This window comes from Hylobates moloch, unplaced genomic scaffold, assembly GCF_009828535.3.
Source record: "Hylobates moloch isolate HMO894 unplaced genomic scaffold, HMol_V3 SCAFFOLD_8, whole genome shotgun sequence".
NCBI lineage: Eukaryota > Metazoa > Chordata > Mammalia > Primates > Hylobatidae > Hylobates > Hylobates moloch.
Genome location: NW_026652283.1, coordinates 33619792 through 33688436, shown reverse-complemented (window position 1 = coordinate 33688436; position 68645 = coordinate 33619792). Strand labels below are relative to the sequence as shown.

Below are 68645 nucleotides of genomic sequence, written 5' to 3'. Positions count from 1 at the left end.
AATGGTACTATTAGACTAGACTGTGCATCTCATAGACGAAGAAACTGAGGGAGGAAGAAGGCAAGTGACTTGTCCAAAGTCACACAGCCAGTCAATAGCAGAACTGGGCTTCACTCCCAGGCAACATGGCTTCAGAAACCTGGCCCCTAACCACCACACCGCACTGTCGCTCAGGGTAGGCACCCCTGAAGAGAAACTCCAGGGACAGCCACATTTGACCCAGGCAGCAGGACAGAGGCAGGACCTACACACACTTGACTGTAAATGTCACCTCAGAGAGGAGGGAGGGATGTTTCACCACGGCCACGGGGGCCGAGCTCGGCCTCTGTGCATGGACACCCTCCACCGTGTGGCTCAGGAAAGCAGCGAGGGTGGCGGTGGACGCTTTGCCCACCCCTGAGCAAAGCGCTTGGCCTTTTGGGGCTCCATGTCCTGAGACAATGAGGTAGACTTTGAGTCTGTAGAGTCTTCAGGTCAAACCATCCGTACCCCAGCCTCAGCCAGATGAGCCTTGATCCCGCAGAGCTCAAATCTTCCAAGACAGCCCCACCTTCCTACTTATTTTCCCAGCATCTCATGGGCCCCATCTCACTGTGGAGAAGTCCTTTCTGGGATCTAGCCTCCAGATCTGCTGCAGCTAAGCTGAACACAGTTTTCCCCAACAGGCCTTTGGGCTCTTCCTGTCTCCCCTCTTCTTTCCCCAGGTCTGGAGGTCACTCACTCAAGTCTGTTGCTGGCTGTGCTGCTCCCCAAGGAAGGGCTTCCAGACACAGCAGCGTCCAGCCCCTGGTTGGGGAAGGTTCAAAAGATGGTCTCCTTCAACAGTAAGGTGGAGAAGAGATACTACCAGCCAGATGACAGGAGGCCAAATGTGCCCCTGAAGGGCACCCCTCCCCCAGGAGGTGCCTGGCAGCAGAGCCAGGGCAGGGGCAGTATAGCTCCAAGGGGAATCTGTGCTTGGCAGAGGCCCCCCAGAGGCAGGGGGAGGCTCTGGCCAGAGCCTGAAACCTGGCAGCGTCCTGGGCGAGGGCAGGGGCCCCCAGAACCAGGCTTGCGCCAGTCCCAGCATCCCTATTCAGTAGCACCAGCTGGTCATGGCTTTGCCTGTGGCCAGCACTTCCATAGGGACTCCTGTCCCCAGCAAGCCCTGCTCCGGCACCTCGAATCCCTGGTGACCATGAGTCACCAGCTCCACGCCTTACTGTGCCCCCAGACCAACAGCTCCATGCCCCACCCTCTGCAGCATTTGTCTAGCCCCCTTGCAGCTCCAGAGCCCCCTGACCCAGCCCCTGACTCCTCTTTGGGGCCTACAGATGAAGCTGGCTCTGAGTGTCCCTTCCCTAGAAAGGCTGACCCTCCTTACCCACCAGAACAGGGGTTTTCATGCCCTCACTAGTGTTGAAGCCTGTTCCAGAGAGAGGCGGGACTGCAAGGAGAGGATGGTCAGCTCTACCCACCTGCCCTGTTTGAGCTTCCTGTTTGACAATGTTTGCTGTTGATTTTTTGTTCAGTAAAGAATTTGGCAAAATTTGGATTGCATCTGCTAGCTGGTCAGGAGAGCCCCTGGTCCTGGTCAGATGTGGGTTGAGTGGGTGTGTCAGTGTGTGTCTTGTGCACAAATGTGCAGCCTTGCTCATTGCTGGTCTGAGGTCCTGAACCATCACTGTGCCCCAGGGCACAGCTATTGCCACGGTGGTTTCTGGAAGCATTTTGCAAGTATTCTGAACTAGGAGGAAGAGGAGGTGGTGGGAAAGAAAGTAGGACCGAGGTTGGGGGTGGAGAGAGAAATGGACAGAGCCTTTTGGAGGGTCACAGACATCCAGACATCAAGAGATTGCTAGAGAGGAAAAGATGAGCAAGTTGCAGTGGTTTTTAAATTTTTCAGTTAATACTAAGATTTTTTTCCTTTGACTAGATGGGGAAGGATAGTACATACCTCCACCATATTCCCTCCGAGTCTCTGTGTCTGTGCTTCTGGGGGATCTCTGTGCACTAGTGTGCCTGCAAGCATGAGAGAGTCTCTGTGTGAGTTTCATGGCCTGCCTGTGTGTAGGTCTCTGTTGAGGAAGTCAGGAGATCCAGATTGGGTGATTCCTCTCTGTATCTCTTGCCAGATTCCAGAGACTGGTGTTAGAAAATGTCAAAGGTCTTACTTTGGTGGTGGGCATTCAGGGTGGGGTTGGAGACTGGTTTTAGGGTTGGATGGTGCTGCCTTGCCTTGGGCCTAGAATAAGCTTCTAACAGCAGCTGTAACTGTCAAGCGTCTCATGTGGGGTGTACCTCGAGAGAACTGAATCTGCGGACTGATGGGGGAACCAGTTGCCAGGGCCAACCAACCCAGCATGGGGAAAGGGGCCTGGCTTCCAGCAGAGAACCTCTCTAGAACCCCACCCTTCGCCCTGGGGCCAGAAGGGCCCTACTCCCTCCTTGCTCACCCCTTCGCAAAGTCCACCCACGTACAGGCCTCGCCCTGGACCCTGTTGGACTGGGAGGGGTGGGGCGATGGTCGGTTGGGGGAGCCCCTGTTCTCTGCCCCATGAGCTCTGCGGCTGCCCTACCCGCGGACGACAGCAGAGGGGGCCCTCGGCCTTGGGATGGAGGTCGGGGCGGGCAGGACCGGAGTCAAAGCGGGGGGCGGGGCGAGGTGCGGGAACTTAGCGGAAGGAGTTGGAAGCGGAGGCAGGGTAGGATGCGGTGGGGTGCGGGTGAGGGGTAGAGAGAGGCGGCTGGACAGTTGAACCGGGGGAGGGAGCGGGGCTCCTTCGGGAACTTTTCCGGCTCGGAATGGCCTGGGAGCGCCGCAGCCTCCGCGCTATATGCAAATGACGCAAATTACTATGCAAACCTACAGCTCGGTTCTGAGCCCACAGTTTGGGTGGTTTTGCTAATGCAGTTGGTATGGAGGGAAACGGCTGTGCACTCCCTCCCCTCCAGGCCCAGGGCTTCCTCCGGAGAGCCGCCAGCGCCGCTCTCCTGGAGCACGCAGGGAAGAGCGAGCTGTGTACTCTGGGCAGGGATTGCCTTTGGGAGCTTCAGTTTTCCCCTCTGTAAATGGGGGTGATAACGCGGCTCTGTAACAGCTCGCCCGTGGAAGGGCTGTAGGTGGGCCCCGAAATGCTGCAGCCTGCTACACATGACACCCTCCCCCACCCCCGCCACCTTTTGGCCGCAGTCCACGAGCCCCTTGCCTGTCTCTCTCCGCAGAGGCCTGGAGCGAGGATTAGGCGTGACGTTGCTAGGGGGCGTGACTGGCGGTTGCTAGGCTCCAGGGACGTTGCTATGCAACGCTGGGCGGGGCTCGTTGTTGCTAGGCCGGAGCTGGAATCGCCCCGGACCCGGAAGGGACACCTCGCGCCCTGGGTTTTAGTGGAAGGCGCCCCAGGCTACCAGGGATCGCGACGCTGCTCTCCCGGTGACTTTCTTCGGGCCTGAGCTTCCCCCGGCTGGACGCAGTTTCTGAGGGTCCTTCCGGTTCACACTTTCTGCCACTCCGTGATCCTCCTGGCTCCGGAGTGAAGAACCCTGCGTCTTTGTGCACGTGTCTGTGCGCCTGCCTGTGGGGGGGTGGGGGTGCAGAGCGAGTATCGCTTTTGGATTTCCATAGCAACTGCTCCTGTGTCACCCCATTGCTCCCAAAGGTTTGAGCGGTTGCTTGTACAAATTTACATATATCTGCATGTCATTAACATAGAGGCGGGGCCGGAACTTGTTTGGACGGTTCTCTTTGCTTCTTCCTCATCCCGTCTGATGGGCGCGTGGGCTGCGCATGCGTGAGTGTTTCGCCTGTCCATGTTCTCAGATGTGGGGTGGATGAGTGAGCTGTGATAGTGACCATCAGTTCCCTTTCCCCACGTCCCCTTATTGAACCCTTAGCATGAATCCATCCAGATATCCCTGACTGAAGACACTCAGCTTCCCAAGCAATGCCAGGCCTTGTTGGCACTCCAATTCCTTTTCTGGCTGTTTGGCCTTGACAAGTTTAGTTACCCTCTCTGTGGCTCAGTTTTCTTCTCTGTAAACAGGGATACTAATCCCTAACTTACCAGGTTATGGGAGGGTTTAACGGGATGCCACTTTTACACACACTAATTGCTGCTTTCTGGCATACAGTAGGCACTCAGTGGTACTCCCTTCCTCCCTCCCTGGAGCCTAACTTTTCTCAGAACCCAACCAAAGCAAATCAACTTCAATCGCCGCTTAAGACATGACAACTAGACACCAGAAGAACTTCCAGATGTCAGGGCAGACTGGATTTGATGCACAGGATGGACTATTGCTTTCTCTATTTGTCCTTCTTGGAAGCTGGAGGTCAGGTTGGTGAGTGTGGACCCTCCTACCGCCTCCCCCTTACACCCTTGTCTCTCTCAGGGGGCCCACTGGTTTCCAGAAAACTTGCTTTCTTGTCCCAAAGGCCTGGAGCCTGAGACGGCTGCAGCAGTGACAGGGCAGAGCAGGTGGTGGCTAAGGAAGTATCTTCCAGGACTGAGGTGTTTGGGATGGAGCAGGACGGGGGTGGAAGGGAGGCTGAGAGCAGAAACTGCTTGGAGAGCCACATGTCTGTGCCTTTACCAGAGAGGACTGGGGAACCCTGGGGCCACCCCCTTGCCCTTTCTGAGCCTCAGTTTCCCTGTTGTAGGCAGTAAGGACTCCTCTGTTTCAACTTGTGTGGGGGGTAAGAAGTCAGCTCAGTATGGAGAACCCTCTCGTTGCTGCAGCTATGTAACAGTGCCATGGAGGGAGTTCCCTGTTCTTTGCGCTGTGCAGGCAGAAGCCGAGAGGGACCCCTTAAGTGTGCTGGATAGGAGCAGCAGAACTCCTGGAGGCTCTTGTTCATTTAAAAACTGGGGTTGGCTCCTATCCTGTGTGGAGGAAGATTGTTGGTGATGGACAGGGGTATAAGAACTGGGTTCCAAGGGGTTGAGTGGCTTCCTGGAGGAGGTAGGACTGCATGGGGACCATACTCTGCAATTGTCACTCTGACTGCTGTATGCAAGACTGCTGTCTGCTGGTGGATGGCGGTGGGCCAGCCACCTGTGCTCCACAGGTGAGGGTTCCAGGGACAGGCTGTGAGCCTGGCAGTGTCCGGCTGGCCCGCCTGTGTCCCACTCTGGGGGCCAATTAAGTCTCCATCCCTAGCCGTGCCGATTAACAGTTAATAAGGCAGCAAGCACCTGCAGCTATGGAGGCGAATTAAGAGCAACAGTCGGCATAATACACAACCCGATAAGTGAGCAATTAACAACCGGAGAAAGATTAATAGAAGCAATTACATCCTACTCAGAGCTCTGTAAATACAACTGTCAATGGCCAGGGTATTCAGTTCAGTCCTGCCTGGCCCCACCCCAGGCCACAGCCTCTGTTGGCAGGGGTGCCCACTGAGCCAGACTGTGGATCCTGGACCGCAGAGGCATGTACACAGGCACAGATATGCAAATGCACACAGAGATATACACATCCAGACATACTTAAGAGGCATTCTGTATGCCCACGGAATGCAGTCATACAGATATAAAAATTCCCCACTGTCTCACATACTCACATTCACACAGACGGATACACACAGACACACATAGGGCCTACCAGAGGCATACACAGAGAGACACAGAAAAATACCCCCAGAGTCACAAAGATACACTTTCAGAGAGCTGGAGCCACACAGACTACCAGTGACACTCACATATACAAACAGACGTGTAGACAGACACAGCTTTCTACTCATAGGGTCACATATGCATACAACCCTCCTGTGATGCCCTTCAGAGGCTTGTCCATAGTGGGTGAGGGCAGCAGCAGGGCCCTGGACTGAGAGAGAACTGGAGTGAACTGGACAGAATTGGACTGAGAGAGAACTGGAGGGTGGGAGGGGATACAGGAGGGACAGAATGTGTGTGAAAACATGCAAGTGTGTCTGCATGCATGTGACTCTAAGCATGTGCATCTTTGCAAGAATGTGTTTCACCCATGTATGGGCACATTCCTGTGTGTAAACATGCATGTGCCTATACGTCTGTGGTGGCTGCATGAGGTGAGTGTCTGTCATGATGCCTGGGTATATGTATGTGTGCTGTGTCCAGCAGATCTGTGACTACACATGTGGGTGTCTGGATCACGTGTGATCATGCTGTGCCGGTGTCCATGTCTAGGTAATTGTGTGCCTGTACTTCCGAGTGGCTTTACATGTGTCCTGTCTCTGTGCTGGGGCCAGGGAGGGACACTTCCCTGGGAAGCCTGGGATGGTGCCTGAAAGCAGAGTTGTCCCCCCACCGCCCCCCACTGGAATGGGGTTCAAGGACAGGCAGGGATGCTCTCAGGCTGACTTGGCTTCCCTCACAGGGACTTCCAGCCCCTTTCAAGAGATTGACATGGAGGTTAATTTCTCCTGCTTGAAAGCTGAGCCAGGAGTTCACTGAGCACCTTCCTGTTAAAGCCACAGCTCCAGTCCCCACTGGGCTCAAGCCCTCCCCACCCTTGTCTCCACCTGAGCTTCCCTTGGAAAACCCCCAGACGTGAGACCCACACACTTTGCTCACATTCTGGGACATACACTGTCATGCACAGAATACAGTCATGCAGACACACAAACATGGCCAGTCATGAATATGAACACATCAAATTTTGCTTATTGTCACACCCTGACCTAGCCACTGTGTGCACAGGCTGGCCACACACACCAAGTCCCACACAGCTGCACCCTCACATGCCCACTCGCCCATCACTCTCTGAGATGAGCTGAGTGCCAAGCCAGAGGGCCCAGAGGGGCATCCTGCGACAGGTCCCCCCACCTTCCCCAGCCTGGCCAGATGGTGGAGGCTGACAGGCCCCAAGGGAGCACTCCATCACTGCTAACCCGCTGGCTGACAGGCGGGCACTGAGGCCTGGCTCTGCCAGAAGCAGGCTGGGGTGTAAATAAGGAAGGAATGAGGCTCATCAGCCTCTCCCCTCAGCCCCCACTGCCCCAGGCCAGGATAGAGCCTGTCCCAAGGTCTCTCATTCACACTCAGACATCTACAGGACACAGAAGGACTTGGATGCATGTGGGCATTCTCCCTCTAATGCCACAGGCACAGGGGCCCCTTCTGCAGGGTGAGCCACTCACCAGGCCACAGCTGACCTTGCAGAGAGCCCGCCTCCCCTATCTGCCTCCTACCATCTAATCAAAACAGGCAGAAAAAAAGAATGTTCAGGGAAACAGATCTGAGGGCCCCAAAGCCAAAACATCTGCCTGTCTGTTCTTCCATCAGTCTGTCCAGGCTTCTGTTTGACTTTTATTCACTCAGTCCTTGTTTTTCATTTATTCACTTGCTTATTCAGTCATTCAGCCAATAAAGACTTTAAACAAATCATGACAATTCAGTCCAATGACCTGGCTGCCCTCCTGGCATCCTGGCCTGGGGACGCAGGAGCTGGGAAAGGAGAAAAGGGGGCCTGGGCTGTAAGGGAGGAGGAAGAGGAAGTGGAGGGGATCCCGTTTCCCTGCTTCTTGCTCAGTCTCTTAAATGAAAGAGAAGGGGCTTCTGCAGCTGGAGAGAAAAAAAAAAAAAAAGGCAAATCCTAGGATAATAGATAATAATAGCTAACGCTTACGCACTGGTACTCTGTGCCAGGCACTCTTCAAATTGCTTTACATGAATTAACCCAGTTCATCCTCATAACAACTCTGAGAGGCAAGTACTATTATTAACCCCACTGGGGGGCACAGGAAGGTTAAGTAACTTGCCCAAGGTCAAACAGCTTGTCAGAGCCAACCCGAGTGTTTGAAGAGCCCAGGGCAACGACACAGGAGATGGTCCCCAGCCCTCCGCCCACCTCCCTTCTCATCCTACCTTGGGCTCCATCCTGCAGTATAAGGGCCCTTGTCTGCATGCCTGTGGGCACCCCAACACTGCAATCCCTGCTAGGTCCACACTCCTGGCAAACAGCCACCCTTTGGGCTGGAGGAGGAAGGACGCGCATGGGGAAGTGGCGCCATAGACCCTGGTTGTTGGCTTAGGCCTTCTTGGGCAGGGAATTCCAGGGTCGTGGGTTGGAATATGGCCTAGAAGGGGGCTGGAGCTCCAGGTGGACCCTGAACCTTTGAATTCCTCACCGCCATGCAGAAGAGGGCCAAAGGATGTCATCTAAAGTGGGACCCCAGGGCATGGACCTTGTTTGCCCAGGTCTGAGAGTCCTGGGGACAGTAAGTGGCAGGTCCAAGATATGATTCCAGTCATTCCTGCCAGAGAGGCCCTCTCCCGAGACCGGTGGGGGCTGAGGGAGTGGAGGGGGAAGAGGTTGCTGAGTTTTACTTTCCCATCCCAACTCTGACCTTACCAAGTTCAGGCCGTTTCCACCAATGGCTGCGCACCCCAGCTCCATGCCGGGTGCTGGGGTCTGTTGAGGATGACTCGAACTGTTTTTCTTACTGTAAATTGACCAATTATGGTTGTATTTATTTATGGGGTACAAAATGGTGTTATGATTTTTTAATATACTGTGGAATGATTAAGCTAATCAGCATATCTAGCTCCTCAAATATTTAACATTTTTTTGTGATGAGAACATTAGAAATTTACTCTCTTAGCGATATTGGAATGAGTTCTCATCTTGTCACCCCTCCCTCTCCGTTTCCACCAGCATCCCCACCCCTCCTGACCAGGGACTGGGGAAGAAGTGGAGGCTCCTGGGCTTGGATGGGGACCTTCGCGTCAGCACAGCCAGCCCCTGCCTCTGCTTCCCCAGGATTCCTGCTGGGCCTCCAGAGGCTTTTCCACACAATTACCCAGGCCAGGAATTTGGATCTCTGGTGCCAGCCAGGCCCTTGTTATGCAAATATAGGGAAATGAGATGCAAACAGAGCCATCCCAGATTAACAGAGAAATCCCTGGCAGCTGGAGGAGTCACCTTAAAGTCAGTTCACCCCAGCTTCCCCAGTACCCCTCTCCCAGGCTCTGCAGGGCTGGGCCTGCCTGGCCCCTCCCCTTCCTGGCCACCACTTTTCTACCCCCTCAGAAGCCTGCTCAGTCACAGGAAGGGGCTGGACAAGGGGGGCCACCAAGGCCCACCCAGCTTGAGATCTCTGCCTCCTCCCCTCACTTTAAAGAAATCCAGGCAGGGGTGGAAGTTAGCGGGGAGTGGTGAGTGGAGCTGAGACAGAGGGAGACTTCTGTTTTGCCCCGTAGAAGAGGGACTTCACACACACACCTGCACACATACACAGTTGAGAGTGAGAGCAGACCCTGCAATACACACGTACACACTCATGCTGACAATGACACAAGCCTCGCAACCCCACCCTACAGGCCTGGCCAAGCCCCCCTTCCCCAGATACCATCAATCAAAGCACAGACACTCAGAGGCTGCAGTGCAGAGGGCGAACAGGCTATGTCCCTGGCCTGGGGTCTGGTGGGTGGTGGGTGCTGCTGGTAGGTCCCTGGCTGTATTTGAAGACAGAGGGAATGCAAGATCCCACCTGGGGCATGACCCCCGGGAAGGGGGCTGGGAGTGTGTGGAAGAAGCCACAGCCTGGATGCTGCCCACCAGAACCCCTTAGGGTATTCAGGCTGGTGTCTATGCCCCGGGCGTGCCCAGGGGAGCCTGGCCCCTAACCGGCCCAACCAGCCCAGGCCCAACTTCTAAAAATAAGAGCTGAGAATCTCAGCCTCTGGTTGGTTCTGCAGGAGCCTGTTGCCTTGGCAACCCCTTCTCAGAGGCCTCCCTCCTAGCTGGGCTGCCCCATTGAGCTGTGGGTCCCTGTGCCAGCCCCCTGTGCTGGCCTCTCTGCCAGCCAGCCCTCTGCCCTGTCCTTCTGGAGGATGGTGGGCTGTGGGGGGCAGGGCAGGAGGGAGGACCTTGGGGACTCTGGCTGAGCATAGTGGCCTGTGTGTGAGACCCAGGCTGGGGCCGGCAGTGTCAGAGGCCGTGTAACTGTGGGGTGGTGACTGCGTGTGTGACAGTCCCGTATCTTACAGCTCCTGTCAGGCTGTGTCCCTGGGTGTACATCAGTGCCTGTGACTTGACTCTCAGAGCCCCGTGGGTGGCTGTGCTCTCTGAGGATGTGTGTCCCCGTGTGTGACAGTGTGTGCCCGTGTCCTGAGGGAGGGACCTGGCCGGGGACTTCCTCGCCCCCCTGTGGATTCCCTCATCGTTGTCTGCCCCACCTTCCAGGGCTGGCAGTGCAGAGGTGACGAAGGTGCGGGGTGCTCAGGGTGAGCCAGAGGTCAGGCTGGGTATGGTGGCAGGACCAAGGTCAACTTCTCCCACCATCTGCAGCCTAATATCATAGAAGCCCCAAATCTGTCTATCTAGGGGAAATGGAGGAGGAGGCCACTCCTAAAACTGCGATCAAAATCTCTGAGCGTGCTGTAGTCACTGTCAGCATCAGAGGCCCCCTCCCCCCACTCTGCCTCCACTCTTCAATTAATCACCAAGTCCTGTCCAATCTCCTCCTAATCACTGCTTCCAAGGGCCCCTCCTCTCTTGGCCACCACTGCCTAGCCCAGGCCAAACCCTCCCTCCTCCGGAGGTGCAGCAGCCTCCCCACCGCTGCCCCCTTGGCCCAGGTTCCACATCTGGCCTCTCTCTATCTCCCACGCCCATCCCCTCACCATTCTGTGTTCACGAAGATAAAACACAGCTTAGATCCCGTCACCCCGCTGCTTAGGACCCAAACAGAGGGAGGATTGGAGTTCTAGGCTGGGGAACAGGTATGTGCAAAGGCACAGAGGCAGGAGAGATCCTGGCCTCTTCTGGAAACTCTTAGTCACTGGTGTGGCTAGGTGAGGGGACAACAGGGAGAGGATGGGGGTGGACAGAGGCCTGACCAGGGAAGGCCCAGAAGACCAGGCTGAGGAACTGACACTTTGCTCTAGGAACAAAGTGGAGCGTTGCAAAGTGTCAGTTCCTCAGCCTGGTCTTCTGGGCCTTCCCTGGTCAGGCCTCTGTCCACCCCCATCCTCTCCCTGTTGGCCCCTCACCTAGCCACACCAGTGACTAAGAGTTTCCAGAAGAGGCCAGGATCTCTCCTGCCTCTGTGCCTTTGCACATACCTGTTCCCCAGCCTAGAACTCCAACCCTGCCTCCGTTGGATAAAGCTTAGTCATTGTGGGACACAGGGCAGGCAATGCCTCCAACGGGAAGCCTTCCCTGACTGCCCGCAGGCTGGGTTAGGAGCCTCTGTTTCTCCTAACATCCTGGGCTACTCCCCCAACCACACACACACACTGCATATATTTCTAATGGCTTTTATTTCCCCCTGAAAATGTATACAAGATTTGGAAGAAAAGAACAGTATAAATTGAAACAAAAAATCACCCAGAATCCTCTCAGGTTAACTCTCAGTTTCTTTCTTTCCAGACTTCTTCAAATAAATTGATGGAACATTTTCTTTATAAAATAAAGCCTATCCTATCTGTATGGTTTTCTTTCCTGCGTTGTTTCATGTATCATTATATTGTGAGCATTTGCCCAGGTTATTAAGAATTCTTTAAGAACATGACTTTTAATGTTTGCATAATATCCTTATATATGGATATATCGTAATTTATTTAACCAACCCTCTATTGCTAGACATTTATGTTGGCTGTGATTTTTCATAGTTGTAAATAACAGTAATAAGCATCTTTGTACCTGGTTCTTTTTAACAGCTGTGGTTATTTTTGGGATTGAGTTCCTCCAAGTAGATTAATGGGACCAAAGGGTCTGTTTTTAAAGCTCTTGATGCTCCTGCCCAGTGGCCTTCTAGAACTTCTAGAAAAGTTGTTCTAATTTACCCTTTCATCAGTGGAGTCTGAGAGCGCCTCAGATTGCAGTTTTCACCAACGCTGGTGCTATCTTTAAAAAACAAAACAAAACAAAACAAAAACCTGTCTTAATTTCAATAGGTAAAACTGCATTATACTGTTGTTTTAATTTGCATTTCTTTGATTACTGGGAAGGATAAACCTTTTGGATCTCCTCTTTTGTGTCATGCATGCATCACACGGAGCTATAATTATATTTTCACATCCTGTCACTCCCTCACCAACCCCAGCTCTGAGGGCGGGAGCTGGGACGGAGGACGTCGTGTGCCTAGAGTACCGCGCGGATTGGATTGAGGCCTCTGGCTTCAGTCTGAGCTTTGGCCTTGGGCAGACCTGGGGGTCAAGCCTAGCTCTGAGGCTTGAACTTGGGCAAATCGTCTTGCTTCTCTGGGCCTCAGTTTCCTTGTGTGTCAAGTGGGTTTGAAAGAGCACTAGACGGCCGGGCGCCGTGGCTCACGCCTGTAATCCCAGCACTTTGGAAGGCCGAGGCGGGCGGATCACGAGGTCAGGAGATCGAGACCATCCTGGCTAACACGGTGAAACCCCGTCTCTACTAAAAATACAAAAAATTAGCCGGGGGTGGTGGCGGGCACCTGTAGTCCCAGCTACTCGGGAGGCTGAGGCAGGAGAATGGTGTGAACCCAGGAGGCGGAGATTGCAGTGAGCTGAGATGGCGCCACTGCACTCCAGCCTGGGCGACAGAGCGAGACTCCGTCTCAAAAAAAAAAAAGAAAAAAAAAAAGAGCACTAGACATGAAGAGTGTGGAGAGGCGTGTGAAGAGCCGTGGGCAGAGGCGAGTGTTTCCGGGCTGGGAGGCAGTGCTCTGCTCACATCCAGGGAGCGGACTTTGCTGCAGGAAAAGAAAAGGTTCAGAACCAGCCAACTCCTCCTTCCCCGCGGCAAGATGGCGCCCAGACGCCTCTTGGTTGACAGGGGGATAGGAGCTCAGAGAACAGTGTCCAGGCAAGACTGGGAAGGACCATGGCCCAGCAGACAGGCTTCAAATTCAAGTTCAGCCCAGACCAGGGAGTTCCCGTCCTTGTGGTAAGTCAGGAGTGGCTCTGTTCATGTGTGGCAGGGTTTTTGTGTTGTGGGCTATTGCCCACACCGTTGCCTGCTATGATTTAATCGCCATTGTTAGTGCCAACTGAACAGAGAGGGAGAGTATCTCTGCCCTGACGGCACAGCATCTCTTCTGGAGACTGGCCCTTAGCCATGGGGAGTGTCTTGGAGACAAACCCCTGCTGGGGACGCCCTCATCCATTCTGGCTCAGGACATATTCCAAGACAGACACGCACAATTTCTCCGCACATTACTAGCCTAATGATACTGTCATTTGGAGTCTGGAAATGAGGCGAAATCGGCTTTTTCTCGGTAATTAATGTGAGCGATGGGCCTTGAGATAGAGTAGCAGCCCCCCGGGTGAGAACCAAGCTCTCAGGCAAGTCAGCCAGGTCATCCCCCTGCCTCTGGAAAGATCTGTGTTCCATCCCCGGCTTCTTCTTCCCGACACCCCTTGGATAGGTCAAGCCCCCTCCTCTTCCCCATAGGGATCACTTTAGGGATCACCTGAGCTCTGATGGTCAGGAGGTTCTTCCTTGAGCCTGCCCACAGTCCTTCATGCTGCAGTTCAGTCTGCTTTGCCACTGCCCCCATGAGAGCTGCCTTTGCTTTTTGGGAATTCTTGGCTGTAGGGCCTTTCTTTATCTCACTTACTGAAAGCAGAGGGGAAAACAGCAGGGTGGGGGCTGGTGGAGGTGGGGTGCTTCAGGAGAAAACCTTAAAGGGGATGGGGGCAGGGCTTGGCTCCAATGGGCAGAGGCTACAAGCTGACCCAGCTTTCCTTTCTGAGAGAAGCATTCACCAGGTTCATAAATATTTTTCTGGGCCTCTGCCTCAGTTTCCCCACTGTGCTCAGGGGAAAATGTTTCTATCCTGTCCCTTTGTCTTCTCTCTCCATTCACTTTTGGTGCTGGGTGAAGGAGACATCAAGTAAATCAGCGCCAGGCTCCTCTTCTTCTTTTTCTTCTTCTTATTCTTCTTTCTTCTTTCTTTTTTTTTCGAGATGGAGTTTCGCTCTTGTTGCCCAGGTTGGAGTGCAATGGCGCCATCTCGGCTCGCCGCAACCTCCGCCTCCCAGCTTCAAGCAATTCTCCTGCCTCAGCCTCCCGAGTAGCTGGGATTAAGGCATGCACAACGATGCCCATCTAATTTTTGTATTTTTAGTAGAGACAGGGTTTCGCCATGTTGGCCAGGCTGGTCTCAAACTCCTGACCTCAGGTGATCCGCCTACCTCAGCCTCCCAAACTGCTGGGATTACAGGCGTGAGCCACTGTGCTGGGCCCAGGCCCTGCTTCTAATCAGCTCCAAGTCGGGTGGAACAGGCAGACCCTGGTACAAAGAGCTCTGATACGGAGTGACCTGTGCCACGGAAGAAGGAGTTTACAAACAGAGCCCAGGGGAGAGAAGAATTGATACTTCCTGGGGAAATCTGGGAGACAGAAGAGGGGGCCTGGGAGGGTGCATTTGGTAACAAAAAAGGGGTGCTGGGAAAGCAATCTGGGCAGAGGGAATAGCACGGCCAAAGGCTTGGAGGTGTGAAAGAGGCTGGCACGATCTGTAAATGGTGTCTAGCTCCCAGGGAACAGGGTGGATGCAGAGGTAAGAAGGGAGGGAAAGCTGGGCGGTCTACAGCGGGTTGGAACTTTATTCTGAGGGCACTGGGGAGACATTGAGGGTTTAAGCAGGGGAGGAATAGGGGGGCAGGTTTGTGCCATAGAGTAGTCACGTGGAGAAAACATGGACAGGAATGGTGGGGGGACAGGACTGGCAGCTACTGCTATGGTATCTGTGGTCCTGAACAAGGATGGTGGGCTCTAGAGATGTTAAGAGGGCAAACCAAATGGGACCCCATGGCAGGCTGGAGGTGGGATGGATGGCTACTGGTGATCCAAGATCCCGAGTTTAAGATGAGTCCCAGCACAGTCTACTCCTTCCACCCTGAGGCCTCGGTAGCTCCCAAGGCCTCCAGAAGAATGTTTAAATTTCTTGGAATGACAGTCCCCGTCTGGCCCTATATACCTCTGTGACCTCAGCTCCCCTACCTTCCTGTGCTCTGGCCCACCTGGTTTCTCCATAGGAACTCTTCATAATTTCCTATGGCTTGTTCTAGCATCCAAGCTGTTGTTCACATTAATTACTGTTCCCCTTCCCCATGCTGTCGTCCCTCTTCCCTGCCTCCCCAGATCTTCCCCATCTTCTCACTGAAGCGAGCCCTGCAGGCCTTAGTGCCCGTCCACCGCCACTTTCACCTTCCCTCCCTTTCCTCTACCCTCTTCACTTAGCGCAGGCCTGGGCTGACCATGTAATCAGCATAAACAGCTGCCTGAAGATCCTACAAGGAGAACTGCAGGCCTTGGCTCAGATTAGAGCCGAAAGCTGGCTCCCATCCTCCAGTGGCCCTGATAGGACCAGGCCAGGGGAGCAGTCTTGTCTGCAGCTATGTTCCTCGGCCAATGGAGCTGTCGTTATTGCTCCAAATTAGGCACCAATTTGCCCGTGTAATTGTTTGCTAATTAGCATGAAATCCTAATGTAATTAGTTGGGCCCCTTATCCGGGAGCCTGGGGAGTCAGAGGCAGTGGGGGGCCGTTGGAGAAGGGAGGGTCTAGGAGGCTGGGGAAATAGTTGTTTGAGAGAGAAGGCCCCGAGCTGCCATCAGGGCTGAGACAGAGAGTGATAGAAATTGCAGAATCTCACAGTTGAAAGGGCCTTAGGAGAGGCTAGCACTTGCCAACACCTTACAGATAGGGAAACTGATAACAGATAGGGCGAGGAACCTCCTGGGAGCTGGTGGCAGAGCTGGGCCAAACATCCAGGCCATCCGTCTACACTGACCAGAGCGGTGCACTGGCTGTGGGTGAAGATGACATGGCCCATGGCTCTCTGGCATCTGCTTCTAAAGAAGGGAAGCAGGGCCGGGTGCAGTGGCTCACGCTTGTAATCCCAGCACTTTGGGAGGCCGAGGCGGGCGGATCACGAGGTCAGGAGATCAAGACCACGGTGAAACCCCGTCTCTGCTAAAAAAAAAAATACAAAAAATTAGCCGGGCGTGGTGGCGGGCGCCTGTAGTCCCAGCTACTCGGAGAGGCTGAGGCAGGAGAATGGCGTGAACCCGGGAGGCGGAGCTTGCAGTGAGCCGAGGTCGCGCCACTGCACTACTCCAGCCTGGGCGACAGAGCAAGACTCCATCTCAAAAAAAAAAAAAAAAAAAAAAAAAGAAGGGAAGCAGGGAGAGTGGGTAGGGGTGTGGTATCAGCCCACATTTTTTTTTCTTTGAGACAGGTTGTCACTCTTGTTGCCCAGGCTGGAGTGCAGTGCAGTGCAGTGCAGTGATCTTGGCTCACTGCAGCTTTGACTTCCCAGGCTCAAGTCATCCTCCTGCCTTAGCCTCCCAAGTAAGAGGGACTATTGGCATGCGTCACCATGCCTGGCTAATTTTTGTATTTTTATTACAGACGGGGTTTTGCCATGTTGCCCAAGCTGGTTTCGAACTCCTGGGCTCAAGTGATCCGCCTGCCTCAGCCTCCCAAAGTGCTGGGATTATAGGCGTGCACCACCACCCCCAGCCCAGCCCATATTTTAAGTAGGAAATGCAATGGAAAGAGGGCCTAAGCAGGATGCCAAATGGTTAGTTAGAACTGGAGGAGCAGCGGGAACAAAGAAGAGGTTCCCAGAACTTCTTTCTGGGGAATGACTTGGGTGTTGAGAGGGAAGATGGGGAGGCCAGAATGCTTTCCTCCGACTGAAAGGCAGATCCCCCCACTGCCACTCTAGGCTTTCTGCCTCTCCTCATCTCTCTGGAAAGGGTCTGGAGAAGGTGCTAGAGCCAACCCATACCAGCTTGTGAGAGCTGACTGTTAAATTCTTAGGAATTTTGCCAGCCAGTTAACTTCACATTGGTAATATAAATTGGCCATCATGGGAGGATTTACACCATGGAAACTGGCAAATGCTGCAAATCAGGGCTGCACTTCCCTGCCCCCAAGCCAGTTGTTAAATTGTACCAGCATACCACTGAACCCATCCGAAATGTGATGAAATAGCCCCAGCTCTCTACCAGGCAGCTGGGTAGGATCGGGAGGAGGAGCAGCTGTTCTCAGGGCCATTCTGGCGACACCACATTAGTCACATGGTCTCCACTCCCCACTCTCCATCCCTAGCATCCAGTCTCCCCACAATTGACTCTCACACCTCAGGTTGCTCCCTGTTCCCCTCCCTGCAGTTATCCTCTGCATCAGTTCCCAGGGTTCAATTCTCTTTACTCCCAATCATTTATATTTTAGAGTTGGGGTCTTGCTCTGCCCAGTCTTAACTCTGTCCAGGCAGTGATCATGGCTCACTGTAGCCTTGAACTCCTGGGCTCAAGCAATCCTCTTGCCTCAGCCTCCTGAGTAGTTGGGACTACAAAGGTGCACCACCATACCTGGCTAATATTTTTTTTGCAGAGAAGGGGTCTCACTATGTTGCCCAGGCTGGTCTCAAACTCCTGGGCTCAAGTGATCCTCCCCTCTTGGTCTCCCAAAATGCTGGGATTACAGGTGTGAGCCACTGCACCCGGCCTCTTTAATCTCTATCTTTACCCAGATCTCTCCTGTTTCCTGGACACTGTCTCTGGATGTCCTGAAGGCACCTCAATGCAGCATGTCTAAAATAGAAATCATCGACTTCCCACAAGTCTTTCCCCATCTGAGTAAATGGCACACTCCCCCTCAGGGCCTTTGCACTTGCAATTTCCCCTATTTGAACAGCTCTTCCTCTAAATATCCCTCACGTACCTCAGGGGTCTGCTCGGATGTCACCTTCTCAGAGACATCTTCCTTGACCTCCTTTCCTAAAAGAGCCCCCATTCTCATCCACCACTTCTGCACACTTGCTGGACACTATTTTCCCACTTTGCACTTGTCCACACATGCATTCCATATATTTAGGTGTTTGTGTCTGCCTCCCTTTCCCCACTAGAAGATGAACTCCACATAAACACAGCAGTTATGTGGTCAGGTTCTAGAAGTTCCTTGGAGTCTTGGAACGGTTCGACTGATTGTGTCTGTTCGACTCACTCAGTGCTGGACACTTTTAGTAAGCTCCCAATAAATTTACTTGAATGAATGAATGAATGAGCCTCCATCCAGTCCCCCTTTTCAATCTTGACTCCTCAAATCCACCTTCCATTTGCCCCAGTTGTTTCTGAAACAAACTTGATTATGATTCATTCCCGTCCAGAACCCTTCATAGATCTCTTTTGCTTTCAGACTAAAATCTACCTCTGGGTTTGCTTACAAGGCCCTCAGTGATGTATTTCCAGCCTAACCTTCATTTCACACATCTTCCCTCAAGCATAAGCACCACACACACGCACACAGCCATGCACACAGCCTGGGTATACTATTTCTGCCTCTTCTGTACAGTGCTCACTCCCTTCTTAAGTGGTCCTGCATTCTCTGACTCATTTACTTCTTTCCTTCATTCCGTCAATAAGTGTTTTAAATGGAGCAGACCCTTGGTGCCAGGCCCGTAGCTGAGCATTACTGGGAGGAGTCAGCCCACACCTCTTCTCAAAATGCTCCCAATCTGGCAGGGAAGGAGGCCGTGAAACCATCATTCCATCTATAGTTCCTCCTTTACTGTCCTTTGGACATCCTGACATCACCTCCCTGTGCCCAGCCAGTTCTCTGTGGCGGGGGGTTAGCGGGGGGAGCATCCCTATGAAGGGGCAGCCCCGACCCTTGCCTGCTTCTGGCTGTGGTGTGGCACCTGATGGAAATGACTGGATTTGGGGTCTGCTTTTTCCTGCTAACCCTTGACTGAGAGCTTCAGGGAGGTAGGATGTAGGGTGAACCACCTCTGGTTCTCCAAAGCCCATCAGAGTAGAGGGGACACTGAGTGACTCAAGGCTGCCCTTATTCTCTGGGACTTCTGAGTCTTGGCCTTCTTCACTCCACGGGGTCCAAGACTCAGGGAGAGGTGGGGTTGTTTGAATGTGGGGTGTGCACAGACTTGCTGAGTCTCTGGGTCAGGTGTGTGTGTGTGTGTGTGTGTGTGTGTGTATGTGTGCACTCCTGAGTGTGCACTGGTGGGCTTGTCCCTGAGCCCTATGTCAGGGGCCTGTCCCAGACTTCTGTGCTGGGTCAGCTGTGCTGGGGAATGTGGTGTGTCTGAATTATGGCAGCGTGTGCATGCATCTGCTCAGGGATGGCGCTGCCTCGGACCCGGGTGGTCCCTCCTGCACTCTAGCTTGAGTCTCCAGCTCAGCCACAAGACAGCGAAGATCTCACAGCGAGCAGGCCCATTGCGGAAGACTGATGAGCTGCCCCCAAGCCCTCAGCAGAACGAGAGCGTGAAGCCGGCGCCACTTGGTCCCTCCCGCTAACTGCCCATCCTCTCCGGCCATTGCCTCCCAGTGCCCATTGAGTGCCCGTGGGTCAGCGAGCGGGGCCGCTGGAGGAAGGGGCGGGTGTGCCCAGGGCTGGCGGCGGGCCTGGGGTCCCTGGGAGGAAAGGGCCGTTCGCTCAGCCCCCTCCGGGCGCCCAGAGAGGGCCCCGGCGGCGCGGGCACACAGGGGCACATAGCGCGGGGCGGAGGGAGGGGGTGGCGGCCCCGTCCGTGGGGGGCGCGGGCTCGCTTAGCCTTCCACACCCGCGATCCCTCGCGCGGTGCCCCTTCCGCACACTCACACACACTCATTCCCACAGCTACACACTCCAGCACCTGCAGGCACAAACGTTTGCAGGGACACACCACGACACAGACACCCAAGCACACACAGGCATCGGCTGGAACACGGACACACAAAGGCACAGGCAGGCCCATAGCCTCGTCCCTGAGTCACACATAGCCCAGACTCAGATGCACACACGCAGATGGGAACGCTCGCCTGCACGTGCACAGACACACGGACGCACCCGCACACCAGCGCGAGGGTCCGAGCACACACGCGCCCCGGCAGACGCTCACAGACACACGCGGGGCCGGGGGCGCACACACACAGACACAGGCTCAGACAGACTCGGTCCTAAAAATACGCACTCGCAGAGGCAAAGGCTAGCGCACGAGCACGCACAGACACGCCGGCAGGCGGCCCACGGACACCGCGCTCGCTCCCTGCCACACTCACGGCCCACGCAAGGGTTCACACACGGCCTCACGGAGGACGGTCACAAAACACCCAGACACACGCCACACACGCAGGCGCGCATCCGCGGACACACAAAAGCGCCACGCACACAATCGGGCAACGCAGAAGCACTTGGGCCCCAGCTCCCTTTGAAATTCAAATTCGCGCTCTCTTCCGCCGCTCCCGGCCGCGCGGCCCCACACCCACGCCGCCGCCGCCACGGGCTCGGGACTCACGACGCCGCCTGCCCTGAGCGGAAATTAAAATTCATTTCAGGGCAGACCCGCACAAGGTGTGGGAGCGCGGGCGGCTTCCGGCGTGGGGCCCTTTGTGAGGGTAAGGGGTAAGGGCCCGATAGGAGCCTCTGTCCCCCCATATGTGACCTTGATCCCGTGCCTGTGCAGCCTCAGGGTTCCCTCAGGAGCGGGACCTCCAGTGGAAAGTCAGGCTCCAGGCTGGCCAAGCTGGTTGTAAGGGAGGGCCCGATGGAGGATTCAGCCTGGGAACAGGAGGGGGTGGGGGGCTTCCAGGGAAGGATTAGTTCCCAAAGTCTCCAAAGCCAAGAATCCCAAGGTCACAGGTACAGATCTGCGGACACGCACCACAGTGGATCCAAACCCCTCATCCAGACACAGATAACAGGACACCCAGAGACACATACCCAACAGTATCACACACAGACCTCACTGGAAGCCGAGGGCCTGCCAGCACTGCCAGGCACACACAGAGACACGCACCACAGCCTGGCACAGACACATACCACTGACATGCAGACGCGGTCACACTTGGGCCTGCAAATGCCATGCACCCTGACTCACCAAAGGCACAGACACACACAGGCCTGCAAACATTTTCCACACACACACGCACACACACACACACACACACACATACACACACACACGGGTTCAAGAACACACTGAACCCCAGGAAACATCGCACTCTGGCTGCACACAAACTCCGATGACGCGCAAACACTGCCCTGTCAATACACCTCACATTCGCCCAGACACTGAGTGGATGCCAAACCCCAGCATCGTAGGTGTGTATGCATTCTACACCACACACACACGCACAGAGAAAGAAAGGCATGAATACACCACATACCCTGCAAACAAAGGCACACACACGCACATGCAGCAGAGATCCCAGAGCCAGGTCCAGGCTTCTGACGTACAAAGCCTAGGCAGACACACACGAAACCTGCACACAGGCACACCATATACACACACAGACTCTCCCCCTACACATTGACGCACACAACCACCCACACGTGTACCGGAGCTCAGCCCCACTCACTCCCACTCTGACACACAGAACACTCACTTGGTGAGGTGCTCCAGGGCCCTTCCCTCCAACCACAAGGCTCCGGAACCTTACACCCCTACCCCCGCCCCATCCACAGGCTTCACCCCCAAGCCTGGGACCCTCTGAGGGCAGAGTTGTGCCAGGGTTGGTGGTGAGCCAGAAGCAAACCCCCAACCCTGCAGGGATTGCTTTATTGCCAGCATGAGTCGGTGTACGTTCCTCTCCAGCAAGAGGGACAGATGTCCTCCTGGGGTGTGTCGTCGTGTGGTCCTGTCAGTAAGGAGTGTGGTTGTGCCAGCCAGGGAGGCATGTAGGTGTCACTGGTCCTGCATTTTGTCCTTCTCAGCACCCTCAGCAACTCTGGTTGCCTCCCCCAAAACCTAGGTGTCCAGCCTCAGCCTCTTCTAGCAGGTGTCAAGCCCTGGGAGTCAGACCCCCACCGACCAAATCTCTCACCCCAAGGGAGCTGGTCTTCTTTGGGACATCAACCCTAATCCCGAAATAAATTGTTTCAAAAGTTGGTGCTTGGTCTGTCCTCTGGGAGGTGTCAAGGAGGACCAGGCCGAGGCAGGATGAGGCAGAACCGAAGCAGGGCCTCCAGCAAACCCTGAATGGGGTAGAGGCCTGGCTCTTGTCTCAGTCTCTCTGTAAAGCAGCTTCCTCATCTGTGAAATGCGGGTGACCAGATCGATTGCAAGGGTTGTTCTGAGGGCTCATTTGAACAATAGGTGCAAAGCAGCTGGCACAGTGTCAGACCCACAGAGGGGCTTGGCTGGATGAGCCAGTGCCTCCAAACCTCTAGGTCCCTGCACCCCTGCCTGCTAAGCCCATGTGTCCTGTTTGGCACAAGCCCACTTCAGCAGGATCCAGGTGGCACAGAGCCCAGGAGAGAGGACCTGGGGCATCCCAGGCAGTGGAACACACGGGCCCTCCCCCACTGCCAGCGTGCTCCATGCCTGCTGACAGTGTCCCAGCCCCTCCCTGAGGGATGCTCCTCACCCCCGCCCGTGGCAGGAAGCTGGGAGCAGCTCTTCTCAGGCGCCTCCGCCCCCTGAATATCCACCAGTCTCGGGTGTGGGTACAGGGTATGGTGCTGTCATCCCCGGCGGTCTGGAATGGCTGCCAGGGCTCATTGACCTTAAGGCCTATAGCAGGGGAGTGTGGGATTAGAAATCAGGAAGAATTTACCAAGGGGGAGGGCCTGGGCTCCCTCCTGTGAGGGACTGTGTCTGACCTCAGTCTAGAGCCAGAGGTGATGGGACTAATAAATAAGCCAGAGAGATACCCATTGGAGCAGAAAAATGGAGGGAGCTTGTGTCCTGGGGTTGTGTCAAGTGTATATGTCTATGGGCCAGCAACTGTGTCAGTGTGCAGATATGGCTTTATCTGTACATGAATGGTGTGTGTGTGTGTGTGTTTACACAGACATGGAAGGCTGAAAAAGAAGAGGAACTTCCAAATAAGGAGAAGAGGTGCTGCAGAGAAGTGGATCCAGATTCAGTTTCTCTGCAGGGATCCCCCACACACACTGTCCCCATCACACTGGCAAAACCTTGGCTCCTGCCTCCTTAGCTGCAATGATCTCAGCAGAAAAGAGCTCCTGCTGGTACACTTCTCTCCCTTTTGGGGATATAGGGGTTGCTGGGAAGGTGTTAAGGTCAGGGCCCCAATTCTGAGTGATCTCTGTGTCCCCAAAACCTGGAACAGCCCGTAGTCCTAGTAAGTCTGAAACGGGCCCACATTCATGCAGATGACGTCTACATACAGGTGACATCTGGGCCTAGCACTGTGTGAGACACTTCTTCTTTTTCGTCTGATGTGACCCACATCAGCTCTGCTAAGTTGGAATCTTTGTTTCCATTTTACAGAAGAGAAAACTGAGGCTTGGATATCATAAGTGATCTGCCCAAGGTCACACAACTGGTGAGGGACAGAGGCAGGAATCCAGATCTATGTGGCTTCAGAGCCCGAAGTCTTCTGGTTCATCACATGGGAAACTGTGAACCAGTGTTTTACTGCACAAACATCAGTCAAGAGTCACAGATCGAAAGCTCTGTGAGGGCAAGATGTCTGCCTGCCATTTCACCATTCATTCATTCAGCAAATATTTGGTGACTACTTACCTTGTACCTGGTGCTGGGTGCCACGGGCCCTAGCTGTGAATGGATGGACAAGGTCCCTGACTTCACAGAACTCACAGTCCAGGGGGGCAACAAGTTATATGTGTGTAAATAAACAACGTATTTTCAGAGCAATGAGTATTGCCAAGGAAATATAATAGGGGTATGGGATGAAGCAACTGGGGGTGGAGTAGGGCTATTTTAGAGGTGTGGTCAGGGGAGGCTCCCTGGAGGAAGTGACCTTGGAGCTGAGACCTTCTTGATAAGGAGTCGGCCATGGGAATTGCTGGGGGAAGGGTTTGGAGTTTTCTAAGAGCAGCAAGGAGAACTGTGTGGCTGCAGCATGGTGTGGGGTGGGGGTAGGGGACTGGAGATGGGTCTGAGAGGCTGCTAAGGGCCAGGCTATGCAGGGTCTGGAAGGCCACATTGTCAAGTGCAGTGGGAAGCCACTAGCAGGCTTAAGAGGTGCCCTGATATACACTTTTAAAGAGATGGCTCAGTTCAGTGGGCTCCAGGAGAATGGACTGGGGTGGGGGAGGTAGGAGTGGAAGCCCAGAAATTAAGTAAAGGAGAATCTGGGCACTGGATGATGGTGGCGTGGACTCCCCTGTTGGCAGTGGGGATGTAAAGAGTGGATAGATGTGGGATATTTTGGGAGGTAGAAGCAACAAGACTTGCTGATGGCCGGGATCCCAGTGCCTAGAACATAGTAGACTCAATAAATATTTGTTGAATAAATGAATAAAGGTGCCAGGCTCTATATACACTTGTGTGCATCCTCTGGTATGAGGCACGTATGTAAAGATCACCCAAGACCCTAAAGGGCTGCTCTATCCTCTGCCCTAGGGGCCAGGGGCCAGAGAATGCAGGTGCTGCTCAAGGAGTTGCACACAAACCAGGCATTTCTGGGAAGATTTGGCTAGCGAGCAAGGCATCCTCCCTTCTTTCCCGATCTGCAGCAGCAAGAAAATGACGAACACCCAACCTGGGTTGCCCCAGGCTCCTAACCCCTTTGGCATCTGCAGCAGGAAGGATGGAAACTGGACATGAAGGATTTCCCACAGGCAGAGAGGGCCAGTCCACCTTTTCCAGGATGGCCTCCAGGATGTATGCCATTCAGAGCTCTCAGGTGTTGGTCATAGGAACTCTGGGGCAGAAGATTGTCACATGGATTTGGGTGTCTTTAGGGACAGGTTATGAGTGCCTGACAGGTGTATGGGGTAGGAGCGGGACTGGAAGGAGACTTTGGCACCCACAGCTTTGGGTGGCCCTGGACGGTGCCTAGTTGAATGGCAGTGGTGAACAGGGCTGAGTGAGGGGTGCTCCTAGGTCCCACTGGCTGGAAGGAAACCTGCCTAGGCTCTGGGCCAAATAAATCATTGGGAAGGGAAGAAGAACATTTTCTCATCTGTTTAAAGGGCAACGAAGCATAGCAGCGGCCGGCCCAGCGGGAGGCAAGGCTGAGGCCAGGCGGGTGAGGTCAGGGGCAGCTCCCTTCCTCGACACACCATCCTCCCCTGAGCAGCCCCACTGGCTCAGGCCTTGAGGGCTGTCTGCCTTCCAACTGGGCCATTGGTGGTTGTTATTGTTGACAAAAATATTAATTAATTGGTAATAAAATAATTACTTACAAAGGCCCCTTCAGGGACATAACCCTTGCTAATCCATCTTTTATCTCACTGGATCCCAGGCTGAGATCATTTATACCATTTCCCAGGTAAGGAAATAGAGGCCCAGAAAGCTGAAGGGACTTTCTCAAGGTCACCTAGCATGGCAGGGTGATAGCAAGGCAGTTGCCCTTGTGGAGTGGGTCCCCATAATCCCATCAGAGTTTCCAGAGGGGGGCCCAATGGGGCTAAAGCGCTGAAGTCATTGTCTTTGGTCCAGCTTAGGGGGTTCAGAGGGATGTCCCTTTATTCTGCTCAAGCCCTCTGTGCTCAGGCTCTGGCCGGTGCCCCTTCCCACGCCCAGTCTCTGCCCCAGGCTCCCTGGAGGCCCCTCCTGGGGCTAAGACTTGCTCTTCTCACCCCCGCCTGAGCATCAGAGAAGTAATTTATCTTCAACCAGCTGGATTTGAATATGGAAACGATTTGTAATTACTCCAAGTCCTCCTGGGCGGCATTATTACCAGAGTGAATGTGGAAGGGCAGGGGCTCCTGGGAAAGGAGGTGGGGAAACCCTGATGTGGAGAGGTGCCTCCAGGGAGAGCCTTCCAGAGGTCAGCCCTAGTCTTGCCTGCTCACTCCTGCACAACCCCGGGGAGGTCCTGCCCTCCCCACACAGCTCCCACAGCCCCTTTGCCTTGCTGACCTCCCCACCTTGCCCTTAGTGAGCCCCTGGGTATGGGACGCCATCTCTGTCAGTCCCTCACTCTGTCTACCTATGCTTCCTTGGGCGTACATTTTTGTGGCTGATAGAAGGGGTCAAGAAGTCAGAGGGCTACCGAGGAACAGAGAGACAGACAAAAACGCTGCTGTCGATCTGGAGCCAGTCCCTCCCATCACCTCTCACCCAGCTGCATCCTGGGGAAGGAGGAGGGGGGCCTCAGGGATCCAACCACATCACATTTGCAAGAGACCTGCCTAGGTTTCTCTGGGTGCCGGGTCTCTAATATGCTAATGATCATGAATATTCATAAAGAGGGAAGCAAGCTCCCTGTAGGAGAGGAGGGGGCTGGAGCTTTGGACAGGGTCCTGGAGATTTCTAAGCCCATGTCTCCACCGTTTTCCCCACTTTTGCCCACCTCCTTGAAGCCCCAGTCTCAGCAACCCCATTGCCCCTCCCAGTGCCCACGTAAGGAGGGGACCTGGATTTCCCACTGCCCTGGGGTGGCTTTCAACATGCTTTGCAGCTGGCAAGGCATGCCTGGCCTGGCAAACCCTAGGAGCCTTGCTTGCCAGTGCTGGGCCCAAGGCACAGACCTCCTTGGGCATCCGCAGGGAAAGGGAAGGTGCCGGCCCAGCCCTCCTCCCTGCCTCATAAGGCCTCATAAATTCTCTCAAGGTGACAGGTGAGATTCCTTCATCGCCCCTTATTACCTCCTTCCATTAAAGTCGATAATCTCTCACAATCACTCACAACAAATGTCACCGAGGCTGCTGGAGGTGGGAGGGACAGAAGGAGGGACAAGAGGGCGGTTCTCTGCCTCTTCCTGGTACTGCCCCTGGGAAGAGGTAGGCTTTTCTCTTCTTGCCCCATCTCGAGGGTGACACAACTTAAGGGGCATCAGTGGAGAGGTGGGGTTGGTATTTGCTGAAATGAGGACTTCTTTGCACTGAAAATTTGGCCCTTCCTGGCTAGTGAACCTTCAAAAAGTATGGTCCTGAAACCACCCCACCCTTATTGCAAAGCTGTACCCTGCTGGTTTCTCCTCTGACCAAAGCCATGGGATTAACCTACTTGTGTTGGCTGCAATGGCGTGTCCCTGGTCGGCCTACCTTACTGATGGCAACATGCCCAGGCCACAGACTGCCTGACCAGAGCCCTGAACCATGGGCATCTCCCTGTGTACCGCCTGAACCATGAGGGCTCAGGCCCCACCCAACTGTTTCTGGGCTCAGTGCCAAGATGGGGAAGGGGTGGGTCTGTACATCTCTGCTGCTTCTACACAAACAGATACAACATGGGGGCGCCCCTGGCACAGGGAAAGGCACTTGTGGGAATAGACAGGGACTCAGGAAAACATGTAACATACTGCACACGTGTAGCATCCCCGTGCGTAAGGACGTGCAACATTGCAGTTTACAGTATGCATCAAACATGTCACATTGCAGTATACATATGTGGCTGCTACATATGAGTTACCCACAGTCCTCAGCACACATGTGGCACCTGTAAGCTTGCATACATATAGCATCCCTGCGCACAGGAACAAGCAACATGCATTCAGGACTTGGGCACATGTTAATACACCGTGCATGTGTGTAGCACTTGCATGCAGCTACCCAGGCAACATGGCAGTGCACACTTAGGGCACCTGTATGCATATGCAAAGTTCAGCGCACATGACTGGCACCTGCATGCATAGGGACATGCAATATGCAATGCACATGGGAAGATGAGCAAATACTTCAGCCCGCAGGGCCCGGGAGACCCTGGCAGCGCGACAAGCCTCCGGCATGAGTGTAGCTGGAGGGGCGTCGCGGATCGCCTCATTCTGCGGTCCAGGAGGCAGCGGGCGGGGCGGGGGCTTACCCAGGGCTTCTCCCGCGCCGGCGCCTGGGGCCCAAGGCGGGGAGGTGGGGGACGCGATCGGCTCGGCTGGCGCTGTTCCCCCTTTAACAGGAGGCGGCGCGCGTCGCCCCCGCCCCCCGCCCCCCGCCCCTTCTCCGCGGCTCCTCGCGCCCCGCCGGCCCGGCGGGCGGTCCCGTCTCGGAATCTCGGCCCGGGGGTGGGGCAGCACCAGGGCGAGAACCGGTTCGGGGCGGGGTCAGGCCGCGAGGATGGGACCGGTCTCAGAGCCGGGGTGGGCCGCCCCCCGAATAGAGGGGGGGGGGGGGTGTCGGGGAGTGGGGGGGGGGGGGCAGAGGGGGGGGGCCGGGCCGGCCGGCCCGCGCCGCCGCCGCCCGGTGTCCGGGGCCTTTTGCCCGCCGCCGGAGCGCGGCTGCAGCTACCTGCCCTGCGCCCGGCCCGGTCCCCGACTTAGGGATGGCAAACTTGCGCCCCGTGGCCGCCCCCGCCAGCGCCGGCCCCCGCTCCTGCTGCTGACGGCGCCCAGGTGAGTGCTCGGCCCCAGACCCCGACCTGGCCTCGCACCAAGCCCTGCCGGCGCGGTCCCGAGTTTCCGCACCGGCCCGGACTCGGGGCGCTCTCCTAACCCGTCTCTGCTGAATTCTCCCCCAGCCCGAACTGAGTTCGTTCAGCGTTCGCCCACCCCCATCTTCTGGGGAACTCCCAAACCTGCGGCCGAGGCCCCCTTAATCGCTGGTGAATCTCTAATCTCGGCCCCCCACCCTCCCAGCCTGGACCGACCCTCTTACCCATCTATGCTAAAGTCTCCCCCTCCAGAATTCTGACACAGACCGTGCTTGCTGTCTCGAGTCTTTCCCTATCTCGGCCTGGATCCGGGCAGTGCGCCCCCCACCTTTATTAGAGCCCCCCCCATTAACCTGCAGCTCAACTGTGTCTCCCCCGCTATCTCCCGTCACAGTCTGAATGCCGGACCCTGCTCCTCTCCTCCACTTCATCACTGCCCGGAGTCTCTCCTGTCCCCATCCATGTCTGCCCACAGTTTCTACCCACCCCCGGGCCTGTACCCCACCATGCTTCTTCTCTATTTCTGCCCCTCGTGCCCCCTCCCCCATATCTATCTGCCCGGAGTCCCGCCTTCCCTCGCCAATCTTGCTGCAAGTCCCCTCCCCTCAGCTTGGAATTGGGGCCGTGTCCCCCGTGTCTGCTCCGCGCCCCCTCCCCTCCAGCTGAGATCCCGACTGGACCCGCATCCCCGACTTCCGTGTCCATCTTTGGCCGGAGTCTATCTGTCCATCCCCCATCCCTATGCTCCCACCCCTGGTCATAGAGCCGGGCACCAGACGCACCCTCCCGCAGCCCCAGGGCCGGCATGATCCGGAGGGGGTTGTAGGCTGTGAAGTTGGGGGCCACTCCCGCAGTCAGCTTGGTCCGAGGGCACAGCCGGGGGAAGTCCTCCGCGCCGCGGCCCGTGCAGAGCGGGCGACGGGTCTGTTGCCCGCCGGGGGGAGGGGCGCCCGGGCCGAGAGATGCCGCCTGCCTGCCCGCCTCGCCAGCTGCCGGCCGGGCCCCTGGGCGTCCTCTGGCGCCCCCTGCCCGAAGCCCGAGACCCGCCACCCCTTCTCCCGCGGGCAACCCCGGGTTTCCGCAGCCACAGCATCAGCGGTGGCTGCAGGACTGACGCTGGGAAGTCCCTGGGGAGAGATTGGTGGGCCAGGCCAGGTGCCTCCTCGTGCTAGCCATGCCCAAACACTCCTGGTTGTCAGGCCATATGTTCTGGGGGTGGGATGTGTTGGGGTGGGGTGGAGGGCTCACCCCAGCAGCAAGTCAAGAGTCCTTTGAGCCTTCACGCACAGACCAGCAGGATTGGCCACGGGCTCCAGGACGCCTGGTTGGGCTTGTTTGTGCTTGGTCAGGTGTCGCCAGAGAGCCTCTACCCCATGGCATTTCCCATGGTGAGGGCTGGGGGCAAAGGTGGGCTCTGCCTGGCTTGCGCATGGAGTCAGTTGTGGGGGAATCCACCTGACCCTGGGACAGAGCAAGCACCTGGGGAGTATCCTCTGCACTGCTACTGGGGTGAGGGGCAGTGTGGACTCTGCGCAGGCTATGTCCTGGTGATGGTAGTGGGGAGGTTAGGGAGGGTCTTCTTTGGACCAAGATTGAGAGAAGAGATCTTCCCCTCTTCTTCCCTCTCTCCTCCTTCCGCTCTCTCTTCTGCCCCCTTTCTGTATCACTCTTCAAAAGGACATGTCTAGTCTGGGGTGTGCGTGCGTGGTCTGCATTTCTGTAACACAAAGTGAGGTTCCATCTGGTATCTGCCCCCATTCCTCCCTCCCTTCCCACCCCCAGGTAATGAAGCTGAGTAAGTAGTTAGGAACTCAGCTTTCGGTCAGGCCACCTATGTTCAAAAGCTGTGTGACATGGGCAAGCTACTTAATCTTTCTGAGCCTCAGTTGACCCTCTATAAAATGGGTCAGTGATCACTGCCTCATATAGCCGTTGGGAGAATGAAGTTAGGTTGTTTGTATAGAGTGTCTGGCACCTAGCAATGCTCAATGTTGATAGGGGTGTGGGGCTGTTTCTGTTCAAGGCCAAGGTCAGGCCCCTCTCCACTCCACTCCTAATCCCAAAGGAGAAAAATGAAAAACAGCTTCCAGTGCCTTCACTCCAACCCCTAGTATAATAAAGACAGAAACACCTTTAGCCCCCAGTCCCCACTTTTCCCCCAAAGTATGGGTGCAGGGGGAGCCAGTGACTGTCAGTTTCCCTCATCTCCTCCTTGGTCCTGCAACTTCCCACTACATTTCTCTGGGATCAGCTCTGGCCAGAGGGATATTAGTGAAAGCCAGGCCATGGTCTCTGGGGTCTTGGTTCAAGTGTAGAGGCTGCAGAGGTGGCAGAAACCCCAGTCACAGTCCCCGAAGGCAGGCAGCCTGTTGGGGGAGCCCAGGTGGGAAATCACTCAGCCACAGAAGAGCCTCTACTGACCCCAGGAGGTCAGACACCATCAGGAATTTCCCAGGGCCCTTTGCCTGGGGTCAGAGTTAGCAGGGCCACCGGGCCTGAGGGCCTGAGGAGTTTGAAGAAAACTGGCTTTAGCCTGAGTGGCTTGGGGGAAGGGAAGGTGGCGCGGAGGAAGGGGACTCGAACCTGTGATGGCTGGAAGTCGTCTGGGTGGTGTGGCCGGACCTGGGTCCCACTGGGGAGTGGCAGCCTCCTCATCACCCGCCTGCCCCGGCAGCCCTGACATTGGGGAACAAAAGCATTCGGTTCCTGTAGCAACGGCGGCTCCAGCTGCTGCAAAGTTCCGGGGAGGCGGGCGGAGGGCGGCTGAGTCACCGCCCCCTCCCCCGCCGCCCGCGCGGCACCGCCCCCAGGGGCCGAGGGCTGCCCCTTGTCCCCCTCCCAGTTCTGCCCGCGTTTTCCTCCTTAAGGAGGAACCCCCTCCCCTAAGAGAGCGACCCTCTCTGGCAGTCGGAGCGGGAGGGCTGCACAGAGGGGGTCGCTCCCTCCCCTCGGCCCAGTCCCCAGCTCCGGAGGCAGGATGGAGGGTGTGCGTCCCCCAGGGCGACAGAGCTCTGGGAGAGCGGCTCCTGAGGACCCTGTCCTCGGGTCCGAGCGCTGGCAGAGGACCCAAAGGCACTGAGTGGGGGTCACCGCCTGCGTGGCGGCCTGGGCAGGTCGGGCGGCGAGCGCCCGGGAGGCGGAGGGTGAGTGACGGGCGGGCGAATTGGAGCTGCCAGGTGGATAAACGCGACGGATGTGCGCGTTGCCGCGCCCCTTCCCCCAGCCCGCCCCTCCCCCGCCACCCAGCGTGAATGGGAGTCATCCTGGGAATCTCAGACCGGCCCTGGGCCTGAGACACCCCTCTCCCGCTGCTCTGCCCCTTAGCCCACAGTCTTGCCTTGGCCCTTTCAGCTGCCGAAAGCCTTGCATTCCTTTATTGGTGCAGAAGGGAAGCTGGGGAGCCCTGAGGGGTGGAGAGAAAGGGGACTTGAGTGTGTTTGGGCAGACTGGGATTCTTGGGTTTGCTGGGGTCAGGGACTGTGGTGAAGGCAGCCCCCAGCCCCCTAGAGGAGGGGCCTTGGTAGGGTTAAAAGTGAGAGGGAGACTACTTCAGCCAGCTCCGCGCCCATCTCTGAGGCAGGAGGCCTTTTGATCCTCCTCTCTATCAGCCACCTCCGGCCCAGGAAGTTCTTCCTCAGAGCTGACTTTGGTACCTCTCCTATCTAACTCTTGTGCAGGGATGGGTCTGTGGTCTTCCTGGGTTTGGAGGTAGCCAAGCCACTTATGGTTCAACCCAAAGAGCCTTCCCAGAGGCAGTGCCCTGTACCTCAGCAGGCGAGAGGGCAGCATTTATGAGGTCCTGAAAAGACGGAGAGGAGACAGGGCTGTGGGCCACGCTCTGTGCTGGGAACTTGTTGGGAGGCTGATGAGGTGTCTACCATCCCCAGGGCAAGGCTCATGGTCTGCATTGCACAGAGAGGGAAACTGAGGCTCAGGGGGTTAATCATGACTAAGAGCCACTTGGGCTGCCTGTGAGGCGAGGGTCATCCTTCTAGGTCCCCTTCCTGGGTGGCTCAGGGAGAGGCCTCTGGGTCGTCAGTGCCCCCAGGAGGACAGGCCTGGCTATACACAGGCAAGAGGGTCTTTAATGAACCAGTGGCTCTCTGTGACCCAGCTTGGAATTGGGTCTTTGCCTTATTTTGAATGGTGGGAAGTAATATAAAAAGGTGCCCCAAAAGGTCTTATGTCACAGCCGGCACAGTGAGGGTCATGCATGTCCAGGACAAAATCCCAGAATGTGTGTGAAGGTGTCTGAAGGAGACTGAGGGGAGGAGAGGGTTGGGCTGGGTTAAAAGTGGCTCCGTTCTGGAGAAGCCAGCCTGTAGCTCTGAAGGATGTGGAGCTTGTGCTTCTTGATAGGGCGGGGCTGTGGAGTAGGGAGCAGCAGCCCAGGAGCGGGGTAGGGGAGGGAGGCCCAGCTTCAGACACGCAAAGGAAGGCCCCGAAGAGGATCCTGCCTGACACTTAGCTGTCTTATGCTGAGCCTCAGAGGGCCAGATACTCATGTATGTTCTCACTTGAGAATGCGTGTGCACCTCTGTGCACGTGTACAAGTGTGAGCCTCTATACCCCTGTGTGTGCGTGTTAACTCCTGAGTGCGTGTGACAGCATGAATCTGTGGGTTTCACCTGTCTGTGTGCATGTCCGTGTACATATGTATCCGCTCGTATGCAGAACTCCTGTGAACATCTGTGCCCTCATGCTTTGGTGTGTGTGTCCTCAGGGCACAAGGGTGTTCAAACCCACGTGTGTTGGTGTGTGTGTGAGGGGAGGTTCCCTGAGCTGCTGTAAGTGGGGGAGGGGAGGCCGGTTATAATGAGCCCCCACCTCCCCTCCACTGAGCCGCAGCCATGGCCTGAATTTTGCAGCTTAAAAATAATTGGGGGCAGCAGGGGTTTTGGATGTCACCCATCATCAGCCGCTGGCTTGGCTAGTGCCACAGCAGGTGGGGCGGGCTCAGCAGTTTGGGACAGGTGTGATGTAGGGTGGGAAAGACCAGGGGTCTGATCCCTTTTTCAGCTCTGAGGAGGAGGGTGGGTGGGTCTGGGGAGAGGCACAGCCTGTCTGGCTTCCGCCGAATACCTCCATGTGGGTCTTGGGAGGAGGGTGCGGTGGCTTCCTCTGCAGTGAGTAGGTCTGCCTGGAGCTACTCCACCATCTCCCCCAGCCCCTGTGTGGCTGGGAGGGGCAGATGCTTGCTTGGGCCTGGCTTGGAGGTGCAGCATGAGGGGATGTGGGATCTGGGGCAGTGGAGAGCTCCATGGATGCTGCACAGGGACTGGAAAGTTGGGGTTCTAAATCCTGTCCCCCCTCTGCCCGCTGTTTAGACTCCTGAAGACCCAAGGGGAAGTCTGTTTCCTGGGAGCAACTGTGTCTTGGGAGAATCTAGTCATACCTGTGAATTGTCCTGTGTTTCTGATTCAGTCCCCAGAGCTACTAGCTGGTCCATCTGGCCTGAAGCCTGAGCAGCAAGCATAGGGAAGGAGCAGAGGGTACTGGTGGAGGGAGACAGGCCTGGGCTGGGCCTCAGATCCTGGGCTTGAGTCCCCTCTGGCCACCTGTGTGATCTGGAGCGGGTTGTCTCCCTTTTCCTAGCCCCATCTTTTCTCCTCTGATGAGGACTAACTGGGCTCTAGGGACCCATGCAGTGCTGTGAGCTATCCTGTGGCATGGAGGAGGGAGGCCGTGTGGATTACTTGAGGGGTAGGATTGGAAGTGGGGCTGATTCAGACCACGCACTAGGTTCCATTTTCTGGGCAATTGGGTACAGGCTGGGCAGGCTGTGGGCAGTGACACAGCCCTGGCCTGGTGGGTGGGAGGGCACCTGCAGCTCCCCCCATCCTCAGCCCTTATCCACTCTGGCCTGACTGCTCTGTGTGTCTGTATGGGTTGGGCTTGGGTCCTAGGTGCCCACCCACACCTGGAGTACTTTCACACCTGTTGGGAGCTCAGCTTAGGGTGGCACTTTAAGGGAAGGTAGAAATCAGCAAGCTCGGGTCCCCACTCTTAGGAACTGGAAGACCCATGAGCTGAATGAACTAGCCTTGGGGAAACAGTATAGGAGAGAGGTCATGACTGGCTGGTGGCTTCACAGGGTCTGTAGTTGGGGGGGTGCGGGGGCGGGGTAGCAGGCCCTGAACCAGGCCTTGGAAGATAATCCCATGGAGCTGGAGGGGAAGAGGGAAGTAAGAGGGGAATTTCTGCACCCATTTTACAGATGAGAAAACTGAGGCTCATGAGGGTCACCCAGCCAGCAGGTGGCTCAAGCCCAATGTCCCCTTGCTCGGTGCCTCTCCCCCTTGTTCCAACCAGGAAATCCACAGCAGTGATACACGTGATGTCCACACTGACAGTGCCCTCCTGTGGGCATGGCTCAGGTTGTGCACGGTTCCTGGCACATTGACTGTAACTCCACCCCTTTCTCTCCCTCTCAGTAAAGCAAGTGAGTGAGAATGACATTGTTCCAGGAATAACCTCAAAATGCTCTAACTTATAAAAAAGCAAATCGTAATCAAACATCACCACTTGGACAATTACCGCAGGATTACGCGGTGACATGCCTCACAGCTGATCATGACACTCGGGGACGGAGAGCAACAGTTATGGAGAATACAGGTTGGATGGTGAGGCTGGGGCTGGATCTGAATGCCGGGCGAATATGCTTGTAGTTGATGGGCTGACTCGGAGGAAACAGAACGATGGCAACAACAGCTACTGTTTCTTCAGGGCTCACAAGATTCCAGGCACTCTCCAGAGTCCTTTCCCTTACTGATCTCATTTCACCCTTGTGGGAAACTTGTGAGATAGGTACTATCATTGGTCCATTTTACAGGTAAGGAAACTGAGGCTCAGAGAGGTCAAGTCCCTTGTCTAAGTTCACACAGGTGGACCCGGGTGACACTTCAAAGACCACGGTCTTAACTAGGAGGCCCACTCCTGCAGCTCACCATAGGAGGTTCAGAGCCCACGCTGGCTGTGCTGGGGGCCCGCTGACCACTGTCTCTCTCCACAGGGCAAGGGACATAGGATGACCCCAGCCTGTCCCCTCTTACTGTCTGTGATTCTGTCCCTGCGCCTGGCCGCCGCCTTCGACCCCGCCCCCAGTGCCTGCTCTGCCCTGGCCTCGGGTGTGCTCTACGGGGCCTTCTCGCTGCAGGACCTCTTTCCTACCATCGCCTCGGGCTGCTCCTGGACCCTGGAGAACCCTGACCCCACCAAGTACTCCCTCTACCTGCGCTTCAACCGCCAGGAGCAGGTGTGCGCACACTTTGCCCCCCGCCTGCTGCCCCTGGACCACTACCTGGTCAACTTCACCTGCCTGCGGCCTAGCCCCGAGGAGGCGGTGGCCCAGGCTGAGTCAGAGTGGGGGCGGCCAGAAGAGGAGGAGGCGGAGGCGGCAGCGGGGTTGGAGCTGTGCAGCGGCTCGGGCCCCTTTACCTTCCTGCACTTCGACAAGAACTTCGTGCAGCTGTGCCTGTCGGCCGAGCCCTCCGAGGCCCCGCGCCTGCTGGCGCCCGCTGCCCTAGCCTTCCGCTTTGTCGAGGTCTTGCTCATCAACAACAACAACTCCAGCCAGTTCACCTGTGGCGTGCTCTGCCGCTGGAGTGAGGAGTGTGGCCGCGCTGCCGGCAGGGCCTGCGGCTTTGCTCAGCCAGGCTGCAGCTGCCCTGGAGAGGCGGGGGCCGGCTCCGCCACCACCACATCTCCAGGCCCTCCTGCTGCGCACACCCTGTCCAATGCCCTGGTGCCCGGGGGCCCAGCCCCACCTGCTGAGGCCGATTTGCACTCGGGAAGCAGCAATGACCTATTCACAACCGAGATGAGATATGGTGAGTCTGAGCAGGGCCTGGGTGGGGCGGGGTCTGCAGGGTCTGACAGTGTCCCTGGTGTCCATACTGGCAGATCCTCGGCCATGCGTGTAGCTGTTCACTGATGTCACCCCTCTGCTGAGCCTTGTCCAAATGTTGCGGTCTCCAAAATGCATGGCAGTGAGACCTCACTCTTGAAGAGTTTGCAGACTGGCTAGATGAATGGGGGCACAGATCAGATAATGCAGGGTGATGTATAAACCCAGGGAGGGACCTCCTAACTGGGCAGCCAGGGGAGGCTCCTTGAAGGAAGTAATGCAGTAACAGAGACCTGAAGGACAAGCAGAAGCGAGATGAGGGCATTCTAGGCAGAGGAAGAAGCGTGCACAAAGGCCCAAGGCTGGGAGTGATCGTGGCAGGCCCTGGCGCTGCAAGTTGACAAGTTTGCCTGGAGGCTGGAGTAGGCAGGGAGCAGGGATGCATTCCTGTCCACACAGGTCAGTGAGTTTTGGCAGTTGCCCCGGGGTCAGGGCAGAGAGAGGCAAGGAAGAGTGTCCCTGGGTGAAGAGGCCTGAGCTTCCAGGCTGCCTTGGAGGGCTGGGCTGGCTCAGCTCCCGGTGTCCCCTGTCTCCCCCCTCAGGGCCCATGTCTTCTGGGACCGAGGCCGCCAGCTGCTAGAGCTTCCTGCTGACTGGGCAAAAGCTCTGCGAGCCCTTGAGTCCTGCCTGCTCCCGCTCCCACCCCAGCTCCCTCAGCCACGGCTGCCTTCTACAGACCCCGCTTCCTGCAGCTTCAAGGTCCTGAGGGCCTCAGCTGGATCCTGTGTGCCCGCTGAACAGTGCTGGGCCAGGGACTGACCGGGAGACCTGGAGGAAACAGGGACCGACGACATGGGGGATGGGAAGGAGGCAGGTCTGGGGTCTGGTCTGCAGCTCTGGTACCGACAGGGAGGCCTCTCCTCTCTCTGGGCCTCAGTTTCCCCATTTGGGATAACAGGTGCTGGCCTATCCTCATGAGGATCAAGGATGCAGGGATAGAGGATGGAAAGGGCATCTGGATTTCTCTGGGAGAGTGTTTACAAGGAGACGGGGTATCGTGTGAGGGCTGCTGGGAGTACTGGAGGAGTGCGGCCTGTCCCCAGCCCTGCTTTGCTGGCTAGAGCCCTGGAGTTGGCCTCTACCTTTGACTGTTACCTGGAGTTGATCCCTTTACTTTTGGTGGGCAGTGGTTTCTTTGCAGAATGTGGAGGTATCCCTGAATTAATTAGAGGGGGTGGTTATCTTGAAAGTAGCCTTGAAAGGCCCCCTGGATGGGGGCCTTCTTGGCTTCTCCAGTGAGACATCTGGCATCGTGCCCATCCACGGCAAGTGCCCAGTGGCCTTGCTGTGGCCTCTCTCCCAGGCTAGCTTGGCCTCTAACGGCGGTCAATGAAGCCGTCCGAGTGACAGCCGGGCCGCGGGTAGGTTACAGGCCCTGGAGGCTGGTCTGGGATTTAGTGCCTGTAGGAAGAAATTGAATTTCGCTTCTTTGTTGAACATTGGCGGAGAACGCCAGGCGTATATCAGGAGGTTTATGGCTCTTCCTGCATGGCCGCCACTGCCTGTCACTCTGTGGGGGTCTCCCCCATCGTGCTCAGCTGCAGGCGGGTTCTTTTGTCTGGCCTTCCCTGCGGTCCATCGGCCCAGTGATCTGCAGTGGACGGAGCAAGGCTCTGCCCTCACGGGCGGGCACCATCTGGGCAGGCTGCCATGTGGAGCACAGAGCCAGGAGCAGCCAGCTGGGCTTGGTTGAAGCCGGAAGCAGGAGTTGGTTGGTAGCTGGAGTGTCTTTGGGGATCGGAGAGGGCCGGCGATGGGAAAGGCACCATCATCAGAGCCTCTGCAGAGGTCTCTGGGGCTAGAGATGGGTGGAGATTGGATGCCTGATTATTCCTGGGCATGAGGCCAGGTGTCTCTCGGAGCAGGGAGCCCTGAGCTGGGGCTCCCAGCTGTTCCCAAGCCTGACCTCTGCTCTTGCCCCTTGTCCTACTTGGCATGTTTCCTTGGGGTTGCTTTTCAGGGAGGGCCCCTGTAGGGAGTTGGCATGGGATGAGGTGGCATCAGCTGTCATAAGTGGGTTCACATGGCACACTGGTGCCCAGAGCTGGGCTGGCACAGCCCCTTCCCCTCCCTTGGCAGGCAGGAAGCTCTTCTATTCTGCCATCCCCTCCCTCCTGCCCAACCTTTCTGGTGTGAGACACAGCAGGCACATGACTGTTTGTTCCACGTGTCAGGGCATGTCTGAGGGTCCGTGGCACTGTCTGTGCCTCATGGCAGCACCACCTTTGCCAAGCCTTTGGCCCCCTCCATTCCTCCCCTTGTCTCCTCCCCACTGGGCTGCAGGAGAATGGACTGGCACCTGCAGCTGCCAGACTGAGAGCAAGATTCGTGGGGATGGTAGTGAACAGGAAGGGTGAGACCCTTGTCCTGGCCCCTCTCCCAGGCACCAGGGCAGGGAAGCTGTGTTCGTCTTCTCTGGGACACCCCTGAGGAGGATCCACAGCAAGGCCTAGCAGGGTGGGCTTGGGCTGGTACCGGAAGAGCACTGGGCTGGGGGCTGGTGGGCAGTGACTGGGCGGTGTGCCTGGGACGCCTCAGAGCCGAGTGAGTTTGACAAGAGGGTACGGGCGCCTGTTAATTTCACGCAAACTGCCTTTGATAGATCTCTTGTTATTTTTGGTGAGTTGAGCCATAAATTTGTGCCATCTTGCTGCCGCAATCTGTTAAGTGGGGGGAAAGGAAGAAAAGAAAGGCAGGCAGGAAGGAGCTTGGTGGCGGACTGGCACAGAGGCTGGCTGAGGCCAGGGCTGGAAGGCGGGCCGCAGAGGTAGTGCCAGCTGTAGGGCTCAGCTCCTGATGGCCGGTGCCAGCCTGCAGTTCCTGCCCACTGACTCTCTAATCCTGAGGAGGCACTGGGCAGTGGGAATGGCTGTGCCCAGCGACACTTGGGAGAAAGAACCCCGCCTCATGCACGCCTCTTTCCTTGGCCACAATCCCTACCTCCCCTGTGGGCGCTGGCCTGCGCCTGGCTGCTTGCTGCAGGCTCACCCTCCCCATCATCAGGCTCCATCCTTGAGGTGTGGCCACCAGCTGAACCTGGGGTCTCCTGGGAGGCAAGAGTGGGTTCAAACCCCCACCTGCCACTGCTGCTCTGTGACTTGGACAAGGTGCTGCCCATCTTGGGGCCTCAGAACCCCCAGCTATCTGTGTGCCACCCCCGATCCGGCCCCCAGCAAATCCCCAGTGTTACCGAAACTCCTCAGCCTGGTGTTCAAGCCCCAGCCGGGACCTAGCTACCACCTGCTTGTCGGCCTTCTTTCGAATTCTCCCCCGCCCTTTCAACCAAGGCTACTCGAATGGTGTTTGCCCTTGGTTATCCAGAACTCCTGCATCCTTCTAAGCACTGCTCAAGCCCTGTCCCCTCTAGGAAGCTGCCTCTGATTTGCCCAGCCCTGTCCTAAGATTGGCATTTCCCTCCCAGCGCTCAGATCCTGCTGCTCTCTCTTGGCCATCCTGGTCTGGCAGCAGGAAGTGGGGGCCTTCCCTGCCTGTTGGGGGCCCAGGCAGTGAGGAGGCAGGGTGGGGGCGGGGAGACCCAGCACACATGCTGGTGGTATTTCCTGGAAGGTCCTTCCAGCCCAGATCTGTGCTGGTGGGGCTCTGTGTGCTCTACCATAGGGTGGGGAGCGGGGCCCGGACGTCCCCAGACATCTCAGCAGGGACTGAGTTCCAGCCAATCCCTCACACACACCTTCATGTCTTTATCAGAGTAGAGTTTGTGCCAGGCCTAGGGCTGGCTCTGAGTGAGATAGGAGGTGAGCTAGGCACACTGTCTGCCCGCTGGTGGGGGAGAGAGAGCACTAACTAGGACAGCGGTGGTCAGGGCCACAGACTGAAGTCGCCCAGTCCGGGTTCAGTTTCGGACCTTCCCGCTGACTAGCTGAGTGACTGTTGATAAGTTCCTTCACTCCCACTTCATGACCTGTAAAGCGGGGGTAGTGAGAGCTATTCCACAGAGCTGTGGGGAGGGTTTAGTGAGAGGATGAGAGTAAGCGCTCAGTGACTGGCACACGGTAGATGCCTAACAAAGTAGTAGCTGGGTCATCATAATTTAGTGTAATAGGTACGACTGTGACCCTGCCAGATGTCAGAGGAAGAGGAAGAGTAAGGGATTAAACCACAAAGGGGAGGAAGGTAGTCTAAAGAAGGTGATTTGGAGTTGACTTTTAAGGAGTGAATAGGAATTCACTAGCCTGTGAAGTTTCTCTTTCAATTGTATCATTTTTTACATTTAATATATTAAAAATAAGTTTCATATCCTAAATGGAAAGAGTTACCATTTATCTGAAATAGAAGATAACCAAAGAAACCACCACAGTGAAAACAAAATGCCGTTATTAACTTCCAGCTGGATGCTTTTCCTACCTCTCCATTTGTTAGAGAGAGGAATTAGCACACATTGGGGATGTGTTAAAGTCTGGAACTGCACAGGCTTTATCTCTCATGCAGTTGGAAGGATTAAAGTGACCATGTAACTTATCATCTAACTGTGACACATCTGAGGTTATGAAGGGGAAGAGGTGGGTACCATCAATTACATCAGGACAACAGGCATAAACCAGACTATCCCGTACAAACTGATGAAGAGACCTGGGAGAGCCTGACATCCTCAGTCCAGGATCCAGTGTCATTTAATGGCACATTTGTGAGCCGCCCCAAGTCATCTTCCGCCCCATGCTTTGGGGAAGCTCTCAGGAGGAAGGGCTTTCGAGGTAGAGGAAACAGCCTGTGCAAGGGCGTGGAGGTGTGAACCACGCTGGGGGTAGGAGCTATAAAGAGACTGGAGCTGCTGGATGGTAGCCCTGGTGGAGGGAGACGGGGCCAGGGCTTTGACTGCCATCCCAGGATACTGGGGCCTCATCGTCTTGGCCAAGGGCTTTGTGGCAGCAAGAAACTGGGCGTCTTGGGGGAAGCAGGCTGAGTCAGACACGATCCCGGCTCTCGAGGAGCTTCTGGCCACATGGGGGAGGTGGCAGGGACCCAGCTATCTGTGGTGGGAGGCTGAGTAGATAGGTCAGCAGCCTGGGGAAGAAGGATTATTGGGGGGGAGGTCTGGCATTCTGGCTAGGTTCATGATCTCATAGGGGTACCCAGTTTCATTGGACTGCAGGGGCAGAGGCTGCGCCTTTCAAAAGCCACCTCTTTCCCCCACTGTGCCCTGTGATTCTGATACTCTGCGGGGTACAAGAAGCACTGCTGGGGATGGGGTGCCATGGAGGGGCGTGACAGAGCATGTGTCAAGGGGGTCAGTCGGCTCCTGCTCAGGGCTCTGGGACCAGCCTCAGGAAGGAAGCAGGGAGCCCAGGGAAGGGGCGATTGCTTTGTAAGTCACAGTGCTCTCTCCCCGTGGAAGTGAGAATTGTTGTGGTTATTTTAACACATTCATACCATGGTAGGCGGAGGGCACAGGACCGTGTGGAGTTTGGGGGGCGGGGTCTGTGAAGCACAGCATAGCAGGTATCTGCAGTCCTGTGCAAGTGACAAAGAGCCTGTGCTCACCCTGCCTGCTGGCACCGGGGGTGAGGCAAGAGGGGCCTCTCTGTGGTTGGGGTGGAGGAACTCCCAGCAATATCTGGCCCATGTTTGCTGAATGCCTGTCTTCCCAGAAGCTAGGCCCTCTGAGCAAGAGTGGCATGGGAGACTGAGACCCCTCCTCAGGCACCACAGGAGGGATGAGCCCAGGATCCTCACAGGTATAGAAGAAGGTGGCCTGGGGACTAGGCCGTAGAAAAGGGGACCAGCATATCCAAACCACTGTATTGTCAGTCTAGGAAGGCTTCCTGGAGGAGGTGGCAACTGACATGTAGATGATTTTGGCAGATTGCAATACAGGGAAGGGTATTTCAAGGGCAGGGAATAGTGTTAGCAGATGTGTGGAGGGAGGAAAGCATTTGTACATTCTATGGATAATGAAAAGGGGTGACATCTCCTTTTCTTTCTTTATTTTTTGTTCTTTTTCCCTTCCTTCCTTCCTTCCTTCCTTTCTTTCTTTCTTTCTTTCTTTCTTTCTTTCTTTCTTTCTTTCTTTCTTTCTCTTTCTCTCTCTCTCTCTTTCTCTCTCTGTCTCTCTTTCTGAGACAGGGCCTCCTCTGTCTTCCAGACCGGAGTGCAGTGGCACAATCATGGCTTACTGCAGCCTTGAACTCATGGCCTCAAACAATCCTCCCACCTCAGCTTCCCAAGTAGCTGGGACTACAGGCACATGCCACCAAACCTAGCTAAAATTTTTTTGTATTTCTTTGTAGAGATGGGGTTTCACCATGTTTCCCAGGCTGGTCTTGAATTCCTGGGCTCAAACGATCTGCCCTCCTCGGCTTCCCAAAGTGCTGAGATGGCAGGCGTGAGCCACTTGGTTCAGCTGACATCTCCTTTTCATTGAGAGCGGATTGTGCTCCAGGCAGTCCACATCTCTGGTTTCACTGAATTCTCACAATGAACATATGTGGTAGAAAGTGTCCTCCTTACCTTCAGAGAATCTGAAGCTCAGAGAGATGAGGTGTCTTGCCCAAGGGTACACAGCAAGACTGTGGCAGAGCTGGGAATCAAACCCACGTGTGTCTGGCTCCAGAATCTGTGCCTTTTCCACAGGTCCACGTGGCTTTGCAGTGTGCTTGGCTGCCCAGTGGGGTGTGGGAAACAGTACTGGACAGGTCAGCAGGGGCCGGAGCATGCCAGACTCAGAGGTTCACACTCTGGCTGTAGCAGTGGAGGAGCCACTGAAGATCTCCTCAGCTGGGGAGTGATGTGGTTGGGGCTGGGGTCCCCGAGGCTCACTTTGGAGGTTACACAGAGGAGAATCAGGCTCACTTCAGGGGAAACGGGAACAGGGGTGCAAAGGAGCAATTAAACAGTAGCACGAAAACAGGATAAGAGGGGCAAGGACTAGGGGCTTAGATGGAGGCGGGGAGTGACTCGGAGTCCCATGCAAATTAGGGAAGGTGTCCCCGAGGAGGTCCAAGTTGAGTGGCATTTTGTCAGAGCCGGTGCAGTACAGTGGAAAGAGCACGGCCTCTGGAGTCAGGCAGGCCTGGGTTTGAATCCCTCCTCAGCCTCTCTCCAGTGTGAGACCTTGCAGCCTCCTTTCTCATTAGTAAAATGGGGGAAACCAGCCCTGATGAGGATGAAATGAGGTGATGCTGAGTGCACAGTGACTGGCATGTAGGAGTTGTTGAGTAAACATTGCCTTATTCAGAACAGAATAGTTATGAGGTCACCAGGTGGTCAAGTGGGGAAGTGTGTCCCAGGCAGCACATCTGTTTGTGCCCACGACTGGCAGCCCGATGGGAAAACTGATAGATTGCAGAACTGCAGGCCTTGGGGCACCTGGTCCACAAGCCGCTGAGTTCACTGGGTGGAACACTGAGGAGTTCTTGGGGTACTCACGTCCCTTCTGGGGGCCCCTCCTTGTCCTCTTGGACCCTGCCTGGCTCAGCTTCCTCTTGGCTTGCCCTGTTCTGGCCTCAGGACTGGCTGGGGCCTGCACACAGTGTGTGCTGACTAAGTGTTTGTTTCAGTAAATGACACCTCTGCTCTTATCTGTCTTCTTCCCCCTCCACGGAGAACCAGCCTTCCCCTGTGTGGGAATGAATTGCTGGCCTCTCCTCTCCTCTGAGTGGGATGGGTGGGAATGGAGGGGCAGGCAGGCAGTGTAGGGCCTGGCTGTGAGGCCTTGGGCTTGTACTTTCCCCTCTCTGGCCCAGTTCAGGAGGCTGGAAAAGGGATCCAAAAGCTGAACCTCGGACATGTTCTGATTTTCAAATAGGGTGGATTCTGGAAACCACTGACCCCAACCCCAACCCGCTTCACCCTCCCCCTCCTGTTACGTTGTGGGGCTGGCCAGCAGATGGTCCGTGAGTGGTTAGAAGAGGAGCAGGGACCACAGGAAGCAGTGTGAGTCCCCGACAAGCAGGTCAGGCTGGTCTCTCACGTGTCCGTGTTTGGTGAGCACTGGATGCCAGACTGGTAGATGCCCCCAGACATGATGATGGGCAGGAAGCCCACACAGGAGCTGGATGGGAGGACTCTCAGCTGGATTTGCACCTCCAAAGTGTTTGTGAATAAATAGGGGCCGGAGCCCTGTCTTTGAGCCTGTCTTAGTGGTCCCTTTGATGCAGGCTGGCATATCAAATCTGAATGCTGGTGCTGTGGGACGGAGCTGATACTTTGCATGGGGAGTCAAGATTACAAATGACCATTCCTCGTGAGCCCCATTGTGGGGGAAGCTGGGAACGATGTATTCATTGGTGCTTATTTCTTGGTATTTCGCTGGGCTGAGTTTTGTGCTGGCATTCCCTGGGGGTCAACGGGCTTATGGCAGAGAGTGGGGGGGTATTTCTGACAGTCAGAAGATGGACCCATCTGTGATGAAAGGGCACATAGAAGAGGGGGTGGCCAACTCTGCCTGGGGAGTTGACAATATGGAAGTCTCCATAGATGAGAGGTCATTTGAGGTGGCTTTTGAAGGTCAAGTAGGAGTTTTCTAGGCAAAGAGAGTGGGGAAACAAACAGGTAGGGATTTGAGAGGAGATGGTGGGCCTCTTGGACATGCTGAATTTGGTGGTCAGGAGAGTTTCTCAGGAGGCAGGAGGATATCCAGGAATGCAGCACAGGAGAGGCAGGGCCTGGGGGTGATGATTTGGGAGCATTGGTTCAGAGGGGGCTAATTAAGCCTGGTGGGGAGCACGTGCAGTGAAAACAGGACAAAGCATGGACTCCTGATATGGGAAACAGCAGGAAAATAGACCACTCAAGGAGATGGGGACAGAGTAGCTAGAGAGGTGGGAAACCAGGAGAGTGCTTCCAGGGAGGACGAGTCAGCAGGACCAAATGCTGCTGAGGGGTCAAGCGAGACCAGGTCTGCAAAGTATCCACAGGATTTAGCAACAAGGAGGGTGCTGATGACTTTATCAAGAGCACGTTCAGCAGAGAGATGTGGGCAGGAGCCAGACTGCAGTGGATTAACAGGGGAGGTGACATTTGAGCCAGGAAGTGAGTGTCAGGTGAAAAACCAGAGTGCCGGCTGCAGACCAGTCACTGATGGAGGAGGGAAGCGGAGGGTCAGAGGAGGGCCTCTCCGAGAGGGAAGGAGGCCTGGATCCGTTCCTAGTTCCTAGGCTGCCGCAAGTGGGGAATGCTGACAGGGTGCTGATGAAAGGGGATAATGGGTGGAGCCCTCCTGAGAAGGCGGGAAGAAGGAGATGCAGGCCCAGGCCACAGGGCTGGCCTTTGTGGGGAGAAGGGCTGCAGGGAAGTTGGTCGTTGGAGAGGCTGGGCAAGAAGTTGGGGGCTCCCGATGTCGAGGTCATCGCTGAGAGAGCTGGCAGAGATGAGCTTGAGGAGAGAGGACAAGGTGCAGTATGGCCACAGCAGGGAATGAGGAAGGAACAGAGCCAAGAAGGGCCACTGAGAAGTCCCGGGCGCCCAGCGGATGTGGAGCCCCTGAAGCTGTCACGGTGCCAGTTGGCACAGCCGTAGATTTCTTCAGCAGCCTGGGGGTGGGCGTGGAGAGGGTAGCTTGTCACAAGGCTCCAGGGCTGGGGACGGCTGAGCGGGCATGGCGGAAGGGCTGGGGGAGGGGATCGAGGAGCTGGCACGCCTGGCCCCGCCACCCCCTCTGTGGTCCCAAGAGAGGCAGGGGCTAAGTGGAACTGCAGATGCTATTCAGAGGGAGTAGGCTCGGGTGGCACATGAGGGGCTGGAAGGGGTGGAGGCTGTGAAGAGAAGGGAGATGATAAAAATAAACGAGAGTGACTGTCTTCTGAGCACTTGCCGTGTGCCAAGCAGGGTGCTGAGGGTTTCAGGGCCCTCCTGGCAGGGGGTCCTCACGTGAGTCCCGGGGGCGGAATATAATGAATGTTGTTCTCCAGAGGATAAAGCAGGGTCAGAGAGGTGAAGAGATGTGCCCGAGGCCACTCAGCTGGTCAATGTCCACACCCCATTTGGGATCCAGGGTTAACTCACTCCAGAGCTCTTCTGGGAGTCCAGGTTTCAGAGATGGAGAAATTTCAGGGACCATGTGGATCAGGCCCTGGGGCTGGTGACTGACGTGGAGGGAAAGGCCCCAGAGTGGATGAGACCAGAGGCTGGACTGGGTGGCAGTTCCGAGCCCCCAGGCAGCGGATTTGCTCAGGGTGGTGGCTCCTCATGCTTGGTGAGAAAGAGCTTCCTCTCAGCTGCAGAGCCTGGGCTGGGCAGCAGGGGGCAGGAAGAGGCAGCCCTGGTGGGTCCCTTCACACTCAGTGCGCCTGTCCCGTGCTGCCGGCTTTTAGAGATAGGAAGGAGCCTGGAGGTGGGGGAGAGGAGCACCTAATAGTCTGGGGATAGCATGGGGCGAGCCCGTCCTCAAAGGCTCTTCCAGTCCCACCTCCTCACGCAGAGGCTGCTGGGCCTTTCCCTTCTGCGCCCATGTCTGCCCCTCCCTGACACCCCATTGTGGGAGAGGGCCCTGATGAGCTCATGTCTGTCCAGGAGGGCCAGGCTTTGGAGAATGGAAGCCACCAGGGCTGGTGGTAGTGCTTCCAAGGCCTAGCCCAGACACATAAATCAGGGCAGCTGAGAGCCTGGTGAGGCCAGGGTCAAGGTAGCCTGGCCTCCTCGAGCACCTGCTGCTCTCCTGGCCTCAGGGCCAGCAGGAGAAAGGTCTGTTGGATGTGGGCACCTGCCCTAGGCCCCTTGGGTCTCAGAGGAGTGGCATTCTGACCTGTGCCTCCAGGTCACTCTCCAGTGCTGCTCGGGGAGCATGAACTGTATCTCAGAGACAGGCTCGGGGCCAGGGTTGCAGCAGCTCAGCTTGGATGCTTTTTCAGCCCCTAGGAGTCAGTCCAACGGAGGAGCAAATGCAGCTGTGTGCTCTTGGACAAGGCACTTCCCCTGTCTAGCCCTCAGTTTCCTCATCTGTAAACAGAGATGATGGTTCTTCTTTCCAGTGAGAGGACTAAAGGAGAGGGGTATGGGCCGCACATGGCACAGAAGCATTCCCAGAGCTCTTTCATGTGGGCAGCCATGCCCCTTCCATCTCCCCCACATCTGGCTGAGGCAAGAGGTGGAAAAGATGGCTGCGAGGCCAAGGCCTCGTCCTGTGTAGCCTTCTGAACCTCAGTGTCCTTGTCCGTGAAATAGTGGTGGTGGGGCAGAGGGCAGAATGTGATCCTGAGAGAGCATCATGCAGTTGGTTCCAGGCCCTCAGGCGGAGGGCAAGCAAGGCTGCCTTCACTGTGCCACTGTAACAGAACCTAGCTGGCCTTTGCTGAGCCCCTGCCGCCACCTCCGTGTTCCAGGTGAGGAGCCGGAAGAGGAACCGAAAGTGAAAACCCAGTGGCCGAGGTCTGCAGATGAGCCTGGGCTATACATGGCGCAGACAGGTAACTCGGGCCCGCCTCCCTTCCTCTGCGGCGGGGGCCCGGCTGTGTGTGTCTGGTGGTGTGTGTGCTTGGTGTGTGCCTGTCTGTCTCTGTCCTGCAGTTCAGTCGCGTCTGTGCCACATGAAGCTTGTGGGAAGGGCTGGGTGGCCTCCTGAAGAGCCTGTTACTTGGGGTCAGGGTAGGAGGAGCCCTCTGATGTCTGCCCCTACCTTACTGCCACCCTCCTACCCCTATGAGACTGAGTGCTTGGGAGGTGCCCCCTGCCGCCGACGCTGTCCCTCTCTCGTAGGCGACCCGGCGGCTGAGGAGTGGTCCCCGTGGAGCGTGTGTTCCCTGACGTGTGGGCAGGGTCTGCAGGTGCGCACCCGCTCCTGCGTGTCCTCCCCCTATGGGACCCTGTGCAGCGGGCCCCTGCGGGAGACCCGGCCCTGCAACAATTCAGCCACCTGCCCAGGTAGGCCCGTCCTCCTCCCCACCCCATCAGCCTGCAGGGTTAGGTCCTGCCTGGGACTCGGGCAGATTAATCTCCAAAATGGTTGGTTGCCTCCTCCTTTCATTCAACAAATGTGGCTGTTCCCCACACCATGCCCAACTCTGCGCACCATGCCAGCCCGGTGCAGGGCACTGGGGGCACAGATGGATCAGACCAGGGCCCATGCTACTGGGCCCGGTTCTGGGCACATCATTCCCCCAGTGCCTGCATCCTGGTAACCACGGCTCGTGTTTTTACCCGCTCCGCTCCGGCCATATCGGTAGCTTGCACACTTTCCCACCTCCCTGCATTTCCTGATTCTTGTCCTGTCCTTCCTCCCCGACCTTGGCTATTCAAATTCAGCCTGTCCTTCAAGATCTAAGACAAACGCCACTTCCCTGACCTTCCCCTCCCTCCTTTGGGCACCCCCTAAGGGAGCCTCCCCTAAGCCTCCCTCAGTTGAGTGTGTAGTTGTTCAAGAAATGCATGTGCCTGCTTGAGACAGCAAGGGCAGGGCAGTCTCAGCCAGTCCTGCTCCTTGCTCCCTGAGGGGTTGAAGTGGGGCCTAGGCCATGCCAGTGGTGCTGTGGATTTAGAGCAGGGCCTGCCTGGGAAGGGCTCTTGGTACCTGGGGGTGTGGCAGGAGTTTGCAAAGGCCTGGGGCAAAGCTGTGTTCCAGCGTGTGAGCTCGGTGTGTCGGTGTCCGTGTAGAGGTTCATGTTTATTTGTGTGTCTGTGCGCTTGGGGCTGGGAAGGGCGCTTCTCTTGCCCCCGGACTGCTGTGTTGTATTCAGGCTCTGCGTCTAGGGGTGGGTGGGGAGGGGTGGAATGGCATGGGTCCTGGGTCCTGGGTCCTTTCCTGAATTTTCCTGTGCCCTCAGGAGAGGAGGACCCCTGGTTCCCCTCCTGTTGGTCCTGGCGTCCTTGTCCAGGCGTCCACAGGGGCTGTCCTATGTGAATTAGGACCAGAAGGCTGTGACTTGCACGTCCCTTCAAAGGGTCGCACCTTGGTGGGGCCCTGGGAGATCCCCCTGGCAACAGAACCCGGGGCAGAGCCAATGAGGAGCAGCCGCAGAACTGCGGAGCTCCTGATTGGTGGGCGGATGGGCAGGCGCTGGTGGTGGGCGGGGCCATGGTACCGCCCAGCCACCGGCCACGTGCTTCCTTGCAGTGCACGGCGTGTGGGAGGAGTGGGGGTCCTGGAGCCTGTGCTCCCGCAGCTGCGGGCGGGGGTCCCGGAGCCGGATGCGGACCTGCGTGCCCCCCCAGCACGGCGGCAAGGCCTGCGAGGGTCCTGAGCTGCAGACTAAGCTCTGCAGTATGGCTGCCTGCCCGGGTCAGTAGCGCCCGTGGGCTTCCATGAGGGCGCTGCCCAGCCCGGTGGGGGGTCGGGAGACCTGGGGAGGCAGTCAGGTCCAGTGACCTGCCCCTGGGGGCCCCTTAAACTTCGACCAAGCATGGGGAGACTGGAGAAGTGTGCCTGCCTGTGTGCGAGGTGACCCCCTAGCCCTGACTTGACCCCCAGCCCTGACATGAGTTAGTACCCTGTGACGCCATCAAAAGGGGACAGCTCTTTCTCCAAGCCCTGGGCTGCCCTTGCATTTTGGTGCATGGCCAGCTGGACTGTGAGAGGACACAAAGCTGGGCTGAAGTGCTGGCAAAGATCAGAAGACACCCCTGCAGCCCCTTCCCTTAGCCAGAAGTGAGTTGTGCCTGGTGCTAAGAGGAGAGGTGTCCTGTATTTCTGGAGCTGGTGGCAGGCAGGCAGCATGAGGCCCAGGCACTATCTGCTCACTCCAGCCTCCCTCATAACCCCCTCCCCTCCCCACTCCAGTGGGTCTGGCCTGGCTCAAATCTGAATGCCTAGCAGGCTCTGGGTCTTCCTGTGGTGCTCCACAGCACCAGCCCTCACACATCCCGCTCAACAGCCTCCCCTGCTTGTGTCTCCCCATGCAGTGGAAGGCCAGTGGCTAGAATGGGGTCCCTGGGGCCCATGCTCCACGTCCTGTGCCAATGGGACCCAGCAGCGCAGCCGGAAGTGCAGCGTGGCGGGCCCAGCCTGGGCCACATGCACGGGTGCCCTCACTGATACCCGGGAGTGCAGCAACCTCGAGTGCCCGGGTGAGTGCTTGGCACAGGGGTGGCAAGTGGCAGCTCTGACCATGGGGGCACCTGGGCCCACTCATATGCCTCCCCTCTCCCACAGCCACTGATAGCAAGTGGGGGCCATGGAATGCATGGAGCCTGTGCTCTAAGACATGTGACACAGGCTGGCAGCGCCGCTTCCGCATGTGCCAGGCCACGGGCACGCAGGGCTACCCCTGCGAGGGCACCGGAGAGGAGGTGAAGCCTTGTAGTGAGAAGAGGTGTCCAGGTACTGCCCTAATGACCCTGGGGGCTGGGGGCCCCATGTACGGGCCCAGCTGAGCCTTACCCCTGCACCCACAGCTTTCCATGAGATGTGCAGGGATGAGTACGTGATGCTGATGACGTGGAAGAAGGCAGCTGCTGGCGAGATCATCTACAACAAGTGCCCCCCGAACGCCTCAGGTAAGGGGCAGGTGGCTTTCCCCACCACCACCACCCCTGCCATTCTCATTGCCCCCTTCTGCCCCCGCAGCCTCTCTGAGATACGGAGGAGTGTGGGTGAGAGCTCGGCCCCCGTGCCCAGACCTCTGTCCTATTGCCCTGCAGGGTCTGCCAGCCGCCGCTGTCTCCTCAGTGCCCAAGGCGTGGCGTACTGGGGGCTGCCCAGCTTTGCTCGCTGCATCTCCCACGAGTACCGCTACCTGTATCTGTCAGTGAGTGTACCCTGCTGGGCTGGGGCACAGCAGAATCTGTCTCAGACTCTGCTAGGGGGTGGAGGGAGCGTGATTCTCGCTCGTTCCCACGTGCCTTGGCATATGCTGTGCCCACTTCTGCCTGGCTGTGCCTCTCCTTGTCTGGCAAACTCCTACTCATACCTCAAGGCCTGACTCTCAAGTGTCTTCCTTTGTCCTTGGCGCCTACCTCTGCGCTCCTGCAGAATGAGCCCCTCAGTCGTTAGGTGCTCATCCAAGTGTCTGTGTGTGCGGCTAGACTGGGGCCTCCCTGAATTTATTTTTGTGTCCCCAGCATCCAGCCCAGGGCCAGTCATGGGGTAAGAGTAGCGTCAGTGAATGTGTGTACATGTTTGACTGTAATTGGGTATTAATTGTGTGAATGCATTTAGAGCTTGTGTTGAGAGAGAGTGAGAGAGAGAAAGAGAGTGTGTGTGTGTGTGTGTGTGTGTGTGTGTGTGCGCGTGCGCGCCCACACACACGCTCATTACACTCCAGAATGTACGTGACCCCTTTGGGATGGGGAGGTACCCTGTTCCCATACTGTGCTTATATCTTTTATATGTACATCTGAACACCTTTTTTCTCTAGGTGTTTCTATTTCAGTCTTTTTTAAAGTACCCTTTGGGATTCTCTCTCTCTTTATGAGTCTCTTTCTCGGACTCTGTCTCCCCTGTGTGCCCCTTTGAGCCTCTCTGACCTTTTCCCCCTTTCTCTCCCCGTGGATGCAAGCAGTGGGTGGACTGGAGTGGGATGGGCCAGGGTCTGGTTCCAGCTCCTGACACTTCAGTGACTGTGGCCCCCTCGTCACCTACAGCTTAGGGAGCACCTGGCCAAGGGGCAGCGTATGCTGGCGGGCGAGGGCATGTCGCAGGTGGTGCGCAGCCTGCAGGAGCTACTGGCCCGGCGCACCTACTATAGTGGGGACCTGCTCTTCTCTGTGGACATTCTGAGGAATGTCACTGACACCTTTAAGAGGGCCACCTACGTGCCCTCGGCTGATGATGTGCAGGTACTGCCTAGGAGGAAGGAGGGCGGAGGGTGGAGAAGGCCCAGACTGAAGCGGGAGGCCAGGCCCCTAGGCAGAGTCTTCTGTAGAGGCGGCAAGTGTGGCTATAGTGGGGGAAGCCCCCTGTCCCCTGGGGCTAGGACCCCCTGCCACTCATTACTCTCTCCCCAGCGCTTCTTCCAGGTGGTGAGCTTCATGGTGGATGCAGAAAACAAGGAGAAGTGGGACGATGCTCAGCAGGTGCGGGGCACAGCTGCCAGCTTCTCCTCCCGTGACCCACCCTGCCTTGGACCCTTACACACTCTCTGTCCCTAGGTGTCCCCTGGCTCTGTGCACCTGCTCCGTGTCGTGGAGGACTTCATTCACCTGGTGGGCGATGCTCTTAAGGCCTTCCAGAGCTCTCTGATTGTCACAGATAATCTAGGTAGAAGGAGTCAGGCAAGGGAGGGGGTCCTGAATGTGCCAGAACTCAAGAGGTTCTGTCTTTCCTCTACCTAACCCCGTATTTGTATCTTTCTCTCCACATTCTACCCTCTCCTTCATCTGTGTGTGGTCTGTTTCTCTGTGTACGTCTGTCTTTGTTTGTACCAACTTCGGTGTCCACATCTACCTTTCCTGGTACGTGTTTCCCCTACATCTATCTCTTCTCCTGGTCTGCCACCCTTTGTCTCTGCCCCTCTGTCTGTCTCTGTCCACCCTCCTCCCACTGCAGTGATCAGCATTCAGCGAGAGCCCGTCTCAGCTGTGTCCAGTGACATCACGTTCCCCATGCGGGGCCGCCGGGGCATGAAGGACTGGGTGCGGCACTCAGAGGACCGCCTCTTCCTGCCCAAGGAGGTGCTCAGCCTCTCCTCCCCAGGGAAGCCAGCCACATCTGGGGCAGCAGGCAGCCCTGGCAGGGGGAGGGGCCCAGGAACGGTGCCTCCTGGCCCGGGTCACTCCCACCAGCGCCTCCTCCCAGCAGACCCCGATGAGTCCTCCTACTTTGTGATCGGTGCTGTACTCTACCGCACCCTTGGTCTCATCCTGCCGCCTCCCAGGTGAGTCCTGGGGATGGGTGGATGGGGCTGCTGAGGGTCCAGGAAGGCCCAGGTAAGGGGAGGAGGACTGAGCTAGTGCTGGCTGCAGAGAGATCCATGGCAGCCTCCTCCACCTTCAGGAACCCCCTTGCCTGGCTCTGGACACATGCTTCTCAAATGTAGCCATGCTGCTCCCAGACGCTGGGCTGCCACCCAGGGGGTGATGGGCAGAGCTCTAGACCTCACCCGAAGTCCTGGACCCCAGTGAGCTAGGATGTCCCCTGGGCCTTGGCTCCTTAGAAGCCTCTGCACACCCATCCAAAGCGGCTTCAGGGTCTCTGACTGGGGCTGGCACCTGCTGGCAGGAGCTGACTTCGGTACCTGTCCCCCAGGCCCCCACTGGCCGTCACATCCCGGGTGATGACAGTGACTGTGCGCCCCCCTACCCAGCCTCCAGCTGAGCCCCTCATTACTGTGGAGCTCTCCTACATCATCAATGTGAGTGGAGATCCATGCAGAGACCCTGGGTGCACCTCAACCTGGGTGGCCAGAGGCCTGTCTGGTGGGCAGCGCTCTGTCCCTGATGGTGGGCTGAACCTTGGACCTGTGTGGGAGTTGCTGTGGCCCCCACAGCATGGGCAGTGGTGGGGTGTGGTGAGCTTCCCTCCCTAGACTGCACTCATGTCTTCTGCTCCCCAGGGGACCACGGATCCCCGTTGTGCCAGCTGGGACTACTCCAGAGCGTGAGTTGGGTGGCTCCTCTGGGTGAGGAAGGGAGCAGCCCTAGGGCCCTTTGCCAGAAAGGGGTCTCCTGCCTGAAAGGCAAGAGGGATTTTTGGTGCCATCCTAGCCTAAGGGGTCAAGAACTTATCCTGGGACTCCCTGCTGTTGCCTCGTGGATGTGGCCTCACTGTGGATTTAGCCTGTCCTTGGGCAGTGGCCAGGACTGGGGGCAGGGCCACGTAGCTGGCCTGGGGCTCACTGAATCTCTCCCCTACCCAAGAGATGCCAGCTCAGGAGACTGGGACACTGAAAATTGCCAGACCCTGGAGACCCAGGCAGCTCACACCCGCTGCCAGTGCCAGCACCTGTCCACCTTTGCTGTGCTGGCCCAGCCACCCAAGGACCTGGTGAGTGGAACAGAGGTGCCTGGGCTGGGTAAGGGAGGAGGCCCTGGGCTTCCAGCAGCCATCAGTGATGGTGTTGGCAGGCGCCTGGGTAATCCTGAATGTGCATCTGCAGGTGCGCTTGTGGGATTGTACGTGGATATCTGTGCCCCTGGGATTGTGCTCACAGCAATGATATTTGCCTGGGGGTATGCGGCAGTGGCCAGTTGTGTGTGTGTGTGCATATGTGTGTGTCTGGTTGTGTGTGGAAGAGTGCAGGTGACTGAGCATAAATATGTGTCCACATGGATACCCGGGTCTGTTCTGTGCATGCATGAGTACGACAGCAAGAAGGTGTTGCCCTTCTGCTTGTGGGTATGCCAGTCTACGGTAGAGGAGGAGACAGGGCACCCCTGCAGCTCCCGCCTCCCAGCAACCCATCTGACTGTCTGCCCATCTCCCCCAGACCCTGGAGCTGGCGGGCTCCCCCTCGGTCCCCCTGGTGATCGGCTGTGCGGTGTCGTGCATGGCACTGCTCACCCTGCTCGCCATCTATGCCGCCTTTTGGAGGTAGGTCTGACACCTGGCTCTTGTGGCTGGGAGGCGGGGGGGCAGGTACGGGAGGTGGCCAGCCACACCAGGTCGGGTGGGGCAGCCAGCGCCTCTGTCCCTGCCTGCTGTGCCCCGGCAGGTTCATAAAATCCGAACGCTCCATCATCTTGCTGAACTTCTGCCTGTCCATCTTGGCATCCAACATCCTGATCCTCGTGGGCCAGTCCCGGGTGCTGAGCAAGGCAGGTGCAGGCTTCCAGGGCTGCCAGGGGTGTGAGTGGGGTGGAGGGGTGAAGGTGGAGAGCGCAGTGTGTGTGTTTGCTTGTACATCCATTAGTGGTGGTGTGTGTGCGCCCCATGTTGGGATTAGAGTGTGTATGAAATAGTGTGTGAGACCATATGTGAGGACATTGGAGAGGGGGTGTGTACTCAAGTGAGGAACTTCTGTGAACATCAGTAAACGTGTGTGTGAGCTGAGCGCTGGGTGTGTGTTGGGCAGGTGGCATTGGGTCTCCTTGTGTCTGTGAGTGTGTGGAAGCCTGAGTGAGGCCTCCTTTTGCCACCTACCTGTGGACGACCTGTGCAGACTGTTCCCTATGCCCCCTGGCCTTCTCTGCACAGTGCCAGCACCATGCATGCCAGGCACAGGGCCTGCCCGGTTGTGACGTGGCAGGTACTCATGTCTGTCCCCCTCCCTGCCAGCCTCGTCTGTGCGTGGGCAGCCTGCCCACTCGCCTCCCTGGATGCCGAGTGCTGTGTGTGTGTCACCAGGCCCGTGTCGTGCTGTGTGTGGGTGCAGGAAGGCGGGGGTGCCTGGCAGGGCTCTGTGGGGGGCGGGGCTCAGGTGGGCGGCCGTGGCAGCGCCCAGCAGCGGGTGTGGGAAGCCCGGCGCCTCCTGCCCTGGCGGCTGCTCAGGGCCACTCCCTCCCGTTCCCTCTCCCTGCAGGGCGTGTGCACCATGACGGCTGCCTTCCTGCACTTCTTCTTTCTCTCCTCCTTTTGCTGGGTGCTTACCGAGGCCTGGCAGTCCTACCTGGCTGTCATTGGGCGGATGCGCACCCGCCTCGTTCGCAAGCGCTTCCTCTGCCTGGGCTGGGGTGAGCAGGGCCAGTGCTGGACTCTGCTGCTGGGCCTTGGTGGGCAGGGGCAGCAAGAGAAGTTCAGTTTTGGCCCTGGCCCAGCTCTCTGGGCACAGCGGTCAGCTGGGATGGGAGTCTGGGAGAACAAGGGGTCCCTGAAGACCAGCAACCGTCTCACTCTGGCGCCCCCGCTCCCCCAGGTCTGCCTGCCCTGGTGGTGGCGGTGTCTGTCGGCTTTACCCGAACGAAAGGATACGGTACATCCAGCTAGTACGTGGGCCTCCCGTGGTGGGTGGTAGTGGGTGGTGGATCTGTTAGGGAACCGGACTGGGCAGCTGGCTGAAATCCTAGTCCATGCCTGTTGTGGGTCTTTGGGCAAGTTCCTCCCCATTTCTGAGCTTCAGTTTCCCTGACTGAGGGAATGTGCTAGGACCGGGTAATCCCTAAGGGACTGTTTAGCTCAGGAGTCAGCCTTGCTTCATCCCCATGGGAGCACTGGGGGATGAGCCTAATGTTCTGGACCTTTGTTGGAGGGGAAACCGAGGCTCAGCAGGAGCCAGTGGCTCACTCTCACCGTCTGGGGCTCAGACGGCGCTGGCGATGAGGGCATGGCAGCCTGGGAGGACTGAGGGATGGTGTTTGGGGGTGGGGAGGGAGGCTGCCGGGTGTCTGACACCCTTCTTCTCCCCCACCCCAGCTGCTGGCTCTCCCTGGAGGGCGGCCTGCTCTACGCCTTTGTGGGCCCTGCAGCCGTCATTGTCCTGGTATGTGCCCGTTCAGCATCTTGGAAGGGGCATGGCCCCAGAGGGTCATCCTGTTTCTCCCTCTACCTCCTCCCTGCACTCCAGCTCCCACATGGGGATTTCCCTGCCAGGAGGGCACCTGGTGATCCTGTCTCCCCCACTCCACTCTACTGGGCCCCCAGGTGAACATGCTCATCGGAATCATCGTCTTCAACAAGCTCATGGCACGCGATGGCATCTCCGACAAATCCAAGAAGCAGAGGGCCGGGTAAGGGGAGGGCCTCTGAGGCTTGGCCTTTCTGGAAATGGTGCAGGGAGGGAGGGACATGGGTGCTCTTGGAGACTCAGGGCTCGATGATGCGACCGGGGCTCCCCAACCTTGGTGCATCAAGGTTGCAGGCAAGGTGGGCACCCGGAGTGCTCAGCCGCAGCCCCTCACCCACCCTAACCCAGCTCTCTCTCTCTCGTCTGCCCTCCCCTCCCACCCCACTCGGGGCTCACTCTGCCCCGTCTCCCGGCTTCCCATGTGTTTCCCCCCCTTCTCCCATGTCTGTGCCGCCCCCGAGGTCGGAGCGGTGCCCCTGGGCCAGCCTGCTCCTCCCCTGCTCAGCGTGTGGAGCGGTCCCCAGCCCCCTGCTCAGCTCAGCCTCGGCCAGGAACGCCATGTTAGTCGTGCCCCCTGGGGGGCGGTGGGGGTGGGTGGGGCAAAGGAATTGGGGGGGCAGTGCCCATGGTGGGGGGAGGAGGAGGGATATCAGCCCAGTGCCCTGGAAAGCTTGCCCTTTCCTGCCAGCCACCACACACTCTCAAGGGCTTGGCAAGAGGTGGCCAAGGCGATGAGGAGTGGATGTCTGTGCCTCCCACAAGTGCCCGGTTCCTTCGCCCACCCTTGGATCCCGCCCCTGCCCTTACTCCCAGCTAATGTTCTATCCTGCACAGCCCCACACCCCCAACCTACAGAGGCTCAGACAATCTTAAGCCTTAGAATTTTTGAGCTATAGAACCTTAGAATTAGAATGATAGAATCTAGCATAAGACAATCAGAAGCTAAGAATGTTAGAATGAGTGAATCATCCAGTCTTATCATCTGTCATAGAATCTGAGACTTAGCATTTCAGAGGCATTGAATCTCACGCTCAATTGGAGACAGAGAATCACAGAGGTAGAGAATTATTTCACTGAGACCCCCGCCCTAGCATCTGAGAATCTTAAAATCCCAGCTATGCAAGGGTAAAACAAATCCACAAAGCCCTTAGGCCCAACCTCCCACCCAGGTCCGGAAATCCATCCAAGCCTCCTTGCCCAGTGAGGTCCAGCTTTATCTTGCACACCTGCAGGGTCAGGGAGCTCAGGGCCTCTGGAGGCAGCTGGCACCGTCACCACGAAGCTCCCTCTGTCTTGGGCTGCCGTCTGCCTCCCTCACCCTGTCTGCACTAGCTGTTTCAATGCTTGGGCTTTGGAGTCGGTCAAGCTGTGTTTGTATCCCAACTGTGCCTCTCCCTGCCCAGCTGGGCACACTCCAGTTTCCTCATCTGTAAATTGGGATAATAATCCCATGCCTGTTAATTGGAGTTGTTTTGATCACGATTTGAAGTAATATATGTAAAGTGTTCAGTGTAGGGCCTGGTGGAGAATTGGTGGTTAATCAGCGTAGCTCTTATTACTGTGATTAGACCCTCTCTTGGTCTTGGCTCCACCTCTGGGGGCTTCAGAGCCCATTGTGGCTGCCCCCTGCCAGGCTGAACAGCCCTGAACTGCACTTCCTAGGGCAGGTCTTGGCCCCCTGCCCATCTCTCTGCTTTGGCCTCCCCCAGCTGTCTCTGTGGAATGGTGCCACCCTCTGCCATGCCTAGAGCTGTGCCTGACTCTCCCACCGGGGGCGTTTGCAAAGGAGAGTGGGCTGAGTGTGGCACCTGGCCCGGGAGGGTATGTTGGCCCCGCTGTCCCTCGTGCTATAGCAGGTTAGGGAGGAGTGGGAATGGCTTGGACGCCAGGCCCCATCTGCTTTTTTTCTGCCTTCCCCTGGCAGGGAGGCCAGGGAGGTGTAGGCCTGGGCCCGACCCCATCTTTTAGCCCCAGTTCTGATCCTTTTGCCCAAGGCTCTGAGCAGTCCCTGGGAGCCTGACGTCTTCTCTGTATGTGGGGGGAGTTCTGCTTCACTGGTCCTGGCCCCCCGTCTTCTCCCTGAGGATTCGTGCTCTGGATGTCCCCCGTGTGCTCTGCCTGTTTGATCTTTCTGTCTGAGTATCTCTGTCGCATGCGTTCTCTCACTGTGGTTATTGTCGCTTTGTCCCTCCTCCAGTCCCCCTCCCCAGCCTACCCAGTTAGGCTCTGGGGATGCCGCCCAGGCCCCGTGCATTTTTAAAAAGCTCCTCAGGTGATTCTGTGCATCTGTCTACCTTCTCTTCCCTCTCCCCGTCCCTTTCCACAGTCTGTGACTCAGTCCCACTGTGTCTGCGTGTCCATCCCCACCTTCCTGGTCCCTGCGGTGACCCTGTAGTTCGCTGCTTTCGGTCTCTGTCCTGTTTCTCTGGCTCGGCTCCTCAGCCCCTCTCTGCTTGGGGACATTACTGAGGCCCTGGGGTTTGGGGCCCTCCCAGTCTTGGGCAGCTGAAGAGCTCCAGCTGAGTGGAGGCCTAGGCTCAAGCCATCCTGTCCCCTGGAGTGTCACTCTGATGGGCTCTGCCACTGTCCCCTCAGGGCCTCACTCTGGAGCTCCTGCGTGGTGCTGCCCCTGCTGGCGCTCACCTGGATGTCTGCCGTCCTGGCCATGACAGACCGCCGTTCCGTCCTCTTCCAGGCCCTCTTTGCTGTCTTCAACTCCGCGCAGGGCTTTGTCATCACTGCTGTGCACTGCTTCCTGCGCCGAGAGGTGGGGCTGGGCCTCTCCCGCCCCTGGGTGCCCACCACACCTGCCAGGCCCCTGGCTTCTCCCCACTGTGCAGACCGGGAGGATCGAGGCCCCGACCAGGGTGCTCCAGGCCCCATCTGGGCAGCCCTTACTGTGGAAGCTGATAGGCCTGGATGCCCACAACTGCCCCTCATGCTTGTCCTTGGCCTCCTGGGTCTCCTCCTCCCCTTGCACCCTGCCCAGGTGTCATCACCTTCCCCAAGGTTGGATGTGTTGCCTTCCTTCTACACTTGCCTGGGCATCTGGGGTGGGAAGCACAGCCATCTGTGGTCGGGGGCCCTGCAGTGGCCTCAGGCCCAGCAGGCGCCCTCTGTCCCCAGGTCCAGGACGTGGTGAAGTGCCAGATGGGGGTGTGCCGGGCTGATGAGAGCGAAGACTCCCCTGACTCGTGTAAGAACGGGCAGCTGCAGATCCTGGTGAGTTAGGGGCCTGGGCAGGGCCTGGCAGATTCTGGGCACCCCCTACCCCAGTCCTCCTGCCCTAGACCATTTACCTCTCCCATCCATGGCAGGGTTGGGACAGGGATTGGGTTTGATTCAGGCTCAGCCACTAACACCTGGGTGGCATTGGGCAAGTCCTTCCCCCACTCAGTTTTCCCAGCCATCAGGTGGGGCTGGGGTAGACCATGCCTGGGCTCTGCTGGGCCATGGGCCATGGGCCATGGGCAGCCCTCAGGCAGGCAGAGTGGGCAAAGCTGGCTGGAGGGGCCTGAGCCTCCTCCCACCCTGATACATTAATCCTCCTTCTGCTCACCCGCCCCTCCCTTTCCGCCTATAGTCAGACTTTGAAAAGGACGTGGATCTGGCTTGTCAAACAGGTGAGTGTGCCGTGGCCGAGCTGAGAATGGCCCTGGGGTTGGAGAAGAAGGGGAGGCCCTGAGCCCCATCATGGGAGGCCCTGATGGAGTTCTGGCTGCTTGAGTCCAGCTTTGAAGTTAGACAGCCCTGAGTTGGACGCAAGGCTGTGAATGTCCCATACTGTCTGACCCTGGGCAAACAACCTGCCTCTCTAAGCCTCAGTTAACACACCTGTAAAGGAGCGAATACTGTCCTCCCAGGGCAGGTGGGAGGCTTAGGGGCATGAATTCGGGGACGTCGAGTTCCTAGCAGGACCCATGGCACAGAGTGTTACGTTATTGTATCATTTCCAGATTCTTAGCAGAATCTTTCCATTTCTGTCTCCTGGGGAGCTGATGCACAGGGAGGTGGGAAGACAAAGCCCTTCGACAGCCCTGGGGCCATGGGGTCAAAGTTGGGACATGCACCAGGACATTGGGAGCTGGGCCTTGCCTTTGTTTCTTGCCCTGTCTCACTGTGGGGACTTTGCGGCCGTTGTCTTCTTAACCCCTCTTGTATGTGAGAGATTACCAACCACCCAGCCATCTCTCCAGGACCTGGTTTCCGTTCCTGTCCAAGCGCAGAAGCTTGGCACCTCCCCCGCCTGGGCAAGGGCGTCTGGAGGTTCCTTCTCCTCAGGACTCACCCCCTCCCTCCCACTCCTGCCCCCAGTTCTGTTCAAGGAGGTCAACACTTGCAACCCGTCCACCATCACGGGCACGCTATCCCGCCTGTCCCTGGATGAGGATGAGGAGCCCAAGTCCTGCCTCGTGGGCCCTGAGGGCAGCCTCAGCTTCTCACCACTGCCTGGGAATATCCTGGTGCCCATGGCAGCCTCACCAGGGCTGGGGGAGCCTCCGCCCCCACAGGAGGCCAACCCTGTTTACATGTGTGGGGAGGGCGGCCTGCGGCAGCTGGACCTCACATGGCTGCGGCCCGCTGAGCCAGGCTCTGAGGGGGACTACATGGTGCTGCCCCGGCGGACTTTGAGCCTGCAGCCTGGCGGTGGGGGTGGAGGTGGTGAGGATGCCCCCAGGGCCCGGCCCGAGGGGACCCCCCGGCGGGCTGCCAAGACAGTGGCCCACACTGAAGGCTACCCCAGCTTCCTGTCCGTGGACCACTCGGGCCTGGGGCTGGGCCCTGCCTATGGATCTCTCCAGAATCCCTATGGAATGACCTTCCAACCACCACCGCCGACACCCAGCGCCCGCCAAGTGCCCGAGCCAGGGGAGCGCAGCCGGACCATGCCTCGCACCGTGCCCGGCTCTACCATGAAGATGGGCTCCCTGGAGGTGAGGGGCTGTAGGGAATGGGGTGTGTGTCTGAGACTGTGTCAATCACAGGCTGCTGCCAGGAGGGGACAGCCTCAACCTCCCCAGAGCAGCCTCTCGTAAAAGTCACTGGGAGTGGGTACACCGAGCATTTCTCCCTGTTTCTGCTCATGGCAGCTCCGTGGTGTCTGTGAATCCTTCAGACAGGCTGGGACTTCACACGGTCGAAGCGCACTTCTCAACTCGTTCGCACTTGCTTTAGGGCCTACTTGGGGGTTACTGGTTAGGATGAGTCCTCATTTCAGGAGACTGCGGCTCAGGCAACGTGCTACGCTGCTGGGGAAGCCACATCATGGGGTGTGAGCCTGGGCCTCTGCATCATGCAGGTCTGAGTTCCAGTCTGGACTCTTGATTGGCAGTGAGATCAGTGAGCCTTCATTTTCTTGTGTGTAAAGTGGGGATAACGTAGCAGTATCTTTGTAGAGTTGTTTTGAGGACTGAGTGATGTAAAACATTTATGTGGAGCAAGTAGACAGTGCTAGATAATTGGGGATTGCTGCTGTTAGCACCCTTGAAATCAGCTGCAGGTGCTGCCCACGGGCCTGTGATAACTGACCCTCTCTTCCTGAGAAAAGCAAACCCCTCTGGGTCCCTGTCTGTGTGTGTTCTGTGAATGCTTCACCTTCCTGCTGGCCGCCTCAGGTCTGCTCCGTGCAGAGGATCACTGGGAACAAACAGGCAGTAGTGGCCTGCTGTGGAACTCTAGAACATTCTGCAACTTTATTGGAGTCACGAAGGGGGTGTGGTTAAGGAAAGGGGCAGGAGTTGTTCTTAGCCACAATTGGCTGTTCCTGCTCGGCCTCAGAAACCCACTCCCCATCCTCCACACGACGAAAATTAAGTTAGTAGCTAGGAGGGGGCTCACAAGTTGAGTTTTTCTCCCAAAATGTTTCTGGAACATTTGGTGCCTGCTCCTGCCACAGATGGCAAAAACAGGAAGGCGTAACAAAGACAACACGCAACGCCGCGTCGGAGAAGGGTGCGCGTGGCGTCATGGCGGGGTTTGTTCTGTGGACACCTGCCTGCCGGCCACTGATGAGGGCGGACATCAGGCTCCTTGTGTGGGAGGCAGCAGTAAATGCAGCAGCGCTTTGAGGGGTCAAGGATGACATCCAAAATTCTGGTGTGGGCAACTGTGATGGGTGGAGGAGCAGGTTTGGGCAGGGAATTACAAGTGTATTCCATTGGTGTGAGCTGCATGTGCAGTGCCTGTGGGGCATCAGATAGGGAGAGGTGTCGCGTTGCCCCCAGAAAGAGAGATGCGGCCGGGATGGGGAGGATACACGTGTGTGTGGTAAAGGCAGGAGAAGGTGCCAGGGCAGAGTGTGAGTGCCTAGTATTAGAGAAGCCAGGGTGGGCAGCGGGGAGAAAGCAGGTAGGGAGAGGAGAGGAAAACCAGGAGAGTGAGTGCCATGGGCCCGTGGTGGTGCGCATGCCCACAGGCCTGGGAGATCCAGATGGTGGTCCTAGTATCACCTTCGAAGGCCTGGGAGCAATTCCCTTCACCTCCCTGGGTCTCAGTTTCCCCATCTGTAACCTGGGAAAGTTGGCCTTGGCTTCATGGGTTTCCCTGTGCCAACATTTTAAGATTCTCAGGCCTCTTTCTTGAGTAGCACTGGGTACAGTACAGCTTACTGGGGCCTTGAAAGTGGTCTGGGGCGAGAAGGGCCAGGAGAGGCATGAGGGAGCAGAGAGGCCAGGGAGGCAGCGCCTGGTTTGGCAGGAAAAGGGGCAGTGTGAGGTCAAAGGAAGGTTTCTGACAGCCTGAATCCCTGTGTTTGCAGGACAAGTAGAGGGTTCCAAGGGGAGGGGTAGCTATGGCTGGCAGAGAGAATGGGGGCAAGATGGGGAAGGATGCAGGGTGGGCTCTAGGGCACAGAGAATGGGCATTGGCTCTGATTCCATGTGGGCATCCGGGCCTGTCATGTTGGAAGTCCGCTGCATGCCATTTGACCCGTGTGTGTGTGTGTGTGTGTGTGTGTGTGTGTGTGTGTGTGTGTGTGTTCAGTGAGGCCTGAAAAGCTGCCCCATGAAGGTCCCCAACTTCTGGGCCTGGGTTGGGGGGAAGGTACAGCGGGCAGACCCCTGGGATGCCAGGCTTCCTGACTCTAAAGCCCCTGCCTGTGGTAAAAAGCTTTCTTCTCCTCCATTGCCTCCTTGTTGCTCCTTCCCAGCGAAAGAAATTACGGTATTCAGACCTGGACTTTGAGGTAAGGGTCACGTGTGTGCCGGGCGGCGGGACATCTGGCTGTGGTGTCTGTCCCTGGAGGGCTCGCTCCTAAAAGTAGTCCGAGCTCTGTCGCAGAGCCTGACCCCAGGAGCCCAAGCCCGTGGGTTCTGTGGGATCTTCCCATGATTCCCTCCCTGCCCAAGCCCATAGCACCGACGTGAAGAGAGAACTAGGTCTTGTCCCAGAGGAGCTGGCAGCAGGGAGGGATGTGGGGGGCTTGGGGTGCTGAGTGCCCTGGGTAGGGGGGATCATGGCGCTGCCCCGGGGAGCGACCCTCTGACGCCCTGTGGCCCCTAGAAGGTGATGCACACCCGGAAACGGCATTCAGAACTCTACCATGAGCTCAACCAGAAGTTCCACACTTTCGACCGCTACCGCAGCCAGTCCACAGCCAAGGTGAGGCCTCCTCCCGTGGCTGCCCCTGCCCCGAAGCTCAGGGCCTGACCTAGTGCAGCGGCCCCTGGGGTTGGAGCCTGACCGGTGGCCCCCGTTGCAGAGGGAGAAGCGGTGGAGTGTGTCCTCGGGTGGGGCGGCCGAGCGGAGCGTGTGCACCGTGAGTCCCCCCAGGCTGGGTGGGGTGAGGTGGGCCTGAGGGACCCGTGCCCTCCCTGCCCTCCTGCCCCTCCCAGGCAACCCCAGCCTGTCTCACCAAGGGTCTCCCCGACGGCATGGGCAACAGTCTGGGGCCACCCGGGGGTGGGGAAGGTGCTGCAGATGGCGAACAGGGGTGGAGGTCCTCCAGGATTGGGAGGGAGAGCGGTCAGCAGGAGACATGTCCTGGGGGCCACTGAGAACAGGGGTCAGGAGCCCCACCCTGGAACCAGGCAGGTCTGTATTTCAACTCTGCTTTGACACCTGATTGCTCCATAACTTTGGGCATTACCATCCTGTCTGGGCCTCCTCCGTTTGTTCGTCTGTACAGTGGGTAAGGATATTGGCCCATCTCCACGGCCCCTCCCGCTCCCTCCACAGGATAAGCCTAGCCCCGGGGAGCGCCCCAGCTTGTCCCAACATCGGCGCCATCAGAGCTGGAGCACCTTCAAATCTATGACACTGGGCTCGCTGCCCCCCAAGCCCCGAGAACGGCTGACTCTGCACCGGGCAGCAGCCTGGGAGCCCACAGAACCACCGGATGGTGACTTCCAGACAGAGGTGTGAGTGCCACGCTGGACTGCCCACTGCATATAAATATATATATCTCTCTATTTTCACACTCCACTTTGGAACTACCCAGGAGCCAGCGCCCTCTCCCCTCTCCCGAGGGCTGGGCAGGGAGGCGCCGTGGACTCAGCCAGGCTGGGGGAGCGGGACACGGCTTGGCCTGGGGGCCCAGGGCCCTTCCTTGTTTCTCAGAGGCCCCTCAGCCAATGGAACCCCATCTTCAGTCCAGCCTGTCCGTCCCTGTCCCGGGCTGGGGAGGGGGGAGGGGAACTTTGTTGGGAATAAACTTCACTCTGTGGATTTTGCTGCTGGGCTGTTTGCTTTCCTCAGGTCAAGGCCCAGCTCTGGGACCCCGACTTTGTTCCTGTCTCCTGGGTTGAACTCACTTGATCTCATCAGATTATGTGATGAGGTCGGGCCAGCCCTGCCTGGGAGGGGGCAGCCTAGGCTCTAACCCCATCTTTGTCCCTGACTCTCCGGGTGACTCATCCTTTCCCCGATCTGGGCTGGGGGAAGCAGATTGGGAGTGTGGGAGGGGACCTCTTACGGCTGGCCTTTCCTGGTGGCTGTGATGGTCGTGGCTGCCATTCACTGGGGCACAGAGGCCAGAGTGCCTGGGCTAGAGCCAAGACAGCTTAGTGACCTTGGTTCCACATCTGTGAAATGGGGATGGTAACAGTGCCCACCTCACAAGGTTGTTACGGGGTTGAAACAAATTCCTATTTGTAAAGTGCTCAGCAAATACCTGGGACAGGATAAGCTCTCGAAGGGTTAGCTGTGACCACATGGCACCAGTCTCATGCAGTGCTCTAAGCTAGGAGCTTCACACACATGTCCCCTGGCCCCTCACAACAACCCTATTGGAAGGTTTTAGGTTGCCCGTTTTGTGGATAGGAAAATGAGGCCAGAGATGGGCAGTGCCCTGCTCAAGGCCACAGTCAGAGGCAGAGCTGGGACTTCAAACCCACGCTTGATGGAGGTGGGGCTTCAGCTCAGCTTCCTGGAACTTGACTATGGCTGCAGGGGAGCAGCAGGTGCTCGGTTGTGGTGGAGATGCAGGTGTTGGGCCGGGCCAGGGCTGGGGTAGGGTGCGGGAGCCAGGCTGGCTTGGTGCCAGGGGCTGGAGGCTCATGCTGAGTTGCATTCATTACATGCCTGAGTGAGCGGATCCTTGCTCAGTTTTCAGGCCCCCAGAAAGAGGGGGCACAGGATTACATGTGGAAACATCTTCTGGAGTCAGGCGGCAGCTGGAGTGGAGGCACAGTTAGCAGGGTCACAGGTCCTTGCTCGCCTGGTCATTTAGCAACATGGGTGCCTCTGGGCCCCTTCCCAGGGACTCGGAGACACAGACACAGGTCCCTGGAGAGCTGAGGGAGGGTTAGGTGCTGCAGCAGCCTGGGTGGGAGTGACAGAAGTGACTGGCTGCCAGGGTAGGGGGTATCACAGATAATGGCCTGCCCAGGGGTGCTGGAGGAGGGGTGGAGGCCTCTTCAGAGTTTTGCAGGCCTTGATGGCACAGGCTTGCTCTCGGTCTCATTCCAATCCTGCCTGCTGTGAGACCTGGTCAGAGGAGCCGTGCGGGCAGAGTCCACTCAGGACTGTGCTCCTAGACCCGTGGAGGTCCTGCGACTCACTCCTCCACCTCCCTCCCTTCAGGCAGCCCCAGCACTTAAGTGTACACAGAGTTCACTCAAGCACTACCTCATTTGATTCTTCAAGGTAGGTATTGTGACTGCCCCATTTTGGAGATGAGTAAATCGAGGCCTGGAGAGGGGACATGACTTGCCCAAGCTCCCACAGCCCAGCTTGTGACTGGGACTTGTGGCTGGGAGTGGCAGAATCCGATAGCAGCCAGCTTAGGCACCTGGGAGCTTTGTTCATCCAGGAACGCGCTGCCGCAAGGACAGCAGTGGGCAAGTGCAGCTGGCCTTGGTGATGGGACCCGGGATCAGGAGTGCCACCGCATGTTTCATCCTCTCCTGGCATTCTCTTGAATATGTGTCGGCTTCATTCTTTAAGGCCTCTTCCACCTGGGCCTGCCAGCCTTCCTCCTCCCAGCTCCATCACTCAGCATTGCCCCTAGAGGGGAAGAAACTTTCTCTCTTGAATTCCAATTAGAAAACCCCCAAGGAAGGAAGAGCTCTGGCTGGCTGGGGCACTGTGATTGGCAGTCCCATCAGGAGCCATGGGGGAGAGGGAGAGGGAGCAGGTCTCTGAGAAAGGGGGGCCTGTTCCTAAAAGGGGGTTTGCACAAACAAAGCCCCCATCCCTGACCCTGTACCAGCAGACCCTACTCCACATTCCTTTGACCATCACCTAAAGGCCCTCTTAGTGCCTTGTCCTGTGCTTGCACCTCCCTCCTTCCTTGTCTTAGGCTCCACTGGTCACCACCTCTGGGGCCCCCTGGGGCTGAGGTGTGATGTGCACGTCCCTGCCCTCCTGTGCATTCTTGCTTTGCATCTGGTTGAAGAGGAAGTTGAGTATTTACCTTGTTGATTCTGCTCAAACACAAACCACAGCTGCCTGCAGAGGCCTCTGCTGGCTTTGGGACCAGCCACTTAGCTTTCCTGGGGTGGGGGCTTTGTTTCTCCCTCGCCCTCAGTCCCTGCTCCCCCAGGCACTGACTTGCTGCGTGACCTTGGACAGGCCACTGGACACTGTCTGACTTGGGTTTCCCTATCTGTAAAATGAGTTGGCCCGATCTCCCTTCCATTTGAGCTAATATCTAACAACCTGTCATTTCTTTCCTGAACTCAAATTTCTCACATCATTGCCCTCATTTTCTCTGCCTCCAGTCTCCAGCCCTTCATCCACATGGCCCAAGTGATCTTTCCAAAATGCAGATCTGGCCAGGCCACTGCTCAGATGCCTTCTGTGGATCCTGGAATTAGCCTAGAGTTCAAGGCCCTTGGTGATGTGGCCCTTGCCTCCCTCCTCTGGCCTATCTCTCTGACCTCCATGCCTGTGCATGCACCAGTCCTTCTGCCTGAAACTCCCTCCTCTTCACAGAGGGAAAACTCTCCTTCAGCCTTCCAGACTCAGCCCAAGTAGCCCCCTGTGTGATGCTGTCCCTGAACTCCCTGGCCCAGCAGTCAGCATTTGCTGGGCCCCCACAGGCCTTGGCATGCACTGTCACTACTGCACTGATTACACAGAACTGCTGTCATTTGTGTTGGCCTTGCTCTGGTTTGTGCACTCAGAGGCCCACATGAAGCAGGCATCAGTGAATCTTTAGTGGGTGAAGGGTGGAATACACAAATCTCCCTGAACATTGATTTCCTCATCTGCAAAATTGGGATAATGACAATCCCTACCCAGTCTTCCTCACTGGATATCCGGAGCATGACTTAAGATGATTCATGGGAAGCATTTTGTAGGTGTTAATCTACTCCTCCCACAGTTATTCCTTCCTCAACCCCAAGTGGGAAGCCAGCCCTGGATGCTGTCCAGGGTGCTGAAAGGGACTTGTCTTTTCCCAAAGGATGAGGAGACAAGACTGAGAGGCCCACACAAGCTCAGCTGCAGCCTTTCCTTGCTTTCCAGACTGGCAGGGTCAAGGGTGAGCAGACCATCCCTACCTTCATGAGAACAGACCCTGGGAGATGTCCAATAAAAATACAATGTAAACGATATATGTAATTTAGAATTTTCTAGTAACCATTCTTTAAAAGTTTAAAAAGGTGAAATTCATTTTAATAATATATTTCATTCAATATATTAAAAAACGATCATTTCAACATATGATCAATATAAAAAATGGCTGAGATATTTAACATTCTTTTTCTATATGGTCTTGGAAATCTTGTGTGTGTTTTATACATACAGTGCTACGGTGCATCTCAACTCAGTCTCACCACCTTCTGACTGCTCCGTACTCCCGTGAGGCTACCATGTCGGACAGCACAGCTCTAGGCAGAACAAAGGCAGTGACCTTGAGCAAGTGAACTCAGTGCCCTCTGTGAAAAGGAGGTACTTCC

The 68645-nt window shown here is 57.0% G+C and overlaps 2 protein-coding genes across 11 annotated transcripts in view; both read left to right on the top strand.

Annotated features, from left to right (window-relative positions):
• Window positions 1-1458, top strand: part of SPOCD1 (SPOC domain containing 1) — a 29949-nt gene extending 28491 nt beyond the window's left edge. Inside the window, exon 15 of the mRNA XM_032159054.2 lies at window positions 705-1458. Coding sequence (XP_032014945.1) covers window positions 705-1396 — 692 coding nt within the window. The 3' untranslated portion in view covers window positions 1397-1458. The remainder of the gene's footprint in view (window positions 1-704) is intronic.
• A 26525-nt stretch (window positions 1459-27983) lies between these two features.
• On the top strand, window positions 27984-64968 carry ADGRB2 (adhesion G protein-coupled receptor B2). Of its 10 annotated transcripts, none has more exons than XM_032160045.2 (31): window positions 27984-28096; window positions 35147-35963; window positions 47317-47400; window positions 47690-47854; window positions 49044-49208; window positions 49829-49993; window positions 50079-50246; window positions 50321-50422; window positions 50567-50673; window positions 51509-51703; window positions 51872-51940; window positions 52016-52124; window positions 52413-52740; window positions 53112-53217; window positions 53419-53462; window positions 53723-53849; window positions 54292-54395; window positions 54517-54619; window positions 55324-55474; window positions 55657-55726; window positions 56154-56220; window positions 56382-56467; window positions 56766-56864; window positions 58900-59071; window positions 59431-59526; window positions 59888-59927; window positions 60619-61238; window positions 63452-63487; window positions 63808-63903; window positions 64004-64060; window positions 64480-64968. In XM_032160045.2, exons 2-31 carry the CDS (start codon window positions 35162-35164, stop codon window positions 64663-64665), a joined length of 4719 nt encoding a protein of 1572 aa, XP_032015936.1. In that variant the 5' UTR covers window positions 27984-28096; window positions 35147-35161; the 3' UTR covers window positions 64666-64968. The 10 variants fall into 10 exon arrangements, with proteins under 10 accessions (XP_032015936.1, XP_032015935.1, XP_032015941.1 ...); XM_032160044.2 differs by having other exon boundaries at window positions 63805-63903; XM_032160050.2 differs by lacking the exon at window positions 47690-47854 and having other exon boundaries at window positions 63805-63903.
• The last annotated feature ends 3677 nt before the right edge of the window (window positions 64969-68645 follow it).

Coding starts and splice junctions, on each gene's coding strand:
- ADGRB2 (XM_032160044.2), top strand. CDS start 35,162: ATGACCCCAGCCTGTCCCCTCTTACTGTCTGTGATTCTGTCCCTGCGC. Junction 52,741..53,111: donor CTCATCCTGCCGCCTCCCAG/GTGAGTCCTGGG, acceptor CCTGTCCCCCAG/GCCCCCACTGGCCGTCACAT. Junction 59,527..59,887: donor ACGGGCAGCTGCAGATCCTG/GTGAGTTAGGGG, acceptor TTCCGCCTATAG/TCAGACTTTGAAAAGGACGT.